At 39.6% G+C, this 72,089-nt stretch overlaps 3 protein-coding genes across 4 annotated transcripts in view; 1 reads left to right on the top strand and 2 right to left on the bottom strand.

The window, feature by feature from the left end:
• Positions 1–2,621, top strand: part of Cln3 (CLN3 lysosomal/endosomal transmembrane protein, battenin) — a 97,261-nt gene extending 94,640 nt beyond the window's left edge. For both annotated transcript variants that reach the window (XM_067121030.1, XM_067121035.1), the window contains one exon: positions 2,021–2,621. In XM_067121030.1, coding sequence (XP_066977131.1) covers positions 2,021–2,152 — 132 coding nt within the window. In that variant the 3' untranslated portion in view covers positions 2,153–2,621. The remainder of the gene's footprint in view (positions 1–2,020) is intronic.
• Positions 1–14,766, bottom strand: part of LOC136848640 (tigger transposable element-derived protein 1-like) — a 25,758-nt gene extending 10,992 nt beyond the window's left edge. Inside the window, exons 1-3 of the mRNA XM_067121047.1 lie at positions 14,583–14,766; positions 13,548–14,449; positions 13,039–13,152 (exon numbers count right to left, since the gene is read on the bottom strand). Of these exons, the coding sequence (XP_066977148.1) occupies positions 13,931–14,440 (510 nt within the window). The 5' untranslated portion in view covers positions 14,441–14,449; positions 14,583–14,766 and the 3' untranslated portion in view covers positions 13,039–13,152; positions 13,548–13,930. The remainder of the gene's footprint in view (positions 1–13,038; positions 13,153–13,547; positions 14,450–14,582) is intronic.
• Positions 14,767–34,450: 19,684 nt separating this feature from the next.
• LOC136848622 (eukaryotic initiation factor 4A-I-like) lies at positions 34,451–71,728 on the bottom strand. Its single transcript, XM_067121018.1, has 9 exons — positions 71,473–71,728; positions 63,756–63,864; positions 62,109–62,366; positions 52,387–52,552; positions 51,174–51,392; positions 44,862–45,034; positions 41,481–41,650; positions 35,368–35,517; positions 34,451–34,496 (listed from the first exon to the last, which is right to left on the bottom strand). The coding sequence occupies exons 1-8, from the start codon at positions 71,496–71,498 to the stop codon at positions 35,373–35,375; spliced, it is 1,266 nt and encodes a 421-aa protein (XP_066977119.1). The 5' UTR covers positions 71,499–71,728; the 3' UTR covers positions 34,451–34,496; positions 35,368–35,372.
• Between the last annotated feature and the right edge of the window lie 361 nt (positions 71,729–72,089).

Below are 72,089 nucleotides of genomic sequence, written 5' to 3'. Positions count from 1 at the left end.
AAAATTGATGGATGTTTCCTAGATAGTGACGCCCAAGGGTTTTCGGGGGTCGTTATCTATGACTAATATTTCTTGGGGGTTATTATCTTTATGATGTTTACAGTCTTTTGTTTATGTTTTTACGGTAATCCCCAACGGCCTTGTACAAAACACGCCGCAAAGGTGGATACATACCGGGTTAAAACCCTTGGGGGTCACTACCTAGGAAAGATCCAAATTATTTAATAATTATCCTTTGCGCTCTTTCAGGTGATGAAAATGACTCTTGCAGGAAATGTGATATGACTTAATTATGTTCTGTGTTCTTTTACGGCACTTGATGCCATAATCAAGCTGATTAGCTTAACTATGGCACATTGTAGGTTGGACCTTTACGGATCGCGTTTGCTAACACTTTAAAATTAACTTTGCTCACAAGTGTTGTCTATGTTATTGCTATTTCAGTGGTAAAGCATTCCGTAGGTATTATGATTCGAGGTTACAATCATTCAGTGTTTCTTACTGTTACTGTGCAAGAGTATTACACAGTAACAGGAAGGCTGTATTTGAAAGCGGCATGTCACTCATTGGTTTCTTTGAAATAGTGAACCAGAAAAAACATTTAGGACAAGGTTATGCAACAAATGAGTAAAACTGTATCACACAAGCTCCAGAAATTAAAATGAGAGTGTAGTAAGTGATACAGAATAGTAGTAAATTAATAATGTGGTGCAATTAAATCATTCATTAAAACAAGACTTTTTATATGTTGATATACATTATATATATATATATTATATATATATATATATATATATATATATATATATATATATACTATATATATATATACTATATATATACATATACACACACACATATATACATATATATATATACAGTATATATATATATATATATATATATATATATATATATATATATATATATATATATATATATATATGATCATTCGTTTCAATTCCTGTTTCTGATACATTGTACGAAATTCTGATTTCGAGTGAGAAACAATCAGGTAGCTCTAACGTTATTATAAAAATGGTCTCAAAATTCATTTCTTTTCGAAAAACATACAACATACTAAACAGTTTATAGGCTCTTAAAAGATATGCACCATGATCCATACTTTTTTGTCAGTCAACCTAAATGTAGCCTTTTCTCTTCATTTTCTCCTTTCTTGGTGAACCTGTTAGCATCGAGCATAGTCTTTAGTTGTGGGCACCACTTTCCAACTAATGCAGATTACATTTTATCTTTACTATCTGGACTGCTTCACAATTTCACTGGGTTACTGGATGCTCGTCGTTTTAATGAAATAGTTTGGGAGCCCTTGTGTTAAGTTAGCGTGAACTGTCAGTAAGAATTGCTATGTCCTTTTTGTGATTGAAGCTTCTCTCTCTCTCTCTCTCTCTCTCTCTCTCTCTCTCTCTCTCTCTCTCTCTCTCTCTCTCTCGTATGTCCTGTGTAATTGGTGCAATGATGTGTTTTTCTTCCCTTTAAGTTGATCAGTTATTAGTTATGATACCTTTCACAGAAAGATAATGATAATTCCCATAAGATGTTGAAAGTCGTTTTAATTAAATAGTTTGGGAGCATTTGTGTTAAGTTAGCGTGAACTGTCAGTAAGAACTGATATGTCCTTTTTGTGACTGCAGCTTCTCTCTCTCTCTCTCTCTCTCTCTCTCTCTCTCTCTCTCTCTCTCTCTCTCTCTCTCTCTGTGTGTGTGTGTGTGTGTGGTATGTCCTATGTAATTGGTGCAATAATGTGTTTTTCTTCCCTTTAAGTTGATCAGTTATTATTTATGATACCCTTCACAGAAAGATAATGCTGATTCCTATAAGATGATGAAAGTCTTTAGTAAACCTGTTTTAACACATTCTGGAGGCTGCATCAAACGAGCACATGTTTATATTTTTGTTTAATTGAAGTACCAAGTGCTTTTGTGGTTTTGGAGCCTTCAGAGAGTGCAGAAAACAGCTGACAGAAATAATCCTTTCGGTTCATTTCCTCTTTCCACAGGCGAGTGACAAAGAGCGCAGGTTCTGCCTGGGCGTATTTCCATTCTCTCTCTTTGCTCCAGCCCTGACGGCTGGCTTTGCTTCAATGCCAGTCCACAATGTCTTCTGCAAACACCACGCGTTTAAAATGTAATTGTCCACAATGATCGGTGTTTATGAAGTACCTGGCGGCGTAAAGTGAGCAAACATCACTGAATAATATTTACCGTTCCTTGAGCAAGTATTGCTTGCATATGAGAGAAAACGAGGTTTTTTACTAGTGTTTGGACTTCTGAGAAATGTTCGGGTATTTACATAAATAGTCTCATGCGGTAAAAGAGCACTGTTTATAACTTGTAGCAACACAGTGTAAAGGTTCATTTGAAATGAAGCAGTTCCCTTTCTTCGGTTCCATTTCATCTGTATATGACTGTGTCTACCTTCCTAAAGTTCTGATCAATGTGCAAACACCAGCAACCTCACCGCAGAGTTTTAGCCATATGTGCATATCGGTGCCAGTTTCATAAGATACCTCATGCTCTAGCCACTTCCGAAAATACTTTAATGCTAAGGAAAAATGACATGAAATGCATGAGTAAATAAACGCTTGAATAACACATACATCCGTGTATATATATATATATATATATATATATATATATATATATATATATATATATATATATATATATATATATATATATGTAATACATACTGTACTGTATATACATTTATAATATATATATGTATATAAATATATATATTATAAATGTTTATAAATATATATATATATATATATATATACATATATATATATATATATATATATATATATATATATATATATATATATATATATATATATATATATATATATATAATCGGTGACCAGACTGCACCGGGTGAAAAATCAAATATACTTCTTAGAAGAATGTCTCAAGGAACAAGACCTTCTAACAATTTACGGCATCGGGAGATGGACTCTTCAGTCCGACCCTTTTCCCTTCCACACAAGATATTCCTGGAGGAAAGAACTGGAAACACGAAGAAAGAGATCATTGTACAACGGAGATGTGTAAACAGAACGCAGTCCGACCTTCGCTTCCTCACACCGGGCCAAATGTAGAGACAGGTGTCTGGTTTCATTTTGTCCTGACAATGCTGTTTATAATAGCGCGACGCATTCCAGTAGACTTTCCCGGCAGTTAAATAATTTGATAAACAACAGCATGTGGAACGGCCTTGAACGACAAGATGAACTTTTGAATTTATCCAGCACCACCTTTGCGGATAATCAACACTTGGTTTTAAACCTTGGTTTATCCTTTGCCCTCGTGCCAGACCCGAAAAACACACTAGATTTTAATGGCAGCATTTGACAAATTCACAGCCGATAAAAATTACAGCCGGGAAGAGACGGGTCTGGCACGAGGGCAAAGGATAAACCTAGGTTTAAAACCAAGTGTTGATTATCCGTAAAAGGGATGCTGGATAAGTTATGTTTAAAAGGTATATTACAAATGCAGTAGTTGACCTTAACCAGAAATATTCTGTTTCCCGTAGATTTATGAAAGCTATCCGCTCGCCACAAGAATCAGATGTTACAATACGTAGATCTGACAACGACGGTAAGATTGTGAGATTGTGATTTGGGGTAAAAACTATTATGCTTATAAAATCAAGCAACTCCTGCGTGATACAAACACTGAGAAATCCCCTCCAAAACGTTCCTACAGAATTCTTCAAAAAAGTAAGATCAACTGGCAATGATAAAAAAAAAACTGAATTACTGAGAAATTTGAAGTAATTAATCCAAACCTACTTTATTTTTAAGGCCTTCCTAAGACTCAGAAAGATAACCTGCCATTCAGACCAATCATCTGATGCGCCGGAGCTTTCAATTATAAACTTTCTAAATGGTTAGAAGGCCTCCGTTCCCCACCTTTAGGCACATTTTCTACCAGTCACATGAAACATTCTTAAGATTCCTACACCAAAATTCACAGTATCATATATACGCCTTCACAATATAAAACTCATAAGTTTGGATATAGATAACCTTTTCACTAAGGTACCCATAAAAGATATCCTACAGTTTTTGAGGGAATAATAAGCGCCATACGCAGATCATTTCTCACTAGCTCTGGAGAAAATAACAGAATTAACTGAACTGTGTATCGCACAATCCCTTCTACAAAAAAATAATTCGGGTGCAACATGAGCAGCCTTTAGATTACCCAATCTGTATATAGAATATTTTGAAACTACAAACATAAACGCCATTAAACCCAAAGGCATGTTGTGGATGAGATAGTGAATGATATATCAACATTTTGGGATAATAGACGGGGCAATTTTAAGGCCCTTCTTTCAAAATTAAACGTACTGGTGCCCAGCATCAAATTCAAAGTCGAATGGGAAACGACAACAAATTACTTTCCTGGATATTTTAATAATTAGAGGCACGACAGAATGCAAATTTTCCGAGTAAAGAAAACCAACATTTGCACTTTCATATATTCACTTTTCTTTTAGGTACCATGACATTTCTGTCAAGACTGGTGTAGCCAGCAATTTATTCTTAGGAGCCTTAGATGCCCAGCAATAAAATGAGAACCCTACACATGGACTGAGTTAAGATGCTGACACGGATGCTTGGAAATTCTAACCCCCTTGTGCTTTCCTACCCCAATACCCTAGTCAAGTCCTTAACGTCCAACAGTCCTCGACTGTGACAAATCTTATAATGAATTTACAGGTAAATCATTCTCTCAAAGATTAATACAACACAAATTCTCAATAAGATATAGTCAACAGAGATCAGCTATGTTGAACCACACACATAATCAGCATTATCGAATAATCTGGAATATGTCACGTATAATCTATAGCAGCAATTGTCGGTTCAAAAGCCAGATGGTAGAATCGGCACTGATTAAACAAAGATATACGACGAACCTCTCTGAAGGAGCCTGGGATTCAGATCTGATTGATAAAACCTGCCTGTGACCAGCGGTAAACAGGATTGTGAAGAAGCGTTCAGCGAGAGTGACGTAGCGGTCGACTTCTGGAACATTCCTTTAGCTGTATAAATAACACTGATATGTATATCTTCATCCATTACCTATTCGTTGAGGGAAACGGTAGTTTCGGCAATATTAATATAGGACAATATAATGCTGTAAAATCTACCCTCTTCGGTAATTTTATGGGCAATCTTTATTATTATTATTATTATTATTATTATTATTATTATTATTATTATTATTATTATTATTATATATATTCAGATATTACACATATATACATATATCTACCAGCACTGACCATATTTTTAATGTATATATGAAAGTGACCACACAGGTTGACAATTTTTGTAAGTAAAATAAAGATCTCTAAAAAAAATTTCAAGTGTTTTCCACCAACGAAAATTGATCTGTGCCTTTAAGTACCCTTGCCTTGGGTTAGCGGAAACTGCACTGTATACATCAAAGTACAGTTCCTGTATCCGTCGACAGAACTGGTCAACTTTGAGTGATACCATTCATTTCCATCACGGGTAACGATGAAATGAGGCTGGCATTGGATGATAAGCGACGAAGATTTTTGTGAAGAATTCCCACAAAGGAAATGAGAAGCAGCTGTCGGAAAAGGAGGTAGGTATAATAGGCATATTATAGTGAAAACTTGTAGAGACAAAATAGTTTTTCTCTGAATAAAATGTTGTTTGCAAGTAGGAAAATTAAAAAGGAAATTCCTCAAGGGATCAGCAGCAAGGCCGGCCTATAACGGCTGGTCTCAATGATGGTACTAATTCCTTTGCATAGCAGAAGACAGCCTGTGCTGGATTTTTCGTGAGGACGGAGCACAGTTTGTAAACAATGGTTTACTTGTGTTGTAATTCGCAAAGTCTCTATCTTGGCAAAATGCTGATTATTGAAACTCAGTCTATTCCTCCAACACAGGAACCCCCGTTATTGTGTAAAGTATGTTTGTAAGTTTATTTTTAAGTAACCGACATCGGTCGTTAGAAAAGAGGGAAGTCGCTCAGACCAAGACCACTGCCGTGCCAGATGAATGACGGGAGTCATCGCCTTGAGTACAGACACCACCAAACTTACCATCCCCGGAACAATGAAAATACTCCAAATGAGTATTTAATGTCTCTGTCCAGTCTGAATGCTTATTTATAGATTATACACAATGAACTCGAACTGGTAAAGGAAATCCCTTACTGTCCCGGTCTTGGCATCGCACCGACCTTAGTTGGCAGAAGAGAATGTCCGGGGCCCTCCAAAGTTTTCAGAGCACCAAAAGAACATCAAAAGACTTCGGGTGTTCGAAAGCGATACCCTAACCACTGTCTTCAAAGTGGATGCTGATCATATCTCTCATCCGTACTAGATCTATTACAATATACCCGTACGGCTGTGCCCATCCAGTAGCCAGTGAATGGGTGATTTTCCAGTGGAAAGTTTCGTATGGCCAGTTCAATATTTCCATTTGTGTTTGAGTTTCAAAGTGACGAACACAGTGCTGCAGTTTGAGATCTCGAGGATGGAAGTTAAACTGAATTGGGACTGTTACCTGAAGAGGGAGCAGTGACATCACTGATAGCGCATATTGCAAGTTATTCACAAAAGCCTCTCTTTTAGCGTGTAAAATCCATAGGTCCGTAGTCAGCACGCAGTTAAAGGTAATCTGATAAGAGGTTAGAATGCTTTGTGTTAATCAGCGTAGCCACTTGAGATGCGAGAATGATTATTTAATACTAGAAAATTCCTTCATAAGCTTCGTATTTTTTTCCGTATCTTTTCGTGTGTACTGCGTTGCAGTACAGCAGTTTATTTTCCTTTACTATTAAGCTCTAGTCTTGCACAGCAGTAACACCAGCAAACAACATATAAGAGATAAAAAAACAGTATTCTTGCAAATAACAAACTGTTTATTCATAAGTTTCCATGCACACCAAAACCGGAGTGGAATGTCACTTGCAGTAAAATTTTGAATCATAATTATCTTGATATACATGCCATCATTAAGGATTGCATATGAAAAAGAAGACTGGATTATAGATTGGAAAATGACTGTATGCAACATCAGCTGTCTGGTGAGGTTCAGTTTCTTCTGTAAAGTTAGAAAAGACCCTAGCATCAAAAATGACTTTCTTCCCCATGCAGTACACTGGGAAGAAGATTGTTACCACCCTACATTCCGATATTCAAGGAAACACATCTGTTCAGACCCCATAGATTTGTACGCCCTACCACAAAGTTCCCCAATGCTAAAGGGACAAGACAATCGTCTCAAATGGGCCATTGTTCACCGTTCGTGAAAAATTTTGCCGTTAGTAGAATACAGTTAATGTGTTAGAGCTCATATTACTTTTCCTCCTTGGTATACTGCGAGTATACCTTCATGGGAGAATGGCTTGGTAACTGGCATCATCGTTAACTGGACGCTCCCATGAAAGCCGTCAAGTAATCCTAAGCCTTGAACAGCGCAGTTGGTCTCTGTGCCATTAAAAATCGTGCGCTTTACCAAGCCATCAGCTTTTTGCTTTCTAACTGTTTGCATGAGACATGACCCGATAAATGTTACCTTTCTGGCCTGTCCAGCTCAACAAAAATATTCGTTTTAAGTTCTCCAATATCAGCGTTAAAATATTTAAGTATGAAGTTCGCTTCATTGGTCAATAAATAAAAGTTATGGATTAAAATGTCTTTAATCGTCAGTATATCACAAAGATAGCTCCAGAGTAAAAACTGGTGACTTTCCAGGTAAGTCACTGCTTGATTTAACATCCAGAAAACCCGCTTCATAATTATGTAATACCAAAAGCAATCTAAGATGCCGGTATGTATAAGGCATATTCTTCATGCTACGAGGCAGTGTTTAAACATGAAATGCATCGTCTCTCCCGGTAATATTCCTTGGGTATGTAAATCAAAGGCTAGTTGAATTCTTTTATGGCATTTCTAAAATGTTCTATGATCAATTGTATTCAAATACTATGGTCCCAGTTTAGTTTTAGATCAATGAAAAGATTAAAATACTTGAAAGTTAACCTCGGTAACATTAATGCTTTATGTAATCTGAGGTCTTATGCACAAGACGTATGAGATGAAGTCTTAACAGACAAATTAGGTAAATAATAAACGCAGTAATCTGTTATCAAGCATCAAGCAAAGGAATCCGAGATGTCTCACATGACATTATGCGCCTCTTCTCAAATATATATGGTTTTCGATTAAATGAACGTCGACAAGCACACGTTTCTGACCATTTTGCGGTTCTGTTTTTGATGAGTTGAAAACATTCTCGAGTATCATCACAGAAACATCAAAGTAAAGAGAAAAATTATAAGTAAATGTTGTATAATAACGTCTTTGGCCATTAACTTTAACAGTCCATTAGGTGATCATTCAAAAGACTTATGCATTTGCTGCCCTGAGGTATTCTTTCTCCCTGAAATTGGGCTTCTTTTTTTTTGTGTAACCTAAATTTTCTGGGGAAAGCTTTTAGAGAACTGCTCTGTGCTGAAGAAACTGGAATGGACAAGACAGCCCAAATATAGCTCGGTCCCTCAAGGTAAGTTAGCCAATGGACTTGACTCCTCTGCGTGATGGTAGACCTACCTTTGATCAGGTGGAAGCCATTACAGATCGGTCTCCGGGCTTTTACAGCCGTCTCTTGCTAACAGAGAAAGCATCACAGGGATGGAGACCAGTCATAGAACTCTCTCCCTTGAAATGATTCGTTCACCAGTGTTTGCTCAATCCTTTTCCATTAACTATGTAACCTCCACACGGATTTTATGGAATACTGAACACTGACATTTGCAGCAAGGCTGAAAGAGTTTAGATGGCCAACAACTAAAGAAATACCTCACAGCAATGTCTCGAGTAATATATGTAAAACGTGCAAAGGAGGGAAACCCTATGGCAGCAGTAGTGAATGCAAGCAGTAAGTAGATGATGAGTCATTCAGTAGATGAAAAGCCTTTGATTCAGTATCATTAAGAAAATGAATGTGTGACGAGCATCTCGAGATTAAAGGACAATACTCCTCACAAGGACAAATGAATCTCACGTAATTCTGAAGGAGCCACTCAGTGTAGTTCATATGGTTCCCTACTTAAAGACCACACTAATTCTCTTCGAGGTAGACTTGGCCAAGCCTGTAATGAATTGGTTTGATAAGGGAGTTTGAAGGTCACTGATGAAAGTAAGAAAATGAAGAGGGGAAGATACGATCCTCAAGGAATACAACTAAGATAAGGGAAGGATATTAGTTATGAAATGAGATTATAAATCACAGGTGTAACACCATAAACGTGGAATCTGGCTAAAGAGACCTTATGACAGAACTAGTAAAATACCTTGGAAATATCAAGGATGACCAAGTACCCCACTTGGCCAAGGGACCGAGGATATGTATAAATAACTAAGCCCATTAAAGTTATAAATTTCAAAATGAAAAAGAAGCCCAAGTTCTCCAGAAAAGAACAGGAAATTATGCGGAAAATCAAGATGCATGAGAGCACCATTATCATTTTCTTTTCTGTGCTCTTTCTCCAGCCTCCCTTTTCATAGTTCTCGTCCAGGTAGGTCGAGGTCTTTCACTTTCACGCACTATTCTTCCAGGGGTCATGCAAGGGCTATGTCCAAGCCATCTGTCTATGCCTTTCATAATTATCTGCATATGGAACTTCCGTAATTTAGCTTATGATATCACTCATAACTCTGTCCTGCCATTTGACTTGTAATATTTTTCTTAATTAAAGGTTTATTCTCGACTAGATAAAATCTTTAACATTCAGTTTCATTGCCCTTCTAGCAACACAGGTCATGCTAGACGTCGTTATAATCTTACACCCATATGCAGTTTTAATCTATTTGACTTCCATATCTTATTCAGCCCGCCCATTTCTTAATTTGGCTTTTTTACTCTTACTTTTACTGGATATCATTGTTCCTAAATGTCTGAAAGATTAAACCACATTAATCTTTTCTCCATCATCAGCAATTTCATCCTTTTGTGTATACTCAATCTTCATTGCTGTGTTTTTCTTAGATTTACATTTTGGGTTTCATCTCTAGTGACATATGATGCATTCTATTAAGTAAGCTTTGTAAATCTAGTGGCTTTTCAGTTAGCTTTGCATATTTCACAGAAGTGCCATAGTTAGTCAAAACCATCTATCATATTGGTCTGTGGACACTGTAAAAAGCCTTTTGTAATCAAGAAGAGAATTCTTAAGTTCCATAGACTGGTGCACAGTATGTCTTGTGTGATCTTTGCAGCCCGTGCCTTTTCTAAAGCCAGACTGTTCATCTCTAAGCTTTTAATCAATTTCTTTCTCCAGCTTGTTGAGAATAAACCTCCTGAATATTTCCACTGCAAGAAAAGACAGGATTTCCAAGGCAACCAGCTGTCTGGCAATTCTCTTTTTAAATTGCTGGTGTAAAGACCTTGCTCTAAAATATCGTGCATCTTTTCAAAGTAAGAAGATGTACACAAATATAATGTTACTTGAAGCAAAGTGTTCACTTACTAAGGTTTTTCAAGCAAACTACATCTCCAGTAGACTAGATTCCTCCTGGAAGTTAGAGCAATAGTGTTTTACCTATTCCCAACGAGCTGCCATATCCAGGTTTAGCAAAAGGCAATACCCATGATTACTCGAAAATTAAGAAAAATATTTTCTCTAAACATCCGATCATTAATTACTAATTTGGTGCTCTCGGGAACATGCATTAGCATGGCAAATGGAATATCTTCTGGATCAGGAACTGATTCTCGGTCAAAATTATTCTCAACAGGATGCACATGATATGTGAAGCATATTTAGTATTAATCAAAATTTTCTTAAAATCTATACATAGAGAACAACAGACAGACTGAGGCTCGCTATTTGATACCGCCCCTACAATATAGGGATGGATGGAGCGATGTTTGGAATTAGGACCAAGGCCTAGGGCTATAATATAAAATCAAGAAAAGAGAGCAAATGAATAGAAGGATAGGCCAAAATAATTCTGCAATTATATCAAGTGGTGTGCTAGGTCAGATCTAGAACTCTTAACACTTACAGGTCTGGTCCAACAAGGTTGGTTTTGAACATTATAATTACACCCCACACGGTAAAATACGCTTTCCTACAAGCATAATGAAATGATAACGCTGAAGCTTCTGACGAAATTTGTGTTCATTTATTGTTGGTTTAAATTAGGAAAGTTGCTCCACACAAGTTTCACTATTGACAGGTAGTTACATGGTATTTGCAAGAGTCAGGCAGGTGTAAGTTATCTCGAAGAGAGGAAAAACTTGCTTCATTGTGGCTCTCTTTTGTAAATGAAAAATACTGCAGTCCAGCGTTGGGTATCATCTGTTGCTAACAGATTCATAAGACCATAAAAATCTGCCACTTGCTGTGGAAAACGGACTTTACTGGTATCAGACAATATCTTACAGAACCAGGTAGGTTTGATCGAGTCACAGTAAATGCAACTTTATATGCCACAAATGCACGCTCCTTCATCTTCCATTAGCCGAGATCCATCTTATTTTAACAATTGTACCAACTTCATAATGATTTATGGGCTGGGTATACAGTTCGTTTGCCAAAAAGGTCGTAGGACAATATTTCTGTAGGGCTTCAAGCGTCACTTCTACACTCACTGAAAATTATATTGTTTTCATTGTTTTAATTACTGACAATCAGCATAGTTTTATTATTGTAGAAACAGACCTGTTGTATTGCAAGTTACAGCGGCATTGCCAACATCAAGAGGAAATTTTGACCCAACATTAGAGAGTTACTGTATATAGTGTGGACCCTTGCGTCTTACATGTTGATTTGAATATTGTTAGTATTCTAAGGTATACACAAAGTTTCTGATAAAAAAGAAGAGGGCGTCGTTTACTTTGTGTAATATTCAGTGATGAGTGGCGTTGGGCGAGCTCTTTATAAGTACATTTTTCACCGTTTTATTGTTCTTAAAAGCACCATTAACTCCAAAATACTTAAGAAGATTAAATCAGCAAAAAAGACCTACTATGTTAACAAAAAAGAAATTTATAACACAAAAAAGCTGCTCGTACTGCCATATGAAAAAAAATTTCAAAATCATTCCCCATCTTCTTAAGAATTTTGGAGTTACTGATGCATTTAAGGACAATCTAAGAGTAATGTTCTGATTACATTCTTAACAGAAACATATTAAGCAGGAACCAAACACTGAAGCTGTGGTGGGGATGTCCTCACGAAGGCCAACCATCCGAGGCCCCTAACATATGAAACCAAAAGAAAGTGCTAAACAGTAACTTACAACACAAGCAGAAGGTAACAACAAGTATTTCACAAGGACACTCAACGACGTGCTTCGGACCACGAAACTTTGCCCTTAAAGACCTAACTAAAATGCACAGAGTTCCAGACGAGAACTTGCACACAGCATTTTCTCTCTCTCTCTCTCTCTCTCTCTCTCTCTCTCTCTCTCTCTCTCTCTCTCTCTCTCTCTCTCTCTCTCTCTCTCTCCACAGAGATGGGGATATTGAGGCTAGACTACCTTACTGTCGAATTGCTTAACGAAAAAAATGAAGGGATAAATACAGTGGGTCCTGGCATATTCGTGGTTCAGCATACGCACCTTCAGTTATTCGCGGGTTTTTCTGTGGAACATAACTCCAAATATATCACAGAAAATTCGCCACTTTGCGGATTTGTCCATGTGATATATACCAAATATATCGCGAAAAACTCACCACTTTGCAGATATTGAAACACTTTAATATCGTTTCAAAGTTTAAGATTAAGATAACAGTAGAGTAAAGCATATGGGTACTCAAAAGTGATCAATGATGAATGAAGACGATGATGATGAATTAACTGTACATATACTATACCTGTGAAAAACAGTACAGTATGTCAAACACCAAATACAGTACTGTATACCTTAAACTATCATGCCAAAACCCTTTACTGTAATATCATTTAAAAGTATAAGATTAAGATTAAATCATATGGGTACTCACCAGTGATCAATGTTGAATGAAGGTGATGATGATGAATTAGCTGTGCAGTATGTACAGTACTGTAGACTCTTTGCTTATGGTAGTACAGTGTATAGTGCTCACAATCTAGAATACCTGTAAAAAATAGAATACTGTATGTTAAACACCAATACATTATACTGTGCCTTAAACTATCATAAGCCCTTTGTTAGCCGAACGGTTGAGCTTCAGACTGTCGCTTTCGATGGACCGGAGTTCAACCTCGCGCCGGCTGATGAAGAGTTAGAGGAATGTATTTCTGGTGATAGAAAAATTACTCGCTATAATGTGTTTCGGATTCCACAATAAGCTAGGTCCCGTTGCTAGTAACCAATTGGTTCTTAGCCACGTAAAATAAGTCTAATCCATGCCCTAGGAGAGCTGTTAATCAGCTCAGTGGTTAAAACTAATCATTACTTACTTAAAAAGTACAATTTAATATCATTTCAAAGTTTAATATCAAGATTATGTAAATCATATGGGTACTCAACAATGATGAATGTTGATTGAAGATGATGATGATGAATTAGCGGTGCAGTTAGATGAATGACAATGAAGATATGACTGCACAGCAAAGCAGAGGAGTTACATCTCCTCTGGGGGTGCCTCTTCCCCTTCTTCAGGAGGCACTTCAGTCACCACTTGCACTTCAGGGGTTTTGAGAGGCTTTAGAGGGACCTTCTTCACCACCCAGAAATAACTGGTAATAGGCAGCTGCTGTGTCTGCTTCTTCATGCTGCTGAGGAGGTTTGTATAGGGCCTCAATAACCCATCAAGGCCATTATTGAACTTTATAGCTTATTCTATATAAGGATCCTGTGCCAAAATCTTCTCCTTCACCCCCTTTAATGTCTTCAGCGTAAATTCACTGTCATCATCCATTGCCTTCACAAGGTGTTCGAGGGAGTTCCAGGTGTAGAGTGCCTTGAAGGCACAGATCACGCCCTGATGGCTGGAGGAGAGAGGTGGTGTTGGCAGGTAGGAACTCGAGCTGGACCCCATAGTAATAAAGATCAACAGGGTGGCTACCAGCATTATCCATAATCAACAACACCTTGAACTCCATGCCCAAGTTGCTGAGGTATTCATTAACTTGAGGGATGAAGCTCTGATGGCACCAGTGATCTGTAAGGACTTTGGTGATCCAGACCTTGGCATTATGCATCCAAAACACTGGCAGCATATGTGTGTTCTTATTCTTGAGGGCCCTGGGGTTTGCAGACTTGTAAATGAGTCCTGGTTTCATCATGAAGCCAGCCGCATTGCCACACATGGTGAGGGTAACCCTATCCTCCTGTGACTTGTAGCTGGGGGCTCTGGCTTTGTCCTTCATGATGAACGCTTGTGAAGGCATCTTCTTCCAGAAGAGGCCAGTCTCATCCATATTGAACACCTGGAATACAGTAAAGGATTAAAACTAATAAAGTACGTAAAGCTAAAGACATTTAAAATTATAAAAAAAACGAGGGAATTCAGTTAATAAATTTAATAAAAAGTATATAAAATTGTATAAAGTTAAAACCAACCTGTTCTGGATGGTAGCCATTATTGTTGATTATCTTCTCGAGGATCTCGGGACATTTCGCTGCAGATTCTGTGTCTGCCGATGCAGCTTCACATGCAGAGAAAGATTGCAAAGTTGGAACCACTTCATGAAACAGTGGAGCCACCTTTGCTGGCCTGAAGACCTTGAGGAGCTGACGATGGTCCTGCTAATGGCTCTTCCTCTTTTTCTTCTTCTTCTTCTTCTTCAGCTGCTTTGTCAAAGCCTACGAAGTCTGGTTCCTGCATTACGTCGTCACCTTCTGTCTCACCAGCAGTCAAAAATTGGTGGTACAGTTCACGTGCCTTCTCACAAAGATGTGGCCGAGGGGCAAGTTCTTCTTACAGAAGACATTAATCCACACTGCCAAGGCAGACTCCATCTTTACAATGTTCTTGTTATGCACAGTAAATATTTGCTTAGTACTGCCTAAGAAGCTCATATTAGCAGCCTTCCTGATCTCCGTCTCTTTTTTCTGGATGTATGCGAAAATATAAAGAAAATTAATTATTGTAATGACATTATTGTAACATTGTATACTACAGTACATATTACAGTATATCCTATACTGTACATATACAGTATTTGTACATTGTAAACACTTCGTCAATAAATGATTAATTACATAATTACATACCTGACTGAACTTTCATTCAATGAGTAAAGGCGGGCTACTGCAGCGAAGCTGTTCCCTGACTTTAATAAAACCAGTTCTACCCTCTGCTAGAGGTTCATGACCTTCCTCTGCTGCTTAGGCTCTTTGCAGAAGCCTTAGAAGGAGCAGGGTATTTTGGAGCCATCTTACTGAAGATATGAATGTACTGTACAGTAAGTGAACAAATGTACTACACAACGCGAATGTCGCACTGTATACAGCACACAGAAACAACATGGTGAACTGAGAGATAGAGATGTGCTGTACTGTGAACTGTTTGTTTGGCATGGGGAGAACATTTAAAAAAATACATTTTCTTGATTACTGTATTTTGCTGTTTACATGAAATCAGTACAGTACTGTAGATCATTTTTTATCATAAAAATTGTATTTAGTCACAAAAATAACATAAAATTAGATCAACTTGACATAAACAATCCTTGCATTTCATTTGGAGGTACTTACTGAACAGTAGTTACGTCATTCTACAAACTACCCACGTATTTTAGATATGCTCTACTATCATCCTAAAATGCTTTACTATTGTAATATCATCTCAAAATCATCTTACAACACAGATGATCCTACATCCCAGATGCACTTTCTAGCATCAGCACAGGTCTCTGCAGTGGGTGCATCGTTTTCTAAATTGTGCATACATCCAGATGTACAGTACTTGTAAAGTCCCTGCTGAGCAAGTTTTCTTTGGTGACGGCCCATTTTCTTTGTATCTGCAATTTGTCACACCTGACGGGCCAGGTCACGTAAATTCAATCATTTAAACTGTGTATGTAATTATTTATCTGTCCTCAATTTATGTACCGTGTATTTCTTCTTTCACAGGCATCAAGATTGTATTCAACTTTAATTCTGTCTACTTTCACATTGTAAATTGTACTTGTTCACTGTATTTCATTGTTAATTATTATCGACCTCAGGTCACCTATGCCCTCATTGTGTTTCGCGGCACGACGCCAGTCTGCCACTATATAAACCGCCTGGATCATGAATATCATAAATCAGCAGTCCACTTTTACTGCTCGTTTCTTTTGCGCCTCTTAAAGTGGTGACCCCGGAGTGACTCCCGAAGCCATTAGCGGACCCACACGACGACTCAGTCTTGGCTTCAGGAGCTTACTCTCGCCCTTAGCGGACTAATCACGGCGCTGAACCAGCATTTGGGCGTGCTGACTCTCGTCGGCAAAATCACCAGCATCATTAGCAGACTCACACGGCGCGCTCCCAAGTGCATTTTGACGCGAGCACCCTATTCCATTTAAGAGGGCAAAGAGCGAGTTTGGACACAGGCATCCCTTCCTTCATTCAGTTAACTGCTGACCTCGCAGACTCAGAGGTCTACCTCCCTCCTAAATCACCCATGCCTGTCCCCGCGCCAAGGCTCTCACGCTCCTCCACACCCCTGCCTGCAGCCCCGCACTCTCCCCAGCCCGGCGGGACAATCAAGGGCTGCCCTGTCTATAAAACTGCCGCCATTCACGCAGGGGAATCCGTCGGCATGGGTCTACAGAGTTGAGAGCCAGTTCAGGATTGCGGATCTTAACGATGAGGTGCTGCAGGCAGATATAGTACTCAACGCCCTGCCAGAGGAGATCTACTCGTGGGTGTCTGACGCATGCCCCCTTACCTACCACCTCCTGAAGAAAACCGTCCTCGAGACATGCTTCCTGCTGGTTGCCGAGCAGGCCGCCCCGCCCTCGACCTCGCCATTAACCCGCGGCAGGATCAGAGCGTCATGGAGTCATGGGGCATGATCCAAGACCTCCTCACCCTCCCAGACACCGATGGCAGTAAAAAGAAGCGCGAAATAAGCCTGTCGCGGGAGCTCCTCCCCCGTCAGCTCCTCCCGGAGGTCCGCACACAAATCCCTGAGCCCTATGTGGTGCCCCTCGAAACCCTGATTTGCACAGCACAGCACTTGACGGACTCCGTGAAGGCAACGAAGCGGGTACCAGCGCCCACACTCCCAGTCAGCACCATCCAGCAGGAGGAGGGCGCAGAGCAAGAGGTCAACGCCGTCACCAGGAGGCGCCCAGCGCCTCCCAGCAGGTGGAGTTCCCCGGGTCTTTGCCACTACCACAGGCGGTTCAGCAAGGATGCCCGGAACTGCCTGCCGCCCTGTTCATTCGCCCATTCAAAAAACGGGGGAGGCGGCGGCCAGCAGGACAAGCCGCCATGGCAGCTGAAGAACCCAAGGACCCAGAACCAGTAGGCTTCTACGTCCGCGACACCGTCTCCGGCAGGATGATGCTGGTCGACACGGGGGCCGTTAGATCAATCTTCCCGGCATCTAGAGAGGACCGCAAGCAAGAACCAGACCCGGCTGCCTCCCTGACGGCCGCCAACGGGTCCCCCATCCTCTCCTATGGAACAAGGACCCTGTCGATCTCCATCCTTGGCCAGAGGTACTCCTGGGACTTCGTCGTCGCGGACGTTAGGACCCCGCTCCTGGGTGCGGATTTCCTGGTGCACTTTGGGCTGGCAGTTGACGTCGGTCGCAAGTGCCTCCTCGATACAGACTCCTGCCAGTCCCTCCCGTTGGCAACGGGACCCAAGGAACCCACCGTCTGCTCCGCCGCCCCCCACCTGTACTCGCAGCTGCTGACGGAGTTCCCTGATGTGTTCAAGCCCAAGCTGCGCCAAAAGCCCAGGGCCCCAGCCAAACATGGCATATATCACCACATAAAAACAAAGGGCCCCCCAGCACATGCGAAGTTCCGGAGGCTTCCCCCTCGACGCCTTCAGGAGGCCAAGGATGCGTTCGCCGAAATGGAACGGATGGGAATCTGCAAGAAGGCCTCCAGCCCGTAGGCCTTCCCCCTCCACATGGTGCAGAAACCGGACGGTTCCTGGAGACCCTGCAGCGACTACAGGCAGGTCAACCTTGCAACAGAACCTGACCATTACCCCCTGCCAAATATGCAGGACCTCGCGGCCTCCTTCCACGGGCCAAAATATTTACTAAGTCGGATCTCTTGAAGTCCTATTTTCAGGTACTGGTCACGCCAGAGGACATACCAAAGACTGCCATCATAACGCCTTTCAGGTCCTACGTGTTCGCCTTCTCTACATTTGGCCTGGGGAACACTGGGGCAACTTTCCAGCGGCTCATGGACAGCATCCTGGGGGACCTAGAGTTCTGTGTCTGCTACGTAGATGATATCCTTATATTTTCCAGGTCCCACAAGGAGCACCAGAAACACATCCGGGCAGTCCTGCAGTGCCTGCAGGAGAAAGGCCTCGTCGTATGCTTTGACAAATGCACCTTCGGCGTACAGAAAGCCGACTTCCTGGGCCACGAGGTATCCCCAGATGGCGTCCGTCCGCTCACATCCAAAGTCGCAGCCATCACCGGGTTCCCCGTCCCCACCTCCGTCAACTACTACAGGAGGTTCATCCCCGGGATCACACACACCATGGCCCCTCTGATGGAGACCCTGAAAGCCCGACCAAAATCCTTGTTGTGGGGACCCAGCCAGCAGCAGGCCTTCACCCTGATGAAGGCCGCCCTCGCCGAGGCAACCGCCTTGGCCTACCAGGATCCCAGCGCCCCTGTCCAGCTGACAACGGACGCCAGCAACGTCGCCTGTGGTGCTGTCCTGGAGCAGGTCATCAACGGCGCCACCCAGCCCATCGCCTTCTTCAGCAAGTTCAACCCCACAGAGGCCCGCTACAGCACCTTCGACAGGGAACTCTGCGCAGTATACCATGCAGTCCGGCACTTCAAGTTCCTCCTGGAGGGCACACCCTTCACAATCTATACGGACCACCAGCCGCTGGTCCACGCCTTCACCAAGCAAGGGGACGCGTGGTCTTCCAGGCAGCAGCGGCATCTCTCGGCCATCACCGAGTTCACCTGCTCCATCAAGTACCTCCCCGGCAGGAAGAACCCTGTGGCGGACGCCCTCTCCAGAGTCGAGCTGAACGCAGTGCAGCTGGGGATCAACTACAAAGACCTTGCCAGGGAGCAGGCCGCCGACCCAGAGACCCCAGCTTACCGCATCGCCATCACATCCCTAAAGCGGAGGGACGTGCCCCTCGCCCCTGGGGCCCCAAATCTCCTCTGCGACGTCAGCACCGGCCAGCCCCGCCCCCTAGTGCCAGCCTCCAGCCACCGCCAGGTATTCGACATCATCCACGGCCTGTCACATCCCTCCGGCAGGACGACGGCCAAGCTGCTGTCAGAGAAGTTCGTCTGGCACGGAGTGCAGAAGGACGCGAGGGCATGGGCAAGGCAGTGCCTGCAGTGCCAAACCAGCAAGGTGGGGTGGCACACCGAATCTGGGGTAGGCGAGTTCCCACAGCCAGGGAGGCGTTTCAGCCATGTTCACATCGACGTCGTCGGGCCCCTTCCTCCCTCAGGCGGGTCCAGATATCTTCTGACGGTGGTAGACAACTCAACAAGGTGGCCTGAGGCCACGCCAATGCAAGAAGCCACCATCAGCACATGCGCCAAGGCCCTGCTCTCCAGCTGGATCAGTCGCTTTGGCATCCCTGACCACATCACAACCTTCCCGTCGGAATTGTGGTCCGCCCTGGCCCAGCTGCTGGGGACAGCTCATCACACCTCCACGGCCTACAACCCGGCCACCAACGGCTTGGTCAACCGCTTTCACAGGTCCCTGAAGGCATCCCATATGGCCCGTTGTACCGCCGAGGACTGGAAGTACCAGCTGCTGTGGGTCCTCCTCGGGTTGAGGACCGCCCCCAGGGCCGACGGCGTCCTGTCCGCAGCCGGTTAAACCTACGGCGAGCCCCTTGTGGTCCTGGGTGAGCTAGTGACAGAAGATTGCCACAACCCATCGGTCCAGAGGCTTTGCAAAATCGTCGGCAAGTTCGCCCCCTGCAAGAGGACATATACCGACAGGTCAGCCACCTTCACGCCACCCGGGCTGGCCTCCACTACCCACATCTTCGTCAGGGATGACACCGTCCGCCTGCCACTGACCAGGCCCTACAGGTGGCCCTTCCGCGTGCTGGAACGGAACAGCAAGGCGTTCCTGCTTGCACTTCACGGGAGGAACGATTGGGTGTCAATCAACCAAGTCAAGCCTGCCCTCCTGGAGGAGGACAAAACCGTCAGCACACCGCACCCTCCGCCAGCGCAGCCGCCGCCGCAGCCGGGCCCTTGTAAGAAGCGGACACGCAGCCGCCCGCTGAAAAGGCCGCCCACACCCGCAATCAGCCACCCTCACGCACAGGACGTCCCTCTGTTGTCCTCACGCAGCCGGGGCACCCTTCAACACCCCAGCAGATACGCCAACTAATCAGACGTTGCCTACGTCTTGGCAGGAGGGGAGTATTTGTAAAGTCCCTGCTGAGCAAGTTTTCTTTGGTGACGGCCCATTTTCTTTGTATCTGCAATTTGTCACACCTGACGGGCCAGGTCACGTAAATTCAACCATTTAAACTGTGTATGTAATTATTTATCCATCCTCAATTTATGTACCGTGTATTTCTTTCTTCGCAGGCATCAAGATTGTATTCAACTTTAATTCTGTCTATTTTCAAAGTGTAAATTGTACTCGTTCGCTGTATTTTATTGTTAACTGTTACTGACCTCAGGTCACCTATGCCCTCATAGTGTTTCGTGGTGCAACGCCAGTCTGCTGCTATATAAACCGCCTGGATCATGAATAAATCAGCAGCCCACTTTTACCTGCTCGTTTCTTTTGCACCTCTTAAATACTTATCTTCGTGGACCATACCACCGTAAGATGCCTCATAAATGCCCAGCTTCTTCTACAGCTTAAGGGAAAGAGCCTAAATGCCAGAGGAAGGTTATGAAGCACGAGGAGAGAGCATAAGTTATTGATATGTTATGTGAGGGAAAAAATTACGCTGAAGTAGCCGACCATCATGGCGTGCTCAAGAGTGTCATCTATTTGATCAAGAAGGAAGAAATGTTGCCACCATCATTCATTCACTCTCTGACCCCCCAGTGGCAGCAGATCTGGAACAATTTGAAGGGTCCCGAATTCTTAGGAAAGGCAGGGAGCTGCAGATGATGATAGAGGCATGGGATCCTAATATGCAATGCTCCATAAACATTTCCAGTGCCATTGATGCTGCCATGGAGCCCTATAATAACCTCTTCATCAGCATGAAGAAGTACATGGCCATGATGCCGCCTCCCAAAACCCCCTGAAGAAGTCCATGAAGTGACTGAAGCGCTTCCTGAAAAAGGGGAAGAGGCACCCCCAGAGGAGATGTAACTCCTCTGCTTTGCTGTGCAGTCATATCATCATTCATTCATTGGACTGCACAACTAATTCATCATCATCATCTTCAGCCAACATTCATCACTGTTGAGTACCCATATGATTTACATAATCTTGTAAAGTCCCCGCTCAACGGGTTCTCTATGATGAACATCCCATTTTCTGCGGTGCCTTCACAGCCGACCTGAGGTCACACATACACAATCTTATTATCATTATTGTGATTTGTATATTTATTACCTGTTCATTTGCCCTAGTATCACGTATATGTGTCAGAGTATTTTTATGTCCAACCAGCTGTTGTTAGTCATCATGTTTTCTATATGTACCTGTCCTGTTTTGGATAGAGAAATAGTCTGACCTAAGGTCACTTGTAAATTTTTGTAATCGTGGTCTCTGCGTATAAGCAGATGTCCGCAAGACGCTTTATAAGCGGGTCGCTTCATCAATAAATCAGCAGTACTTGTCTTCCTGCTCATTATTTCGCACCCTCTCACAGTCTTAATATTAAACAGCTTTAATGTGCATATGTATTTTTGTTCTCTCTCTCTCTCTCTCTCTCTCTCTCTCTCTCTCTCTCTCTCTCTCTCTCTCTCTCTCTCTTTTGTGAATTACCAATGTTCCCCTGTAAAAGAAAATGAGATAGCATGAATAGTACTGTAAGAAAGAAAATGAGCATGCCTGAATACAGTATAGGGGACTTCATGAGTTTGTAAGAGCCTGACACTGTCTCTTCCAAACACATTGTGTTGAGTTGCCTGTCAATCGTCATCCATCGGGTGGACAGGACAAAGCAAGCATCTCATTTTCTTTGCTCCACAGTGGTGGGGAGGCCAACCATACAATAGGCCTTCTGTTTCTCCTTCCATTGTTGTCTTGATGTATGTACAATCACCCTACTTGCATTGCCATGCAAGCATTCTAATCTGTACTCATAATGTTCCAACAAATCTTCTATATCAAACTGTTGTGTTTCTGTTTGGAAGATGACGAACGTCTCTCCATTTCACATATATTATGCTACTGCATTGTGATCCATTAATCTGTCTCGATCTTCATCCTTGGCCGAGGTAAGATGGGAACCCATGCGCCGACATTAGGACGCCGCTCCTCCCGCGGATTTCCTGGCGCACTTCATCAGTCGACGTCGGTCGGAAACGCCTGAGATACAGACTGCCAGTCCCTCCCGTTGGCAATGGGACCCTGGATGCCCACCATCTGCTCTGCCGCCCCCACCAGTACTCGCAGCTGCTGACGGAGTTCCCTGACGTGTCCAGGCCCAAGCCCGCCAAAAGTGGGGTCACCAGTGTAAGGACTGGGTATGAGTGACATACTGGCTGGGTGTTTACTGGTTTATTGTAGCTACTGAGATAAATGTACAGAATCTTCGAAGATGTTATCAGCCCTCGTGCGGCCACGCGGTAAGGTATCATCTACACACAGACAGGTAAAAACAGAGGTACAGGCTCGGGCATCTGTGTTTGTCGGTAGACAAACAGATGGCGGTATCAAGAGACATAATTAACAATCAGTGATGAAACATATATCAATGGAATGGCCTTTGAGAAATTCTACACATGGCCAATTGCATGAGGTTTGAGACAGATTAATGGATACAATGCAGTAGCATAATATGTGAAATGGAGAGAGTTTGGCGTCTTCACAAACAGAAACACACATACAGTTTGATACAGAAGAATCGTTGGAACATTATGAGTACATGATTAGAATGCTTGCATGGCAATGCAAGTAGTGGTGATTGTACATACATCAAGACAACAATGCTTAGGGAGAAACAAACGTGAAATATTGTATGGTTGAAATCGTCATCCTGTAGAAAAAGAAAACAGATGCTTGCATCTCGTTTATCTTTTCCACTCCGATGGATGACAATTGACGAAACACGAACACACACGTGTTTGGAAGAGACAGCGCCGGGCTCTTAAAATACTCTGTCAAGACGTGGGTACAATGTCTGATTGTTTGAATTGCGGCGTCGGGCGACGGGTTCTAATCAATGTTCCTCCTCCCCAAGTGAGGCACTGATGCGGAAATTGTCTTATCGACAATTGTAGTTGTTTCTGGCTTGAAGGGGCGGATAGGAGGCGGCTCTCGCCGGCAGGATATATCGATGAGGACGAGCAGGTTGAAGGATAACATCGGATGATCCTTCAGTGGCGGCTCGAGGGCTGAAGGATTTCGGCTGATCCATGGTAGCCATCGAGAGGGGCGGCATCAGGCTGATTGATGACATTGGCTGGTCTTCGTTGGTCAGCTCGTCCATCTGTTTGTCGGGGCAAGCTTCAGGCTTCCTGGAGGAGGCATCCAGGGCCCGGTGGTGGGGTGGGTCATCTCAGAGGGTTGTACTTCTGCTGAGAACTCAGGAACGGCGGGAAGCAGCGAGGCGGCAAAGGGTCTGTCGGCGCATGGGTCGTCATCTTGGGTTGGCCGGGTCCTTCGGGTCACTCCGGGGTCACCAGTGTAACATGGCATATATCACCACATAAAAACAAAGGGCCCCCGGCCACATGCAAAGTTCCAGAGGCTTCCCCCTCGACGCCTTCAGGAGGCCAAGGACACATTCGGGCCTGGACATGAACGGATGGGAACTCTGCAAGAAGGCCTCCAGCTGGTGGGGCTCCACATGGTGCAGAAACCGGACGGTTCCTGGAGACCCCTGCGGCGACTACAGGCAACTCAACCTGGCAACGGAACCTGACCATTATCCCCTGCCGAACATGAAGGACCTGGCGGCCTCTTCCACGGGCCAAAATATTTACTAAGTTGGATCTCTTAAAATCCTATTTTCAGGAAATCGGTCACGCCAGAGGATATACCAAAGACTGCCATCATCACGCCTTTCGGGTCCTATGTGTCCGCCTTCCAAGGATGCCTGAGAACGCGAGACACTTTCCAGCGGCTCATGGACAGCATCCTGGGGACCTAAAGTTCTATGTGAAATGGAGAGGATATCCTTATATTTTCCAGGTCCCACAAGGAGCACCAGAAACACACATACAGTTTGATATAGAAGATTCATTGGAACATTATGAGTACATGATTAGAATGCTTGCATAGCAATGCAAGTAGTGGTGATTGTACATACATCAAGACAACAATGCTTAGGGAGAAACAGATGGAAATATTGTATGGTTGAAATCGCATTCCTGTAGAGAAAGAAAACGAGACGCTTGCTTTGTCCTGTCCACTCCGATGGATGACGATTGACAAACACACACGTGTTTAGAGACAGCGTCGGGCTTTTACAAGTTTTCACATGTACCTGTAAGCCATTTATATTTTTAAGGGTAACGTTGTAAGACGACTTTGAAATTATATTAAAGTGTTTTAGGATGATATTTTGAGGTATATTTGTTGTTTGAACTATTAAAATGGGCATTTATATGCATTTTTAGAGGGAGTCTTTGGTGTTTGAATGATTAAAATTGACAGTTATAAGTGTTTTTACAGGGGTGTTCCAACTAATTGCAGATTTTCGTTTGTCATGGGTGGTTGTGGTCCCTAACCTCTGCAAATATGGGGGACCCACTGTATCTCTCTCCCTCTGTTTCCTTCCTCTTGTCCAGGAAAGGAGTTAATTCTCTAAACTGCCAACCACACCTACCAAAAGCACACCAACCATGGTAAAGAGAAAACAGAACCTTTCATGTAAGGGTATCGCAACAAGGATAATGAAAACAGTAATTCCCTTAGCCTCTCCGGACGTAACTCAGGGCTTAGCCTCTCTGGACGTAACTCAGGGAAAATAAAATTTTATAGATTTACGTTAACCCTAACATTGTCAAATTACTTAAGTCTAAGAACAATACTCTGAGGAACACCTGAAATGCCATTACTCTAGCTACTATGCTGGCCATCAACACAGACTCTTTGGGTTCTGCCAATTAAAAATTCATTTAAAATATTGATAAACAATAAAAAATTCATTTAAAATGTTAATTAAAGATTTACCATTTCCCAATAATCTTTACTTGCAGACAAATGCTTTATGATTCACATTGTCAAAGGCTGTGCTAAAATCTAAACTGACCATGCTTGCATCACAGGTACCAAAACCTTTATGAAATCCAACCTGTAATGTTGGTAATAGGTATAATAAGCTTCTCAAAAACTTTTGATAACACAGGGGTAATTGTGATCAGTTTAAATTCTAAGGGGTAATGGGACAGACTTGTCCCTTAGGTGATGCAGTAATGTTTCCCTTCCTGAAACAGAAGGAAAACTTGCAAGTCCAACTGACTTTAAGAGAACAGTAGTACTCTTAAGAGCAATGGAAACAGCAGTCTTTAAAAAAATTGGAAAGATCCTGTTAGTGTCTATGCCACTGTAACTGTCAAGCCACAGACACAAAGTTTTCATTCTCTAGATCTGAAGGCCATTGAACAGAACTTGGGCTCTGGAAAGCATGACTTGGGCAACACCAGGGATCCACCATACTGTGGAGGCGCACTAAAGTCAACACCAAAGAGTGGTGACTTGGATAGACCACCACTTAAAGGCATCACCACTGGAGAACTAAATCTCCCTCATACCTTCAATATCAGCTTTCTCAGCTCTCTTATAAACTACCAGAAATTGACTTCTATGCTCAACAAAATTACACCACAGAAAGTCCCATCAGTTGTTCCTCCATAAATGATAAGCTTCATTTTAAAGGTAGGCAAGTTTACATGCCGCATTCAACATGTCTTACCTTGAAGATGAAACTTTGAGATTTTAGAATTTCTCCTCTTGATAATAGCGTGGCGATAAAATGATACCACAGCAATAATAATCAGATTCTATGAATATGCTCTAGTGAGCTCAATAGGATCACAGTGCATACCATCCCAAATCAGACAAGATTTTAAAAACAGAAGAGGATATCAAAATTGTCGGCAGCAACATCAAAGTACTTTTATTCTTATGTAACTCATGAACATTGCTATATAAAATATGTTTCCGTCCGGTTTTACGTGTTAGGATTAAGTTCAATAGTTGCCAGAAAGAAGCATTATTATTATTATTATTATTATTATTATTATTATTATTATTATTATTATTATTCAAAGGATGAAACCTATTCATATGGAACAAGCCCACAAGGGCCACTGACTTGGAATTCAAGCTTCCAAAGAATATGGTGTTCATTAGGAAGAAGAGGAGATAAAGGGAAATACAGAAAGATCTGTTAGTAAAATAGAAAAAAAATAAAAAAATTAATAGACAGATAAGAAGTTTATTAAAATGCAAGAAGAATAGTATTAGGGTAATAATGTATTGCATCTTCGCTTGAACTTCTGAAGTTTCAATTGTACAACATCCTCTAGAAGGGAAGTTTGACATTGAGGCACATTTACTACATATTGCTGCTGCTGTTCAGCGAATCTGGTTGCTCCCAGCAGCTAAAGGGGATCAGGGATCAATTGTGAATGTGAAAGACCTCTGTTAAAATACAGCTTGTGAAAAAGTGACAAACAAGAGACCATCCGTCGATGATCCAAGTCATAACTGCTAACATTAGGGAGCAGAAATCTCCACCACAAACCACTCTAACTAAGAGAGATAAATCTCTAGCAGAAGCAGACATCCACACCAGAGAACAGTATTCTAGTAAAGGAAGAACAAACGAACTAAAACAGGTTGCACTGATTTTATCACATGCGTAACTTTGGTGCGGCATTTGCTCAAACTTTCATTAGATGTTTCTCAAAAGTAAGATTTGAGTTAAAAGGCTTCACGCTCATTCAGCAAAGTTCCATCCACCTGAAGGGAAGGATGGGGTGGAAAATCTGTACAAGATCTGCTAATCACTAGCATTTTTACTTTACTGGAGTTCAGGCTCATACCCCACCAAATACACCATTCCCTGATCCAGTCCCCATGTCACTTGAATACTTGTACATTGAAAATAACGGTTGACCAAGAACACTACCCTGTGTAACTCTAGACACAATAGTCTTGGTTCACTAAAGATCCCGTCCAACACAACTCACTGCTGACTACCTGTAAGGAAATCTTGGTGTAATCCTAAAACATCCACTCACTCCAAGATTCTAAAGTTTATAACTAAGTGCCTTTAGACTAAAATCTATTTGAATTACTCTGCACTCAAAACCCTTATCAAGGTTCCCTTGCAAATCTAAAAGAGCATCACAGGTACATAACTTCTTCTTATCTGCATATTGACTATCAGCTGACATTCCATTAGATTCCACATATTTATATAGTGGCTTAAAAATAAGTTTTTTAGCAACTTTGGAGAGCACAGGGATAATAGAGATTGGCTGTAGTTACTGCAGTCTGCAGATACTGTATGCCACTCTTTGGAACAGGTACTATTACTAAGCTTGTGCTCATCTGCAAATATACTACATTGACATAAAAATCTATAAAATCTCCTAATCTTGGGAGACAACACACTAGAAACTTTTTTGAAAAAACAAAGAGAAGAAACCATCAGGATCTTCTCCACCCCAGCTATCAAGATTATCAAGAATTTTCTTGACATCCCTTGAGCAAAATGCAAATTTTGTAAGAAGAGGTACAGGATGACAGGTCTCAGGGAGGGACATCCTCAACTGACTGCTTAGCTTCAAAAGCTCAATAAAGCAGCTCAGCCTTTTCCCTAGGGGCCATTAACCAATCTACCAGCATCTGTTTGTAGTGGTGGAATGGAAGACGAGCCTGACCTAGAGATTGATAGATGCCAACTTGGTCCACCACAGATGAGGCTGAGTAATTCCTTCAAGTTTCCTCTTCAAGGAATTATTGTAATTTCTCTTGGCTGTATGGCAAGTTCTGTTTGCAGCATGGCGAGACTCGACAAAAGTGGTGTAAAGCAAGCATATATGAATATTTGGAAAAATATTCCCACATTAAACTGGTCAACTCGGAGGAGTTGGCACCACCCAGTAAGGCCAAACACATTCACAGATTTGCCAGATACTGAAGGAAGGATATCAGTGATGGTTTTGAAAATGAGGTCACCGGTAAAGATATAAAAAAAGAAAATAAGATAAGGCAACCTCTTGCTGAGCCAACAGACATCCTTGGCCCTTCTACTAAACCTGCCCCACATACCATTTGATAGACATGAGGAAGAAAGAACTGACAGAAAAGTGTGCTTCCTACCAGGCTAGTGAGCCACTGCTGAACTCACAAGTCTAATCACAGTTTTCTAGACCGTGGGTCTATCATACTTCTCTCTGTCTCCTCATTAATTGTAATTGGAATTGTGTAAATGTCTTATTATTTTACACTCTTTCTATTGATTTCGTTTTATAGAAATTTATCTTCTAGAATTATTACCTTACCTTGAGAGATTTACTTTGGATATATCTAAGAGTAAGCCCAAACCAAAAGATCATTATTGCTCCTGTGAATTAAATTAGAATATAAAATTTAGGCCAAAGGCCAAGTGCTGAAAGAAAAACTGAGAGTAGAGGAGGTTTTAAAAGTGTAACAGGAGGCAAACGTTGCTGTTGCACTTTGAAACAATTGTTAGGAAAGGTTGGAAAGTAAGGAAGAAAAAGAGAATATAAACAGAGGTACAGGAAAAAGAGATGCTGCAAAGAACTTTGAATAATGCCTACTGTGCACCGTGTGAGGTTCACTGATGGCACTATCCCCACCAACGGGTATTGCTCCTGAGGGTAAGGATTAAAATGGAATAGAATACTGTCACTTTCAGTGTGGGAGGAAATGCCCAAAATTCCCAGGACTGGAAAAAGTGGCTGATTTACTGATAAGAGCAACTCCTTAATACCAAATTATTAGGTGGCTCCAAGTGGGTGCTCTCTAAACCTAACAGCAAAGTTCTGGGAGTCTTGGAGGGTGGACACCATGAAACTTTCTTTTTACAATTAACAGATTTCAGGGGTACACTTATCTGTAATATTAATATCAAAATGTTTAAAATACTTGTTAGTTTCACTATGGGCTTTTTAAAATAAATATAAGGAGAAATTGTTCTAATGACCAAATTTTTGAAATACTTGTTAGTTACACTATGGACTTTAAAAAAAAATACTGTACAGCATGGTGAAATCTGTCCAGTATACAGCATAATCTTTCCACTCTGATTTGCTTGTACTGTTATCTAGAATGTGGTGATTACACTGGGTTTGCAAGTTTGGCTTAATTAATGGGTAATGATTGCATGAATAAAAAATTCCCCAAAACTGGTTTGAAACAAAAGATGTCAACTAATGACTACACACCATAGGTAGTTAAACAGAAAAAGTTTTTGGCAATTTGAATTCAACAAAGGGGCTTTATGTACCGAAGTCACGGATAATAGTACTGGTTGTATTATTACAGTTTAACGGTACGTATTTCGCAAACCAGTGTTAGAAGTTCCAGTGGTATTACATGGCAAACAGTTGCATAGCTTTTGTCTGGAATGGTCTTCACTGAAGGCTTAAATCATCAATTGGTCTTCATATACGAGGGTAAGTCAATAAGTATCTGCACTTTTATTCTAATTGTTTGTGAATAGGCTGTGTGGCTTTGTGTGCTATGCCGGGTTGTAGATGGCTCCGCCCTCCTCCCTTGTGGTTGGTTTCAGCGTTACCACTTCAGTACGCTCTGCGCTGTTGAGAAGTAAGGATGGACGCACCACTCTCCATTTGCACCAAAGAAGAACAACGCTCTGTAATCCGTTTTTTGTGGTCTGAAGGAGTACCAGGAGATGAAATCCATAGAAGACTTTCAGTAGAATACGTGGGCAATGTTTTGCCACGACGTAGTGTTTGTAAGTGGATTGAGCAGTTCAAAAGCGGTCGGACAAGTGTGGAGGATGAGAAACGCAATGGACGCCCAGCCACAGCCACTACTGACGCTAACATTGAACAAGTCCAAGCCCTGATTCTGAATAACCAACAACTGACTATTGATGAAGTAGCTTATCATATGCACATTAGTCATGGTTCTGCATATGAAATCGTGCATAACAGGCTCTACTTTCATAAAGTCTGTGCAACATGGGTCCCAAAACAACTTACGAGTAGTGACGAACACAAGCGCAATCGTTTGAGAATCTGTCAGCACTTACTTGACCGTCATGCTAACGAAGGGGATACTTTTTTTAAACGAATTGTCACTGGAGATGAAACATGGATTCATCACTTGGAACCAGAGTAAATGCCAGAGCATGGAATGGAAACACCCCCCAATCTCCAGTAAAAAAAAATTCAAGTCAACCATCTGCAGGAAAAGTGATGCTCACAGTTTTTTGGGACTCACGAGGGCCAATTCTGGAACATTACCTGGAAACAGGGTCAACAGTAAACAGTGAACGCTACAGTGATGTGCTTATCAACAAGTTGAAGCCGGCAATTTGCAACAAACACCGAGGTCTATTGTCAGAAGGCATTCTTTTGTTGCATGACAACGCCCATCCACATACCACCGCCCACACCATTAACACTCTTCAAGAACTTCATTTCGAGGTGTTGGAACATCCTGCATACAGTCCTGATCTCGCTCCATCTCATTACCATCTGTTTGGTCCACTTAAAGATGCTTCAAGAGGCCGTCGTTTCGCCACCGATCAGCAGGTGAAGGAAGCGGTGCATATGTGGCTCAATGCTCAACAGAAAACGTTTTTTTCTGAGGGTATCGAAAAGTTAGTGCAACAATGGACTAAGTGCATTGAAAAGCAGGGTGACTATGTTGAAAAACGATGTTATTGTAAACTTTGTATTGCTGTTGTATTAAATAACAAAATTGGAGTGCGGATACTTACTGACTTACCCTCTTAGTATATTCATATCACATTGTCGATCTCGGTCTTCCCTGCTTGGCCATGAATTGCTACAATTTATGTTTTTCTCTACTAAATCAGGTATACTTAAATTGCATATTTTGGCGTACAACATTTTTAGTATGCTTTGGATTACGTATACCTTGTTTAAATGTTATATTGCTTTACCAAGTTCTTAATCAGTTCTTGTTTAAATGTTATATTGCTTTACCAAGTTCTTAATCAGTTCTTCAAATAGCTTTATAAAATCGTCAACATTTGTGTGGGATATATTCCTACAAGATAATTCTGAATTAATTGTAGTTTACATACCAGCACTTTTATTTCAGCATGTTTGCATTCCACTGGATTAACAATGATTTCAAAATCTAGCTCAGTATTGTAGTCAGAAAAGGATTCTGCTTAATTTTTCTTTTAGTGTCCATTTTTCTACGAAAGGGTACTTTCAATTGATGTTCATTGATCTATTTTTGATTTCTAGAACATAATTTTTTCAGACTAGCCAACCTGTACACTTGCAATTAACGAAGACGGGAAGTATGCTTCACGTGTAGCCCATTGTGCATGTTGGATAGTGCACAAAGTACCTTAATTCCTGCTTTTCACATTCAAGGCTTTGGAATAGAATATAGAAATTATGCCGAAGGCCAAGCGCTGGGAACCTATGAGGTCATTCAGTGCTGAAAAAAGGTTTGAAAGGTGTAACAGGAGGAAAACTTTGCATTTGCACTATGAATCATTTGCTAGGAGAGGGTGGAAAGTAAGACGGGAGAGAGAATATGAATGAATGTACAGGAAAGTGAATGAAAGGGGCTGCAGCTAGGGGCCCCAAGGGACAATGTGAAAGAAGCTTAAGTGATGCCTAATTTGTACCAAACTAAGTGCACTGATGGCACCACCCCCCCGGATGTTCAAGGCTATGATGGAATCCATGGGCATTGTTTCAATTGCAAATGGGTGGCACTGACCCCTGCAAGATCATTCAGTGACCCCGTGGCAATTTAGATATTTTTTTCTGGACATTTAAAGAACTCAAACATACCAATGCATAAAACTTTACATTTTGTGCATTCTTATTTAAATACATTGAAAATTTATGGTTCAGAACAATAATGGCTGAAACTCTATTGAAAAGCAAATTTATTTCATAATGTTCAACAGCAGTTCAATAAAAGCCTCTACACTTGATTTGCATCTGTACTAGTTTCTTCGCAACTACTTCACCTCACTCACAGCTGAAGATGGTCAAGGGATTGGTTCTGGGCTTGTGAATTTGTGATCGGAGTTTATAAGTTTGGTTTCTTGTTCCCTTGATTTGATATCTTGACCATTTTGTGACCGAGAACAGACAGTTCGGAACTTGCACACTTTTGGTTTCAGATAAAATGTTTGTATGGCACTGGGGGACACAGCGCCAAAAACTAAGACCCTTATTTTGATTAGTTGCAAGTACCACCTAGTTTTAGCTTTGTCACTAGTGCATTAGTTTCCTGCATTTGGTGCAGAGCAACTATTAAGCTGCCTTTTATTGGATATTTTGTTACTACTTTCATTCACCTTCAGATCAGGGACATATAAGGTCAAAGGAGGTCAAAGGCCAAATATGAATCAATTGGGAACACAAGATTTTGGGAGGTGGGAATATAACAATTGGAGAGAGATGGACGTTGTTCATATGCGGAACAAACCTGGGCCTTAAAGTCATTTTGAAGGATGGACTGCCCAGCTTTGGCAGCAGTTTGTGGTTTGCACTTTTTTGTCACATATGGGTAGTCTCATCTGTGAAGGGTTGTTTCATGTGGCAATGATGAATATTTGGGCTTAATGTGAACTTTTAATCCTAAATAAAAATAATAATTGTAAACACTTTGGGAGCAACGACAAGTTGCATTCATGTGAAAAATGAGGGGATGAAAGTGTTAGAACAAAATGATAGCAAAGCAAAGATGCACAACTAAGGGACAAGAGAAATTAAAATAACATTTTACAAACAATTTTACAAAAGGATATGGACAAAGACATCAGAGCCATAAACCTATAAGGACCTGGGACCAAGTTGTGGATTAAGGGATTAAGCACTTTACCTTAACCACCTAAAAATTCTCTGCATTTCAGTGGTCTTAAAAATTAGACTGGGATCTAGGAGTAAAAATAAAATTTAGGATTAGGATGAACTGCGCAAACTAGAGAACTACAGTATTGCATAAAGATATGCATACTATGATTGTGACTGCTACACTGCATACAATAACTGTTAGTATTAAACGTTGGGAAAACAAAAATCACTTTATTTATAAGGAAACTGTTTTGATGCCATGTCACACAACTGCAGAGGGATATAGTATACTGTAAAACATTTAGTGGCATTAAGTGGCTCACTCTGATAGAAAGGCAACCAAAGGGAACTCACAAATATAAATTGGTATAAGAAGTGGATGCACACTACATAAAAAAGAAACCTGGTAAAGGCCAGTCCACACTTACCTGAAAAGTTTCTCCTGAACACCTTGAATAATCTACCTTTGTTTATTTAGCAAAGCAACAGTTGACAGCAACATAACTAGACTCTTTTGCCTTCCATACTTCCCAGGTCTTGGCACTGTCTTCGATGCGACTTCACGCACAATTATGAAGTCAACAAGTAAGTAATTTTGAGTAAGGACAGACATTGTAGTCAATTTAGATTAAGAACTTTTCCCAGCAAGAAAATCTCACTAAAAGCATTACTCTAAGTTTTAGAGTTGCCAGCAATTCAGCTGACAAATAACTTTTTATAGTATTGTATAACTTAAAGGATACTGTAAAGTCGGTAGTCTGCAGCCTAAGTGATATCAGAGTTGTTTCTCCTAGGATCTTCAACAAAAATTGAAGACTGCAACTGCAACTATACATACAACATTCAGTGTAAAATGTCGCAAAAAACATAAAGGTTTCACATTTATGTTCCTCAGCTCTAGTAAAATCTTTCAAAGATATGATACACATGTTGCAGTGTACCTGGATACACAGATAAATACCTAGCACTGCAAACAGCAAGAGGTTAAGAACTAAAGGTCCATTTTCTAAGGTAATTACAAGTGTAACAAAGTAATTACAAGTGTACGATTTGTCTTAAATACACACCCATTATATCATACAACAATGCTCACACTATTGGAATAACTTAAAAGGTATTTCATAATTACACAAAATTAGTGACTTGTTGCTTTATTTACCAGCACTCACAGCTATCATTACCTGGAAATACAAAAAACGTGCTTTAGGTTTAACAAGGCTGCAAATACGCCAACTTTCTATTGTCCATTATAAATGTGATGAGCCAATGAAAGAGAAGCCACTAGTGTTTAGATTTTATTAATAAATACACCAATATCACTTAAATTTAAACAAATGTTTCCGTCTACGTCTTTTTGGAATATAATAACCATGAAATTGGCCTAATATATTCTTTCTTAGACAAATAAATGTTATTCTAAACACAATGACTACATTGAAAAAACATATTTCTTTACTGAATTCTTGACTACTGTCATTCAAAGAAAAATTATGCCTCATCATTAAGACAGAAAAATTACTCAGGAAGAAATGGACTGTAGACAAGACTGATATCATCAGGAATGACAAAATCATACAAGAGATAAGGTATTGAAAAAGCAGAGAAGGAAGCTAGAAGGATGGCAGAGGGGTGGACAGGTTGCCGCCTCTTCCTAAAGGCGGATCTGCCAAGACCCTCTAATTTCACTACCTTCACACTGTATGAAAATCTTAACCACAAATTAAAAATAAAAGGGCAAAAAGCCCCTTCTAACAGCCTTAGAACTAGTCTAACTACTGCTGGAAATCATGGAAACCTGATACAGTATTATAACAACAATCAGGTTAAGTGTCCACCCGGAACCACAAGCTTAATATTCAGAACAGATTTGGAAATTCCAGGAGACACAGCTGAGGAGCTCAGATACTGTTCAATGTAAGATCAGCAATCCAAGCTCTGATCACGATGCCAGCACTCAATTTCTGCAGGCAGCGCACACAACAGGCAAAGTCGTCTTCTAACGGAATTGCGGAGGAGCAAACAATCTGAAAACACTGTTTGCTAAAATCTCACCTAGATTAAATTAAGTCAGCCACATTCATGGGCATTTCTTCAATAGAGGTACGGTAGTGCTCTTCAATATCCTGAAGAATTCTAGTGTCTTCAGCAGTAACAAAATTGATAGCTACACCTTTTCGACCGAAACGTCCACCACGTCCAATCCTGCAAAGATAATTTCATCAGTATTATTCTCCTATGATGCTTTATTTTCACTGTCAAGCATCACCAATGCAGTATATAATAATCTAAGCTAAAGTATTTTGTTTTTCCTATGTACAGACACCAAAGACTTTCATGTTAAGACTATGACTTTCATGTTAAGACTATCTTTCAGCATAAATAATTCACACAAGTATTAACAGCAAGGTTTTAGCAGCACTAAAAAAATAAACTATCAAAGAGTATCTTTCTGCATATATAAATTTACGAGAAACCAGAGCCTTTTATGTAGAAGTATCCTTGAGCACATGCTGGAGCTGACAATTGAAACTTGGTAATAACATATTTAACTAAGCAGACTGGTTGAGGTAGGATTTGATAAAAAGTTTTAATTTGTTTACCTAAAAAAACAATTAAATCACTCAAAATTTTATTTGTACTTAAATGAATACAAACCACAGCATTTTAATTTTTAAATAAAATCTTCACTCCAATCCTAAACAACTGTAAGTCCAACCTCCATCTAGAAATGACATTCGTCCCAAAAATAAACAAGGGAGTGTTAACTCTGCAAACTCTTATTTGGGCTAGCAAGGGACGACAATGATAAGCACCAAAGTCTGAGTGGGAAGTCTGTGAAATCAAGTTTTTATAGGAAAACCTCAGAAAAATGTGACTTCTACAAGGGGCGACATAAGTCTTATGACCGCTAACATCTGGCCAATAAAATTGACAGGTTCAGATAATGGATTAATTACCCATCCCTAGCCCCATTATTCAAGGGGAGAGTGGAGAGAGATCAGCGTATCAGCCAATGCTCTAAGACTGGATGTTTGCGTAGACTACCTGTATTTACGGCCAATCCAGTTTAAACTTTAACTGATCTACTGCCTCACAGAGGGAGGAAAGAAGGAAGAGAAGCCAGTTGCTCTACTAACCAAGACCCCGTCTTATGCCCTCATGTAGCTAAGGCAAGATGCTCTTCTGTCCACATGAAGCTTTGATAACTAAACAACTGGCTGACCAGCCACCACAGATCCCAAGAAGGTATTCAAGGACTTCTAGGCAATCTCCCTTGTGTACAAAAAGGTAAAGGCAATTTCCCTTGTGTACAAAAAAAGTAAAGGTGGTCTGCAGCTGCCCAAGAATCTGGCACAGATGAGCCAAACACAGAGCTACCATTTTAGCCAGAGGGCAAACAGATTGATCATCGGTGTTCCCCAAGCTCAAACAGCCTTTCAGCCACTCAAGGGTATAAAGACCAATCTGTCCCTACAACAGCCTTTCTGCCGCCACTCAAAAGAATAAATACCAATCTGTCTCTATTACTTGGCCCTGACAGCTGACCATTCACCACATTTCCCCTTGGGCAGAATGTACCTGGCTGACAACTCAACAGCATGGCGAACCACCTGCTTGCGCATCTGCCATGCCAACTGACAGGTGAAGAGAGTGACTGGAATACTAGCAGAGCTAGCAACACTAATGGCAAGTCCATAATGATACACACCTAGATTCATGCCATCTACATACACATGAAACTGACATGAGTTCTGGCATGTGACCCAACCCTCGTTTTGATGCATCTGTGAATAGAAACACCATTGGGAGGAGGATTGTATGAGACTGACCAAAGTCACATTTCCCCTTGAAACAAATGCAGGTGGAGGCACCCATAACTTTTCCTGATGTGACAAGGCACCAAGGCTTACCTTCCAATCCCGAATTGGTTGTTTCTGCTGAGTCTGCCGACACAAGGGTCCAAATGAGACTCACTGCTGCTATGTCTAAAAGCATGTCTAGACTTTACCTTCAAATCATGGTAAACCAAGTAAGTGATCTCAGTTCTGGAGCAAATTAGCCTCTGAGGATGCCAAAACCAGCCAGTTATCAGATAATGCAACAAGCACATATGCACCCTGCAAATGGGTCAAGCTGATATCAAGGTGAACACCCTTGTGAATATCTAAGGAGCTGTAACCAATCACAGGCACAATGAAATGGTAAACCATCAAGTTGCAGACACAGGTACTTTCTGAGAGTACTGGATGCTTACTCCGATGAAATCCAACATGGACCGTGCTATTTCCACCTTGATTCAAGTCTGAAGTATACACTTATTCATAAGACTTAAGACTGTCTCCACCTTCTGGTTGCCTTCACCCAGAGGAGGAAACTTTTGAATCCTAGAATGGATCACCTACAACTTATAAAGCATTTGTCTCCAACATCCACATCACCGTAGCTATCCTGAAGGACTACCCAAAACTGTCCAATTGCCCAATAACATGACAGGTATCCCTTAACCCTTAATGGACGGGAATCCTCATGTAAGTATCTATAACAGGTTTTGGGTGATGGACGAGAATCCTCATAGAGTATTAATAAATTTAGACACAGTTCAGCTCAGTAAATGGGTATCTCAGGGAGATCAGTACTGTTCTTGACTTACTGGGGAGATGTCTTGCTCCTCTCTCTCCCATGACATCTTTTTATTTATTTGCTCAAGTATACCCAGGGATTGCTGTTGGTTTTAGTTCTTATCTTTTATATGATATGATGTCAGTTTTAATTGTAATTTTGCAAAGAAAAATGCAGAGAAATATTAGAAAAAACATATATACCTCCAAAATATTTACTGCATCTCCCCATAGTAAATTTACATAAATATTTTATAACAAATATACTCAGAATTTGTTACTGATTTTAGTTCTTATCTGTTATGACATTGTGAGCTGCAATTATAACTTTACAAAATAAAATAAAATTAGAAAAAACATGTATAACTTGGTAAAATTTACAAGTTTTTGGTAAAAAGAGGTCCCTTACAGGGTTGTAAATAGTCACTTTCAACTTCCCATGGAAGGTAGGAAAAATTTTTTCAAATTTTTTTTTTCTTAAACCATGTGCATTTGCATATCTTCCGCTTTCCATTGATGTGTTTTTTCTTAAATTGGCCAACCTTAAAGTCCTCCCAGTCTGGGGATTTGCAAGATATATTAGCTCGTCCCTTAAGATTAAACCATGCCAGCCACAGAGAGACTCCAAATCTCAACATCAACCCCCTTCCCTCATCTTCCTCTCACCTCTCTTCCTTGCCATGAACAGGGGTGGGGAGGGTGGGTGGTTTGACACTAATGAGCTGAGAGAGCTCCTTGCCCTTTCTGGAAGACACTATTCCTTGTCACAATACCCTCCTGACACAAGGCACGGGAGCGCAGTTGCACTGATCCCTAAGAAGTTTTGATGGAGACCTCATGATGGATCAGAGTCAAGGCTATCAGTGATTCACTTCTCAACTACTGCCTCTACCTTACCTTTTTAGAAAAGTATGGAGGTTCCCAAAATTAGACTGTTCTATAATGACACACACTCAGATTGTCTCAAGATGACACCAATAGTGTTCCACCATAGGCTGAGCTATGGTGGTGCCTGGAAGGAGTTAGTTAGTTATAAATGATTTGTTTAACCAGACCTCTGAACTCTTTTAGGGTTCTTCTCGAGCTGGGAGAGGCCAAGGCAATTCTCCCTCAGACAAAGAATTTCCACTGGCATGTCAAGCAGGGAAAAGGCGCTTGCCCAATCTGCTGGACAGCAAAGAACCCTCTGAACCTGAGAGCAGACTGTTAACCTGTTCTAAAACACCATGAGCGTGCTGTGACCAGCAATCTAGATAAGTGTCTCATTTCAAAAGCATACTCAAGGATTAGATCAATCGTGGAGACTGGGTTCAGATGGGGAGCTGGGGGGTCACCTCCATCAGATCTCAGTGCTCACAAATATGACTGATGATCTCTCCAGGGTTGTTCCAACTCTTGCCTGCCTGGGTTCTGATGGAACAGGACCCTCTGGTCCCATCAAATCAACAAACCACAAAACGGGATAACCCAAGAATGTAATGAGGTTTGAAATTGTAGTCATTCCTCCCATAAGAATGATTGGGAAAAGCCAAACAAGTAGAGGCAACAAAAGATGAAGTATGAGCACTAATGTGCACCTCTGGAATTCCATGATCTGGTCAAGATGCTACACTAACACAAGTACAAAGATGATTACAATAACCATGTGTATTGTACAGTGTGGTCCCTCACGCGTGAACCAGCTGTTTGCAAGTGTATGATCAAGAGACAGTGCACATGCTCAATGAGAAGATAAGTGCTGACTCTAACACAAATACCTTGATAGAGAAACAGATGTAAGAGTATGGGGCAGTCCTCCTGCCCAAGAAGTCACAGGAAGACTCAAGGCATTGAGCATACTCAGGAACCTCCTAGTCAACTTTCCCTATAACATACATCCCAAATGTAGGTGAGCAAATTCTGCCACATAGAAGGGGACTTAGCCAAAGCTAGTGGGTCAGAAACACAACTAAGGTGGGTTCCCCAGAATACCAAGAGAAGGCCACATATTCCACTCATACTCAATGGAGTTATCATCCCTTGAGCAACCTGCACAGTAGGGGTAAACGGTGGTGAAGCACACACAGGGTCTCAGCTGGGAAAGAGCCCAGTATGAACACCTGATTTGCCACTAGACAAGTTTGTGGGTTGGTCTTTCACCTTATTGCTTGTTAACCCCAACCCTCAATGGCCCCCACCCCTTCCCAAAACCCCACAAACACAGGAACAAAACCTGTATGCACACAGAAAGAGCAAGGAGAGGTTGCACCAGTAGTGTGAAAGGGGACTATTTCCTTCCAGCAACACTGGCAAACAGATTTTAGTATTCTTCTCCTTGTTCAGAAACCTTCTGTTGTTCCACTGCAAAGGAGACTTTACTAACACATTTCTCAAAGGAAAGATCAGATAGCTGGTCCTACTCCTACAAGAGAAGCAGTATTAGTGGGATCTAGAGACATGGAGGACATGAAGCTCATACACTTGTTCATGTTCCACTCATCTACTGTTTACTCTTCTTAGGAACATCCAATTCCACAGACAACTCAAACTAACCAAAATGAAACTATTTCAAGTTGGGAACTGACAAATGCACATCAAGACACCCTTACATGACAGTGGACAAAGAAAATCCTCCACGATGGCCAGCAAGTTGGGGTTTACCAACCCGTTCCCGCTTACGCTGGAGGATACTCATACATAAGAGGCTCAGGTTTGTTTTCTTGCAGGAACAATAAAAGCTTTTAACTGAAAACAATTGACCTTTTGTGTCAAAGTGGGACATTACCATTCTGAAGTATGTGCATACTTCAGAGGGTGAACTCCAGAATTGTTAATTATTTTTGAAAGAAGAAACTGCAATATTAAAAATAAATGTGCTGAAATATTCTACACAAAGATGGAATTTAGCATATTGGGGACTTTTGAGTGGTATCCCTTTCACTAAATTGCACTTGCACAATTTTTCTTAAAGAAAATTTCTCTGATTTAAAAGCTAGGGGGTTTGGCAGCTTCTACTTTTTATACTATAGACTTCTACTTTTTATAATATAGAAAAGTGAAAGATGCAGTCTCACTCATACAAGTCTGCAAGTTATACAATATTCAAAATATAAGTAATATCTCTTTATCTGCATGTTTTTATTACTACACTGGATGGCTTGCATCATGAGCCATACATATCTGTACAACATACATTTCAAGATTTTGGACATCAGTACATCACAGCCAGTGTTCATGGCCAACCACTAATGAATGAATGCCAGAGTTAATCATATGTTTAGTTAACTGTCTCCTTACAACTACAGGACTGAAAATAATGACATAATACTAAAACTATAAAAAGATCACTTTCAATTTATCCAGATATTAAGTTGCAAACACTACTAACTATACGAGAAATTTTATTTTACTCAACAGAAATTCCAGGCCAGACCAAGATTCTGACTCGGTGGTCTAGGTAAACTATTTAGAATACAACACTACATGATGTTACCTTTAAAACATATCTGTAAAGGCATTATTGCTATATATACACCGAGTCACTATTTCTGAAGTATTAGCTCTTACCTATGGATGTAGTTTTCTCTGTTTGTAGGGAGATCATAATTAATAACCAGTGAAACTTGCTGTACATCAATACCACGAGCAAGCAAGTCTGTGGTGATGAGTACACGAGAGGATCCTGATCGGAATTCTCGCATGATAACATCACGTTCCTTTTGGTCCATATCACCATGCTGTAATAACAATACGCAACATTAACTTTCAGCTTCCTACTGTCTCCACACAATTTCAAATATATGCTTTTCACTCACTGAGAAAATTATAGTCATACCCAAACTTACGCAAAGTTAGATTCCAGAAGCCCTCACACAAAGCGAATTTTCGCTTAAGTTTGGCAAGGTCTCTAAAAATGCTAATAATTGCTTATTTTTAGAGTTTAAAAACTAAATATGACCCTGATCATGCTCCCAAAGTATTAAGCAAACTTTTAAATGAAATTAAAGTTACTGTAATTTCATTTAAAAGTTAGCTTAATACACTACCCTTAAAAAATTAAATAAATGATTGACATAAAAATAGAGTTGGAAGAGAATTTCTATCTCTCCCCTTCCCACTGATCAATTTTTAGAAGTCTTCTCAACCTCGTTTTTAAGAACTTCCTTGTTCTATGTCTCTTTCTCTTTGTTCTGAAATGCTTTTTCATGAACACTGTTTTTTATTTGGATTAATACAACTCATAGTTACTTTGTCTCTGTTTTAGAAAGCATTTGCCACATTACAGCATTTCTTCACAGTTCATAGATGGTACAGGTAAAAGTATATCAATTTAAACTATCTACTGTACAAGTAACGATGTACAGATGTAATAAATTGTAAAAATGTGTGAGCGCTAACTACAAACGAGAGATAAGGGTTGTCCTTACTAAAGAGAGTGAAATTATTTATTAACTATTAAAAAGAGAGAGAGAGAGAGAGAGAGAGAGAGAGAGAGAGAGAGAGAGAGAGAGAGAGAGAGAGAGAGAGAGAGAGAGAGAGAGGTTGTCCTTAAATTATTTATCAAAAGAACTAGAGAAAATAACGAGAGAAATTATTTAGATTAATGGAAATATTTTGGAGAGAGAGAGAGAGAGAGAGAGAGAGAGAGAGAGAGAGAGAGAGAGAGAGAGAGAGAGAGAGAGAGAGAGAGAGAGAGAGAGAGAGAGAGAGATATGTCCTGGGCAATGATTAAGATAAATTATTTATCAATTATTATGGAGACAGAGTTTCACAAAAGATTGGGAAATGATATTTGTTTAAAACACCACATAATTTACTGTAGAAATGTAAAAATTTTGTAATTACAGTTTCATTATTATTATTATTATTTCAAAATTAGTAGTTATTATTAGGTAAATAATTTATCATACAAAAACATATACATACATGTAACCAAAAAATTCTCTCATCCCAGTAAGAGATAATTATTATTTTTATTATTTAATGTTATTTAATTTAAACACAAAAGCTTGAAAACTTATAAATTACGTAAAAACAAACAATTATGCGGGGTTTCTCAAGGATTCACAGATGTTGCGTTATCTGTGAAAAAATCGCTTATGACAATTAGTTAGGCTTCTATGAAAAGTTTTGTGTCTATGAATTCATGCAACTCAAACCGTGTAAGATTGAGGTACTACTGTTTATATATATGGTGGGGAAGGGGGGAGGGTTGGACATGCTGCTGATATGCCTCCTGTGTAGGGGTTTATCCTGGAATCAGTAGCTAAGGGATGGATGTGGCTGACTACACAGGCTATTTGAGAGAATCATGAAATTTATACTATATAACCAAGCACTGGGGGCACTTCCTGCCAATCAGTGCTCAAGACTGTGAAGAAGGGAGTTGGAATGGTTGGCCAGCAAACCATAGATCAAGAACATAAATCAGATGCTGAACAATCCACAGGTGAAACTGGGATAACGTCCCAAAGCTGCACTATAAATAATAGTTAAGAAAGGCTGGAGGCAAGGTTGAAGGAAGGAAACAGAAATAGATATGTTAAAGCAAATGGCTAAAATGTGAGTGCAGCTAGGGGCCAAGAGATGCTGTGAACACCCTTTAGTAATGACTATAGTGCATTGCATGAGTGCTACATCCAACTAATTAGTATTTCAAATTGGAGCAAAACTACTAATAGTAGTACATTTTACATCATTGTAAATGAGCCTCTTAAGAACACAGCAGGAGTGGGGGGGGAGGGAATATGAAACTAATCATAATTTCAAACTAGATCAGAGTTACAGGTAGTTGATCACTAATCTTGCATTGCTGGGACCAGTAGGGTGCCAGGCTAGTGATTTCATCAGATCACAGAATAAACATTGAATTGCCAATAAAGTAACAATGAAAAAATGAAATAATGTTTATATATCCCACATATCATGTGAGTTCCACTTTCTCTATTGCTGGCACTATCATTTTCTTTGTCAGCAGCTGTACAGAAAATGCTTTTTATCAATTCAAATACATTTGTGTTTCTTTACTGATTTTAGGTACAATTTGATATCAGCAGATCACACAGTTTATCATTCACATTCAGAACATGTATGAATGCAACCATGCATACATGCATTTCTCTAAATTAGCTAAATCAGAGAAAATGCTTGTAAAAGGTTTTTTTTATTTTCGGTGCATCTTATCAAGTGACTGCTAAAAGTTTATGTCAATTGTTCTATGTCTCCTGATTTTGCTGTTTACTACTATGTATTTAGAATTGATTTATACAATGAACCAGAGCTTGATCTAGTTCAGATCTGCTTCCATCCTTCACTGTTTTCTTTTTACATTTATTTCTTTGAATTATTGTTAGTAGATGAACTGATTTTTTTACTTTTTCTTTATGCCATAAACAGATGACAACCCATTGTTGTCAATATCAAAAATTTCTCTCACAAAAACACTGCTGTTGAGTTTTCAAAGTTCAACCTCACCTTTTATAGGCAACATACAGCATTTGAGCTTTACAAGAGAAGCATTTCCTTTATTAACTGGAGCTAGGGCTAAAACTAAAAGTGAACAGTTCATAATAAATAAGTGGTTTACTTGTGTTTTTAAAAATGCCATAAATGTTTTACTGTACTGCACGTAGTATGACCATACAGTTAGCTGCAAGTTAGTGCGACAATTTAAGAAATTTAAGATTCCACAAGCTAAAATTTGTGCCCACTATATAATGGAGCCAGATAGTGATTAACTACCTGTAATATCTCACAAGATGACAGTTTACAACCTATATGTTCATCTTAACAATGGGGGCATCCCATTTTCCATTATTACCCAATACAATTCAACACTTTTTAGAATAAATTTCAATTAAGAAACTGTAAATAACCACTGTAGGATTGGCCCCAAACAAAGCCATGGCTCCTTATGCCTTTTAATGGCCAATTTCTAGTCTTACTTACCATTGCAGAAACTGTGAAGTCTCGTTGATGCATTTTGTCTGTCAACCAATCTACTTTCCTCCGTGTATTACAGAAAATTACTGCTTGAGTAATTGTAAGAGTTTCATACAGATCACAAAGGGTTTCCAATTTCCAATCTTCCTTCTCAACATTAACATAGAACTGCTTAATACCTGAAAAAAAAATTAAAAGGAAAATGTTGATAAGACCAACAGATTTTATAAAATTCAATGACACTGACTGACTGGCTTTATTAACCATGCATACACAACTCTAAAAATAATATCTACTAAACAAGAAAGGATGAAAAGATAAAATGTGGACAATCCCTATGCTTGGAAATTTACTTTGACTCCAGTTTTATTACCTTTCATTGTGTATGGTTAGTTTCTTTCAAAGACGTCAACGTATGAAAGTACCCAAACAATTTCATCACAAAAATTATTATTATCTGGAATGAATCTTATTGACTGTCCAAGTTAGCTGACAACCACAATTAATGAGGATGGTGGGTTAGTGCAGCCAAACAACATTCAGCGACCAAACTAAAAGCTTTTTAATGCAGGGAAAAAGCTTCTAAATATTCTTGCCTGTTGTGTGATCATTACTGGTAGGTATTGTTGCCAGACTGTGCCCGAGTTGAAATCCCATAACTGACAACCCAAAACTAATGACAACTACTACCTTCACATATGAAGGCATGCTCCTATACACCATTTGAGTACCTTCATGCTCCCAAACTTGAACAGTGGGATTGCCTAACAACAACTAATGATAACAGAGGAAACAAGATTACTCTCATATTTGGCTCAGGAGAAAGTGTTCCTGCCACAATGGTAGGACAAGGGCTTTAAACATATCTAAATTTGAACGTCTAAAAAAAAAAATGAGACAAAAACATTTACATCTCCACTGAGCTGCATTGACAATCTTCTCAAGGAAAGGTTTTAAAAAGGAAATCAAAGGCATGCTCATGGCATGGACACCATGAGGCTTTACTTTCAAAAACAGTAAATGTTCAGCAATCAACTTTTTGTGTGCATTTACTTTATCAGCATTCTTGGACACAAAGTATTTGGCCTCCTAACTACATGGTATAAATTTGTAACTCCTCCTCTTAAGGGTTTAAGTCTGTCCAAGTATACCCTTATAGAGTTCTAACTGGACATAAAAAACCAGTTCTTCATTGCATACCAAAACATTTAAATTAAGCACTCATAAATCTGGGAAGGGCTTTCACTTCTACATCTCTTCTCTAAGCAATGAAAGAAGTGAGTGAGGTTTCCACTAGAACATACATACAGGAAAGGGCTAGAAGCTCACTAATACACTTTACCATCGCAAGAGCTGAAAGAAAAGGCTCAAACTGAGATCATATTAAATCCTTAAGGATAACTTTCAAATTTCATCGTAAAACCCGGTAGGAAGATTTGAAATTTCCAGCTCAAAAGATTGAAAACCTCTTCAAATTTAAATTGTGAGCAATACTCGGAACTTAAGATAACATTAAGCAACAACCTTTGGTCGCTGGGATTGAAAACTGCTTTACATACCTGATACCGAAGAACTTTATCAGGATATCTATAATGGAATGGGTGCTGGATATCCCTCTGGACAAGCTCCAAGATCAATAAACTGACCACTGTTATTGATAGTTTAACAGTGGAGGATGTTCTATACTAAAGGATCACTTCTAGCCACTCTAGAAAAGCCTCTAGCTCATAATGGATGATTGACAATCAGATGAAGCATGTAGAGGTTTGATGTGATCTTCTCTAATAAGACTGAAAATATCTTTCCTGAATGGCAGAAGGTGATGAAAATCTACTGCCAGAAAAGGAAGTCCAGGAAACCATTCCCTTTGAGGCAATCAAGGAGCTATCAAAATCATCCTTTATTCTGTGAAGCTCACAACTTGAGCATTTCCTAAAAAAGCAAACAGATGAAAAACATAAAGTTCCAGATTCAACCACTCAAAGAAAATCATCAACTACCCATGCCTGAGGATCCTGACATGGAGGGCAGTGAACTGGGAGTGTTGTGTTTTTGGCAGTTGCAAACAGACTGACGTTTGGGTCTCCCCAAAGGTTCTGAAACTTCTAGCAAACCTGTGGAAGAGACCATTCTAAAAGAAAACCTTGCCCTTTCCTGCTGACCTCATTTTCCATAATATTGTTTCTCCGTGGGACAAAATGAGGTAAAGGAATGATGTTCCTGGACTCTGTCCAAAGGAGAAAGATTTTCTATACTAACCTTAACAGATCTAAGTTTCTCTCTCTTCACCGCCTTACGTAAGAATTGAACTGTTGAGGAAAGACTACAATCACCTTGTCTCTGGCAAGGCGTTCTGCTTGCATAATGCCCTGTCCTGAGGCTAGACTTAGATAATCTTACACCCTCAAGATCACCTGAAATGAATTGGTGAGAACTAGTTGTACAATACAGAACTCTAATACCAAGTAGGTGACTCCATCTTGCTAAGGATGCCAACACACAGGTGAATATTTTTAGTGCCATACTCAGACCACAACACAAGAGTTTAGAATTGGAAGATCTTCCCTTGGAAGAATAGGCAGAGATACTTCTTCGACTGAGGTTGTACTGAGACTTGAAAAAAAGATGTCCTAAATGTTGACAGACATCCATTTGCCCTTCTGAATGGCTGCCAGTCCTCCATCGAAAAAGGAGTAAAATGAATAAACTTGAGATTGGGATGCCCAATACTGGCCTCCAACCCCATCCCTGAGGTCTAGGGAACAAGAAAATCACATTGGTAAAATGGTTTGATGGCCTTGTTGCATAACAACTACCTGATCTTCCCCTCTCAAACTCAGAATGTTTTCAGACAGTAGGGAGAGAAGAATATCAGGAAGTCAAGAAGGGTGGAAAAATAACAAAAGGTACTACCCATCACTACACAAGGTTGTTGTTGAAGCTTTGCTAGACTTCAAAAACCCTGTACACAGGCATCTGAGATTATTGCAGCCTACTTAATCTTAAAGAGTTCAAAACATCAGTTATGGTTACATTTGCAATACTTCCTATCAGAATGTAAGCCTTGATCACTACTGAAGCTTAACTCAAGAGCAGTTTGGGACATTCCACGCAGAACTTTCGAGAAGAAAATTTTTGTAGGTGGAATACCCTAGAAGTATCTTAAACAATAGCATTAAACACTTGAGAGTTGAGACAATGACGGAATGTTTCAAAAAACAGCTACTAGTTGTTGAGCTGGACTACTCGTATAAGATAATTATGTACACAAATGTTTGTTACTTTAAAGCCGACATCTGTAAAAGGAATTAAACATTCCTCCCTTAGCATCAGAAATAGGGCCATCAAGGTGAGGTTAATACTCTGACGCTTCATAAAGAAATGCCACCCCTTCATGAGTAAAATTAATATTACTATTGTCATCATCAATATTTCTCATATATGTATCTACATATGTACATACATACACATGTATGCACATACACATTCACAATTACATATAATATATACTGTATATATACATTCTCACAGTAATCGAGCTGTTGTGCTAAGAATGAAATATAGAATTCAAAAGTACTTCTGCCTCACATTTAGGCCAAAGTACCTTGGTGCAAGAACTTAAAATGCCCCTTTCTTGTCCAGCACAAAGTGACAAGTAAAAAAAAACAGAACACAGGAAAACCGTATCTTGCAAGGCATTTAAGACGTAACCAACATTAGGATATATCAGAGAGAAACAGCTAGACAACAACTATATACATATGTAGGGGCATGTACACCCAAGCCAACAAAGCTAACGCAGCTGTGAACTACACAATGGATGAGGATAGGGCGATCCCAGTCACACATAACCATAGGCCTAGCATTAGGATTTTGTTTTTCTGAAATTCAGTAACAGCCGAAGCACACCAAGATCAACTTAAAACTTGCAGGTTGAACTGAGGCTGAACGAGTCAGTCTTAACACAGCTTTAAGTAGCTTCATAAAACTGGAAACCAACACAGTGGCATTCTGAGAATCAGCCTTAAGTGTTATGCTTCCGAGATTGCCTTGGTTGTTGTTTTAAGCAAGCACACTGCCTTGATTGGTTGGTTCCTAAGCACTCACTCCACAAACACAGCCTAACGGTAGATCCGAGACAGCAGAAAATGGCAAATCTACGGATGAAGCCGAAAGGAAATAAACATCAGAAAAGGAGATACAGCAGGGAATGCTTGCAATGGCATCACAGAATGCCGGTGGTAAGTATCCGACAGCTGAGAGAAGGCAGAGGGTTCCCACATGAAACCACCATGCAATACAGACAACAGCCAGAGCCATCTGCACAACACTTTAAGAGGCAATTGATGAGAAGCATGAGGCCCATTCTATCATAAGGCTAGCTTAATTCTAGATAAATAGTCAAAAGGTGACAAATATGAGGCAATAGAATGGAAACTGAGTAAGAGGGGGAAGGTTAACACCCAAAACAGGGGACTACACGAGTAAATGATTACCCATAGAACTGAAGCACAGCTCAATTAACTGAATTAAATGTAATATGTCTATAACCCCTAGATAACCACCAGTTCACACCAGTTCTCACCAAAAAAGAACAATACCTGAGCCAGTACACACACGTGCTAAACTGCCAAATAAATCCTCCTGAGAATACGTCAAATTTGAGCCAGATGATGATTTTCAGAAGTAGCGAAGGGCACAGACCTTGGCCCCAAGACACACCATGATACCCTGTCCACAGAGTAAATCAACAGATGTTAGGCAGTCCAGAGGGAGGGCTACAGACAGACACCAACGCCCCGACACTTTCTCTCTTGCAGGGCATACCGAAAAAGGTCAATAAATGGGGGGGCGGTCCACAATCTTCACCCTAATATATATGGTCAAATTTCTAACCAATAAAATAACATTTCTCAAATACCTACTATTTTTCTCCTGAACCACACAGGGAGCATAAGAAGGCAGAGCAGGAGTGACAGAGGAATTATCCTACCAGACAATGGAAAAGGAGAAGCAACAATGAAGTAAAAAAAAATTAAAAAAAAAAAAAAAAACAAATAAAGACTGAATAGGCTTACAGCCTGCCCTAACAAACTGTCCACGTAACCTGTTGGCCTCTTGCATCTTCCGATACCTCACAAAATTACTCATCCTCCCATAAGATCACTCCTTATTTTCTTCACCAGAAGTAAACCACACATACCTTAACAGCTAGGCTTACACACACATGGCCATCATGCACTACTGAAACACTCAGTTTATATTAACTCGTTCCTATACAGCCTAATGCTTTTACTTCTCCTTGCTGTAGATGACTACGCCAAAAACAGAAAACAAGCACAATGCCATACAGGAGAAATCACCCAGAAATAGACAAAATTATTACTAATGCCAACTCTCACATCTGCACAAGGACACAGCATGAAGAATTCTGACAAGAACATAAACATTCCAATGCCACCTGGTGGGAAACAGGTGATTACAGAACCAGTCCTGGGGGGTTAGCCAAGTTATTTTACTTTGAATGCCATTTGCACAATGGCAAAAGGATAAGCTAACTTTAACAGTAGGTAAGATTCATTCCACATAATGTATTAATGAAACCACTTCTACTGACTGCTCGATATAGTGTACTTGCATATATAGGTAGGACTGCTTGTAACATTTGCTGGAGTCTAAGTAAACCAAATTACAACATTTGTTTGTGAAACATATTTTAATCTAACCTCAACTTTTACAGTACTACATTGACCTCACTATGCATAATAGGTTAATTAGTGAAGTATGCATAACAAATAAATCAACTATGTATACAAAAATTAAACTGCAGCAAACTGACATGTCAATTACTCGACAGAACATAATTAATTCTTTTTCTTTTTAAATGTTGATACTTCTATTCTTTGCTTTTTTAAATGTTGATACTTCTTTGTTTTTTCTATTTTCAAATACTATATTACAGAGATAAACATCCTAAAGTGCAACTTTCACTCATCACCACCTTATAAAAAATTTAGTAAGTAATAAGACAAAGTACTGAAAAATGTAGGTGTATACACACACTGAGTCTACCTTCAACCAACTTGAAAGATAGCAGATGTCTTTATTTACTATCCACTCAAAACTACATTCCTACAGTTTTCTTTAATTTTCCTTTACAAACAAGTTACAAAAATTATGATAGCCTTCTATGTAGCATTATATATGTACCTTGAGTTTAGGCAATTCGGCATACTAAATAAACATTATCTACCAACAGGCATGTGATACAGATTCTACACCCACAAAAAAGGGACTAACAATAACATCAAAACCTACCTTCCAGAGTGAGTTCTTCCTTCTTTACCAAGATGGTAATGGGATCTCGCATGAACTTGGTGGTAACATCCATAACATCAGCAGGCATGGTAGCTGACAACAGCACTACTTGAACATCATTAGGTAAGAATCTAAAAACATCATAGATTTGATCCTTGAAACCTCGAGACAACATCTCATCAGCTTCATCTAGTACAAACATCTTGATGTTTTTGGGGTCTAGAAATTTGAAAAATAAAGAAAATTTACCTTAGTAATAAGTTCTTTACAATATCCTATTAATCTATTTCTCACTTATGAAATTTTCATACAGTGTCATCTCAGATTTTCTGATTCCTTCAACTGTTATTGGTTCACATAGACTAAACAAATGATTTTTCTCAACTGCTTCTACCTCTTCCTCTTTCACACTGAACATCCTCACCCCACCTCCAATATGGAGAGTTGGCTGCATCCCAAATTTACATGTTAAACTTTTCTTCCATTCTGTTACGTTTTTACATGTGTTTAACCAGACTGTCTAGACTTTTCAAGTCTCACTGAGTTTGCCTTAACTTTTCCTTGATAAATTACTAAGAGCTCATTTAATAAACTACACCACCATAATAATCTTACAATAGGCAAAAACAAATAAATGAAGAGAACTTGCATAACCTATGAGTGATTTTCTTCCTAAACCTTCAATAAACATTGGTTGAAAATTAGACAATTGAAAAAATTGTTCACTTGTTATTGTTCCAAATTGGACCATAGAAGGCATTCAACTGCCAAATGGCCAGCAGTTTGACTAACTGGAAGAGTATTCCTTGGATATGGGTTTCTTTTTTAAATAAAGGGCACCACAATCTTACTATGGATTTAATGCTGAAGTGATAAAAAAATTTCACAAATTTATACGAACATAATAAAAATCCGGGAATGGAAACATTCTTAATACACGACTCTGAAGAACTAAAACAATCCTACTACAGTAACTGACAATTAAAAATTTCAGAGGCAGTATGTTTTTAAAAATCTAATCTGACAACCACGAGACAGCTGCTGTGAAAACTACGCAATGTCAGTAAATCCTTGAGAAAAAGCAAATCTGTTTAGATAATAGGAATTAAAGCAGTGGAGAAAAACAAACTTATTTCATATCCAACCCCATTAACAGAAAAACTGACAAACACATGATAATGATCATAAGATAATGACCAAGATATGTACTTACTCAGGACTCTACGGTTAATCATGTCGTATACACGGCCAGGAGTACCAACGATAATCTGGACACCCATCTCAATACGTCGCATGTCTTCGCGGAGATTTGTGCCTCCAATGCAAGCATGGCATGAGACATTCATGTAATCCCCTAAAGCTAGAACAACCTTCTGAATCTGTAAATGGAAGATCACTGAAATAAATAATCTTCATATGAAGTAATGAAATAAGACATTTACGACGGTAAAATTGCCACGTTAACAGCAACCAAAATAAGAAAATACTTGATTTGCAATTTACATTATAGTCATAATAAAGGATACAACAATAAATTACAAAAACTAGGACATAAGTTGGCTTGCATTATTCTACCTAACAATACTGACCTACCCAAGGGTTACATGGATAAGCTTTTTCCTAATAATAATGTTCTACTGCCTACCTGACACTACCATTTCCAATCTTTTTGAGAGCTGCCTCCCACAACCACTAAATTTTCACAATAAATCTTAATTTGAATTTGCACTATATGTTCTATTTCTTACAAAACAGATTCAGTAAACATATTGCAAAAGAATTTTACCAAAACTCACATTCACACTTCCATTTATCAATGCACGACACAAAGAAAAGTATAAGACACCCAGCAATTTTTTTCTATTGTCATAACAAGAACAACAAATTCCTGTTGATGGGATCTTTAGTGAACCAAGACCTACTGTGTCTAGTCTAGAGTTCCACATGGTAGTGGTTCTTGGTCCACTGTTATTTTTGGTGTACACATGCGATATGGTTGCTGGCCTGGAATACAAGATTGTTCAGTATGCTGACAATGCAACTCTTGTGGATGTAGTCTAGTCTCCACTTATGAGAAATGAAGCTGCCCTCTGCCTCAATCAGGACATAGACCGGCTCAGAGAATGTTAGTCGGTGGAGTATGAGGCTGAAGTCCAGTAAAACGAAGACTACTGATTAGGAGAGAGCGAACAGGTTTTCTATCCCACCCTCCCCTTCAGGTGGATGGGACTTGCCTGATTGAGTCTGAAACTTTAACTATTCTCTAGGTGTAACTTTTGACTCGCATTTTACTTTTGAAAAACATCTAATGAAAGTTTCAGCAAATGCTGCATGAAAGTTTTAGGTCATTTGTGTTTTTTTCATAGAATACTGTTCTCTGGTGTAGATGTCTGCTTCTGCTAGGGATTTATCTCTTTTAGATAGAGTGGTTTGTGATGGTAGGTTTCTGTTTCCTAATATTAACAGTTATGACTTGGACCATCGACGGGTCTCGTTTGTCACTTTTTCATAATTTGTATTTTAACAGACATCTTTTAACATTCACAAATGATCACTGGTCCCCTTTTCCGGCAGAGAGCAACCAAATTCACTGAAAAGCAGCTCCAATATGCACTAAATGTACCTCACTATTGAAATTCTCAACTAGGTCATTTATCTGGGTATACTGTGGATTACTGTAACAACGACTTTATCACAAATATTTTTTGGGGAAAAGAGCAGAATTTTCTTGTATCTCATAATTTGGGAGGAAAAAAAAAAAAAGCTGAATTTTCTCTCATAAACTCTACTCATTATTTCACCTACATGAAGTAATTTTGGTTTTTTTTTATGGCACTGTCTGGAGCAATCATCATTCAGCTGCAAAATGAAATGAAATTGAGCAACCTATCTCAGAAACTGTCAAGAGCTACATGTCTTTGAACAGGAAAGGTATAAACTTTTTTGTGCAGATCGCATGGGTGACTGACACTTTTCTTAGGAGAAATGTGACGCTGCTTTAGCATTCATTTTTCCACATTTTCCTTTCTGTAATTACAACTTTTTTCACTGCTAAAACTAGGCAATTTACCTGGGTGTGCTATGGATAAAAAATTAAGACTATTGCAAATAGTTTTTTGTTTTGGTACAATTTCTTGGGGGGGAAGTGAAAAATGTTCTCAAATCTCATTATTTCTACTTGTTATTCAACCTACATGAGGGTGGAGAGATGTTGGGAAAAACATCTGCAAAAAAACCTAAAGATGTTAAGGAAACTTGGTGGTCGGATGAAGTGAAAGAGGTGGTCAAAACCAAAAAAATGTTCCAAAAAGATCTGGGAAAAGTATGGACAGCTAGAGGATACGGAGAGATACACAATACATAAGAAACATGTAAAAAAGGCAGTTGTACAAGAATATGCAAAAGCATTAGATGACATGTATTAACCCTTAAACGCAGGCTGGACGTATCGTACGTCGACTAAAATTGTCTGTTGGGTGCCGAGTGGACATACCGTACGTTGACTACAAAAAATTTCAACCTTCGGTCAACTTTGACTCGACCGAAATGGTTGAAAAACGCAATTGTAAGCTAAAACTCTTACATTCTAGTAATATTCAATCATTTACCTTCATTTTGCAACAAATTGGAAGTCTCTAGCACAATATTTCGATTTATGGTGAATTTTTGAAAAAACTTATTGCTTACATCCGCGCGCAGTAACTCGGCCGAAAATTTCAGAAATTCTTTCGTTATTTTGTCGTAATTTTTGCACCGTTTCATATTAGCCGTTACATAAAGTTTTATATATGAAAATGTGCGCAATTTCATGTAAAATACAACAGAAAACAACCCATGGTTGTAGCTTTTATCAGTTTGGAAATATTTTCATCTAAATCACGATAAGTGCCAAAATTTCAACCTTTGGTCAACTTTGACTCGACCGAAATGGTAAAAAAATGCAATTGTAAGCTAAAACTCTTACATTCTAGTAATATTCAATCATTTACCTTCATTTTGCAACAAATTGGAAGTCTCTAGCACAATATTTTGATTTATGGTGAATTTTTGAAAAAAACTTTTTTTACGTCAGCGCCAGAAATTCTTTCGTCACTTTGTCGTAATTTTTGCACCGTTTTATATTAGTCGTTACATAAAGTTTTATATATGAAAATGTGCGCAATTTCATGTAGAATACTACAGAAAATAACTCATGGTTGTAGCTTTTATCAGATTTGATATATTTTCATATAAATCACGTTAACCCTTAAACGCCTGTTGGACGTTTTAAACGTCGTCCAAAATTGTCTGTCGAATGCCGAGTGGAGGTTGCAAACGTCGACTGAAAATGCTTTTTTTAAATATTCGCGGAAAAATAATTGTAGGCCTAGTTTGCGGAAGATTTCAAATCCCGCGCCTCAGCGGATGCTGGGAGTTCACGTCCAGCTGTTGTTTTGTTTCTGAGCGTCACCCAGACGCGCATGCGCGAATTTCTCCCATCTCGCATCACAGAGCATCAGATCAGCACCTTGCGAGAGCGATATTTTGACGCAGACGTGTTTTGTTGAACTTTTGCGAGTGTTAGCGTATTCGTGCTGCAACAGAACGTTTGCAGAGATGTCACAAAGGCGTCAGGACCGTGAAAGGCGCATACTGCCTGTCGGAAGTGAGCGTGTGAGGCAAGTTTTAGACTGGGATGCTGGAGAAGGACCCAGCATCCAAAGTGAATTTTAACATTCGGTCAACTTTGACTCGACCGAAATGATAGAAAAACGCATCCGTAAGCCATAATTATTACATTCGAGTAACAATCAATCATTTACCTTCATTTTGCAACAAACGGAAAGTCTCTAGCACAATATTTAGAATTTTGGTGAATTTTTGAAAAAAAAATTTTCCTCCGCTCCGCACGCGCGAACTCTGCTGAAAATCCTGTCATTTCTTGTGTCAGCTTGCCGTAATTTTTTCGCCATTTCATATTATTCGTTACATAAAGTGTTATACATCAAAATGTGCGCAATTTCATGTAGAATACAACAAAAAATATATCATTCCTTTAGCTCTTCACAGTTTTTTTATATTTACATCGAAATAACGATAAATAGAAAAAAATCAACCTTCGGTCAACTTTAACTCGATCGAAATGGTTCAGAAATGCAATTGTAAGCTAAAACATGTACAGGCTAGTAATATTCAATCAATTTCCTTCATTTTGGCACAATTGGAAAGTCTCTAGCACAATATTTTGATTTTTGGTGAATTTTTGAAAAAAACATTTTTTACGTCCGCGCGTTACGAATTCATGCATCATTTTGTGGTAATATTTTCTCTGTGTTGCTTTAATCGTTTTACAATGTTATATACCAAAATCATCGCAATTTAGTGTACAATACAACTAAAAAACATTAACTCATTAGCTTCAACCGTTTTCCTTACAGAGCGATTTGTATACAGGTAGTCGTCGACTTACGACCTATGCGACTTACGACTGACCGACTTTACGACGGCTATGACAATATAATAATATATATAATATTTAATTTTATATTTTGCTAAAATACGCCGAGCGCATCGCATGCGATACTTTTTCCCGCTACCGCAGCAGCGCTCATATCCGCGAGATGCTCAGCTTTCGGCAGCATTGTGTGTTTGTGTCGTTTGAAAATGGTAAAAGATTCATATTTTTGTAATGTATTTTGTATTTCTATTTTTTGCAAATAAATCAAATGTAATAACAAATTACCGTATTTGATGGCTTATAATACGCATGTCTGCATAGGACGCACCCCAATTTCAGCAGGACACTGAGGGGAAAAAAACAAGGTTTCTAGCCTATGTTCATATGATTTTGGTAAGTAAAACTGTAGTATTAGGTTATCATATGCATATTGTTTCTTACCAACAGAATCAACAAAAACATTAATAAAGAAGTTATTTACCATATTTATATTTATCAAAATATGTATTAACATTAATAAAGAAGTTATTTACCATATTTATATTTATCAAAATATGTATTATACAATCAGCCATTTACTACGATCGAATGTTTCGTCTGCTGCTGAAAGCTACCTCATAGGTTTACCAATAGATCCAACACATTCATTTGTAAACATTGTTTCTTACCGCCAGAATCAACAAAAACATTAATAAAGATGTTACCTACGGTAATATATGTTATATATATCCATTATATATTATAAAAGTATGCAATCAAGGGGTAAAATTCAATAAATAAAAATGTTTCTTATGTAACAGCTCGAGTCTTGTGAGCAACTGAACAAAGCCATGTTATTATTCTTAAAAGAGAATGCTAGCACGAGTTACGAAGTATCAACTCAACGAAGCCTTGTTATTATGCCTAAAGAGAATGGTAGCAGGAATTGTCAACCACCAATTGATTGAAACCACCAATTGATTGAAGCCATGTTGTTATGCGTAAAGAGAATGTTAGCAGGAATTGCCAACTAGCAACAGAACGAAGCCTTGTTATCCATAAAGCTCTCGAGATAATCACCAATAGGTGGCAGCACACGTACTGTTTATATCTATAAATGTGGAATGCGGCGATACGCTGTAGACGACGATAATGATATTAACATTTTAATGAAAATATCGATAACAACAACGTAGATATTGATTATAATACTAGCAGTAGTAATTGCGGTGATGGTGTGATAATGATAAATAATTATAATAAACTTTGTTTTTTAATAGGTTATTAAGATAACACCGAATTTTACGCTAGGCTACATCATCTTCGTGAGTTTCATGTATAATTTCGGCCAAAATTCTTAAATTTTGAGCCTACATTATGTACATAGGACGCAGGGGGATTTTTTAGGCCATTTTTTTTTTGTTAAGAAAGTGCGTCTTATACGCCATCAAATACGGTATGTATTTAATTCAAACCTATAAATAAACAAAAGTAAATAATACGTCATACGTGGAGCCGATTGGCAATGCAAATGGCGGATAAGAAAATGTAAACAGACCAGACAGATGGTTTGAATGCCTACAATAAAAATGTTAAATACAGTAATAAAAGTAAGTATTAATCAAGGAGTTCAAGCATGATAAGATTTCATATACTAAACGTAAAAATAGGTACTATACATGCACATTTTTTGGATAAAATAAAATGTATATGTAGGCTAGTCATACTTAGGATATATGATGGATAATATACGATAGGTACAGAATACATGGACATATGTGGTTGGTCGACTTACGACGAGATCGACTTCCGACCGCTCTGTCAGAACCTAATGCCGTTGTAAGTCGACGACTACCTGTACAATTATATACGAGTTTTTTTTTTCGCTGTCATATATTCCAATATTTATATATGATAATGATATTTTTTTTACTTCTGATGGTTGCATACTAAACTTCAGGCAATGAGAAAAAAAGGAGCCAAAAATGAACTCTTAATCTTGAAAACTAAGTGCGCTGTGATTTTTTGAAAAAACTTTTTCCAAGCGCTACCTCTCGGAGGCCGCTGGCATATGGGAGACGTTTTTGAAAATAGGGCTTCGGCGTTAAAGGGTTAAGAGCCAAAATTTCAACCTTTGGTCAACTTTAAGTCGACCGAAATGGTCGAAAACGCAATTATAAGCTAAAACTCTTACATTCTAGTAATATTCATTCATACCTTCATTTTGCAACAAACTGGAAGTCTCTAGCACAATATTTCGATTTATGGTGAATTTAAAAAAAAAAAACTTTTTCCTTACGTCTGGGCGCGGTAACTCGGCCGAACATCTCAGAAATTCTTTCGTCACTTTGTCGTAATGTTTGCACCGTTTTACATTAGTCATTACATAAACTTTTATATGTGAAAATGTGCGCAATTTCATATAGAATACAACAGAAAATAACTCATGGTTGTAGCTTTTATGTGTTTTGAAACATTTTCATATAAATCATGATAAGTGCCAATTTTCAACCTTCGGTCAACTTCAACTCGACCGAAGTGGTCGAAAAATGCAATTGTAAGCAAAAACTCTTACAATCTAGTAATATTCAATCATTTACCTTCATTTTTCAATAATTGGAAGTCTCTAGCACAATATTTCGATTTATGGTGAATTTTTGAAAAAAAAACTTTTTCCTTACATCAGCGTGGAAACTCGGCCGAACATCACAGAAATTCTTTCGTCATGTTGTCGTAATGTTTGCACCGTTTTTATATTAGTCGTTACATAAAGTTTTATATATGAAAATGTGTGCAATTTCATGTAGAATACAAAAAAAAAAACTCATGGTTGTAGCTTTTATCAGTTTTGAAATATTTTCATATAAATCACGATAAATAGAAAAAATTCTACCTTCGGTCAACTTTAACTCGACCGAAATGGTCGAAAACTGCAATTGTAAGCTAAAACACTTACAGTCTAGTAATATTCAATCAATTACCTTCATTTTTCAACAAACGGGAAGTCTCTAGCAAAATATTTCGATTTATGGTGAATTTTTAAAAAAAAAAACTTTTTTTTACATAAGTGCGTTACGAATTCATGCATCATTTTGTGATAATATTTTCTCTGTGTTGCTTTGATCGTTTTACAATTTGTTATATACCAAAATCATTGCAATTTAGTGTACAATACAAAGAAAAAAAAATAACTTGTTAGGTTTAACTCAGCACGATTTGTATACAATTATATATGAAATTTTTTTGTGCTGTCATATATTTCAATATTTATATATGATAATGATATTTTTTCATTTCTGATGGTTGCATACTAAACTTCAGGCAATGACAAAAAAGGAGCCAAAATGAACTCTTAGTCTTAAAACTAATCGTGCTGTGATTTTTGAAAAAACTTTTTCCGCTTCAGCGCTAACTCCCAAATGCCGCCAGCATACGACAGACACTTTTGTAAATAGAGGCTCGGCGTTTAAGGATTAAGAGCTGGAAACACCTGAAGGGGAGAGAAAAATTCACAAAACTGCCAAATCAAGGGACAAAAACACCAAAGACTACTCCCTTATAAAACAGGTTAAGGATGAAAATGGAGTGGTTTTATGCAATGAGGATAAGATAAAGAAGAGGGGAAAAGAATATTATGAACATCTGTTAAATGAAGAAAATCCTAGAAAAATCTTTGAAACTGTTACCAGAATCTTGGTATGACATACCATTAGCAGGAGGGAGGTAAAGGCACCACTAAAGATGAAAAATGGTAAGAGCAATAGAACCAGATAGAATTCCTGCAGAGGTGTGGAAGAGCCTGGGAGAAGAAGGAATAGACATACTGTGGGACCTAGCAAAGAGAATATACAGTCAGAAGATACTACACCAAAAGAATGGAGAGAAAGTTTTATTGTGCCAATCTATGAAGAGAAGGGTGACATCCAGGATTGTGCAAATTACAGAAGACTGAATATATAAGGTTCAATGAAGATTAAGACTCCGAGAATGGTATAGGGACAAGGTTGGACAAGGAGAAAAACTTAGGTATCTTGGTTCCAAAGTAGCTGGTGATGGAAATTTGGATGTAGAAATTACACATAAGAGTGCAAGGCTGAATGGAAAAATTGGAGAAAGAGGTCAGGTTTCTTGCATGACTACAGAATCAACTTCAAAGAGTACAAGACAGTAGTGAGAGACAGCTTTGATATATGGCGCTGGAACAAGGCCGGTAAAGAGTTTAAGAGAAGAAATTGGATGCGGTAGAGATGAAAATGCTTAGATGGATGTGTGGTGTGACAAAAATGGACAGGATCAAGAATGAAAGATTAAGAGGAACTACTAAAGTTGTAGAACTACCAAAGACGACCCAGGAAAGAAGACTGCAGGGGTATGGCCTTGTGATGAGAAGGGATGAGACGTAAGTAGGGAGGAGGGTGATGCAGATAAGGGTGCCTGGTGGGAGAGCAAGGCAAAGGTGGATGCATGTAGTTAAAGACGATCTGAGAGACAAACAATTGTCCGAGGATGGTGTGTTTGAATGAGCCAGGTGGAGGAAAGCTGTCAGAAACATCGACCCGACACAGAAGTGGGAAAAAATGCAGAGAGATGATTCAACCTATATAAAAGTCATTTTGGGGGGATTTTTATACCACAGTTGTTGTTGTTGTGGTTCCCCAGACTCTGTTATGCCAGGAAGCCTGCACTGCACAAGAAGGACACCACGCATACTGGATCTGACCATAACTGTGTGGTAGTGTGGATGTTGTGTTGTTGTCTAAGGGCTGCCAAGTTAGGGCAATCTACTAAGAGATGTGTAATTGTGTGGGGACTAACTTGGCAGAGTGGACATATGTCTGTCTGGGTGTTGTCTATGCGGTGTTTGTAGGTGTTTAGTGATTGGTGATGACCACAGCGAAGTCGAGTCAGGTGTACTCTCTCCAATCTTGAGAGCTGTGTTTCTGTGCTGCTTATGTTGGGTGGGGGTGCGAGTATTTTGTTGTTGGGAAGGTTATTAAGTGCTTGTCTGGTGAGGTGAGTATGGATGTGCTTTTTGTTTTGTGTGATGTTTGTGGGTGGTGGTATAGAATTCAAGATATTTGTATGTGGGTGGTGGTATAGAATTCAAGATATTTGTATAGTGTCTGTGTGGTGTAATCGCTATTTGCCTGTGTGTTGGAATATACCACAGTGGAGAAAAATTATTCAACTGCAAATTGAAAAAATTGTGCAGTCTACCTTGAAAATTGTCAGAGCCATGCATCTTTAAACAAAAAAAGTATAAACATTTTTACGCTTACCGTAGTCACTGCACTTTCCACCGATGTAATTGTTTTTAAGTGTCATAAGCAAATGGGTTAAAAGCAAAATATACACAAATTAAAAAGCTACCTTTGAAACACACAACAATGGGCCATCCATACTGTCTTGACTTTGCAGTTTATGCAAACATAGCACATGGTATTCTATATAATTATAAAAGCTGAAAATATAATTCCCAAAATGTGAAGATATTTCTGTAAAGAATATAAAAATCTTACCTGCTGAGCTAATTCTCTAGTCGGAGCAAGAATGAGGGCTTGAGTTTCGGGAGATTTAGTGTCTATCCGTTGTAAAATAGCCACAGAGAAAGTAGCAGTCTTGCCCGTACCAGACTGAGCTTGAGCAATTGCATCATGCCCTTTGATGCATGGCATAATAGCCCTCTGCTGAATAGCTGAAGGTTTTTCAAAGCCATAAGCATAAATACCTCGCAATAAGGACTCGTTCAAGTTCATATCATCAAAACTAGTTGCAACCTGAAAGGAGAGGGTTATCTTTTAGAGTACTGTACAATCAAACTTACTAAATTTATCATTTTACAAAACATAAGTATATGAAAAAAATTATAGTCACTGTTTCTAACTTACTGTTAGCCAACTTACAACACATAAATAGCTCAAGCAGTAAGTTACAACTGCTTTAGCATTTTTTGCTCTCTTAAAAGACATATTACATTTAAGAGTATTAGTAAAATGCAAAAGAGTATTATAAAAATGCAAGTATACATGTCAGTCAACACCCAATATTGGTCAGCTAAAGGGACATACATAATTATTATTTCTATCTTCTATGGTGTACAGACTAAGCAGAAAGCACTTTTACTATAGTTTTCAGCAGAATTTACTTTTACTGTAGTTTTCAGTACTCTTACTTTTACTGTAGTTTTCAGTACTCAATCTTCAAAATAAATCTTTAATATGTTACACAATGGTGTTACCCACAATGGGCTGACATAGTCCAAAAACTACCACACATGAACGACAGCACTAACAGTCATGGGAATCCACGTACTGTACTTCTGACTTAAAAAAATTATTTTGGTAGGGACTTCTCTGACAAATTGTTACAGTGTTTTTCTGACTTTCTGCACTTAACATATAAGGCCTTACACATACCAAACATTACAACTACTGGTGTCCTCTCCATGGAAGATAATCCCAGTGAGATTATCTTTTATACACCAATCATGTTGGGATCTAAAGTTTGAATTGAATTAAGGGTATTAGATTTCTAAATAGCACATTTTACCAACAGTAGCTATCCTGTCTTTGGATATGTGAATCCAATTCGTTTCCATTCTTAACAGAAGCTTCACCCTCTCCCACACGAGCTCAAAATACTGCTCCCACAACAACAACTGGCTATCTAAGCATATAAGGCATCTTTCAAAGGGAGGTGTTACTGGCCTGGGGCATAGTTTGCATATATCCAAAGTGCTTGCAAACAATTTAAGATGGTAAAACACCCTAAATGCTACATTCTCATAAATCAAAGACAAATAAGGCTCAACATATCCAAAGGAAGTTCATCCAACTAAAAATGAGATTGTGGATGCCAGAAAAACAGAAGTGTCAAATACCTACTTCTTTAATCCTAATACAAGTCAGCTAACAAACAACTTCAAGTATATTGTGAAAAAATTGAATAACCATTTTCAGCAATCTTATTATATACTCCTGTCATACAGAATAAAATTTCAATAACTAAGACTTGGGTAACGTTTTAATTTTCTGTAAAATGCTAACATTCTTATATATAGCATATACAGTATATATATAGTCACCTATGAGGTGCATGCTTAAACAGTATGAATGTTTTTTCTCTTATAAAGATAAAAACGCCAAATTAAACAATTTACTCTTTACCTCTGTCCAGGTAGATTCGATGATTCCATCGACATCCATACCGGCTGGGCCATCATAGTCCTTATCATTTCCGCTCCCGGTGTTTCCACCGGAACCCCAATCCTCATCTCTGGAAAGAACAGGCCATTAAGATACAAGGCATTCAATTGTTTCAACAGTTGAAAACTACCATAAATTTATTCATGGGCATAAGAATTTACACTTATCTTGCATACTACCAGTCTTTGGGTCTGTATATGTGTTACAGGAGACTATTACAGAAACGATAATTGAGACTTTCGCAAAGAGTGAGACACATGGTCTTATGAAAATGAGTCAGAACATTCGAGAGAGGAAATGAGCAGTGTTGATCAAACACTAAGAAAAAACAAAAATTTTAACAACTGTTCTGAGGCAGTTGATTACAAGCAACCTCCGCAGTCTAGAGCACACAGGGAAAGGTGAGAGGTTAAGATAAACACTCTACAGCTAACTGCTGTGGCAGGTGTGAGAATGGTGAAGAGAAAAGGGTGAGGATAAAAAGGCAAATGGTGTAACATGTTAAGGAGGTTGAAGTGACGTAGTTGACATGCCTTGAGAACTGTGATGTAATTATGATGTAAACATGGTCTCTGACCAAATACTATAAAAGGAGGAAGAGAGGAGAAGAACAGCAGCATCAGTAGTGATACACTGGGCGAGGGGGCATGTTAAAGGTATGGAAAGTAATCCACTATTGATGTATACAGGACTCAGAAATTTTCACCTCTCTCTGATTTACTCTATTTTTTCAAGTCAATGTTCTGGGACTTACTTTATTTTATTCTCGAGCCTCAGTGACTGCAGTGAAGCAGCTTATTCTTAGTAGTTGAAAACTATATATACTCCAAGAGAAAAACTACTAAATTCAGCTGATTGACCTTGAAGATCACACTGTCATCTGATATAAGATTATTTGTTCCTAAGAAATGCTCTCGGCTCATGTTACCTTAGACTTTACTCTCTATCTACAAAAGAGGTTAAGTAACTTTGTGCGAACTTCAGTGGGATATAAGAGAAAAGTTGAGTCGTACCAGCAATAGTGAGAGAAAGCAACAGTAGAGAAAGAAGTTATGAAGAGACTCCATAGTATTCATCATTACAGCAGAGAATGAAAGACCCTACTGAGCCTCTCTCCAGAGGAAGGTCATTTGTCAGTTGGCCAACTAAAGAGTCTAATCACAGAATAACAGCCTTCACATCCTCCAGTGTGTGGTTCCTCCACTGGCATAAAAGCAGTCAGGGAAGAGTTTGGTCCATCTGCTTCAAACAAAGGAACTCCCTGATCTGCAGATTAGGTTGTTCACCTATAAAACACCACGAGCCAGCTACAGTAATCAAGGAAACCAGACTGAAGGTCATGCCTCAGGACCATTTGCTAAGAAAAGTTTTGTAGACTCAGCTGTCAGCAGATACAAAGCAAAAGTTAACTCCCCAAGGCTATTAAGCTCATGACTGGGCAAACTCACCTCAAAGCACTGCCCCAGCCCTGCTGGCAGTTTCCAAAAAAAGACCCTCTGGACCCACCACACCCCCTGAGGCAGAGTTGCACCCTTACCAGGAAGAAAGGGTGTCACACCAGCTCTCTCTTCTGACCCATTCCTGATCTAAGACAAACCAGACAAGCCTCTACCTGGATAAGGCAAGAGACCCAGCAGTTACTATTGGAACGGAGTTCAGCCTTTAATGCTGCTGCTTGCCTCTTCTAAACTCAGCAGCCACCAAGCCATTAGGGAAAAGAGACAGGCGCACACCTCCAGTCCCTTGCACTTGTGCGGTAAACCAAGCACACAAAAGGTGGTATGAGATCAAACGGCATCTCTCCCACAAGTGGCAGTGTTCTGGCTACATTGTTTTTGAAAAACTCCTTAGAGGCATGGGGAAGGGTTGTCTTCAAGCTACTTCAGGCACCATATCAGATGAGCATGCACACAGCAAGCAAAAGGTGTAGGCTTGTCCATGTGTGAACTGAAGAGTTCATGGGATGACTAGGTAATAGTAGTTCTCATGTCAAAGTGAGAAGACATAAAGGTGCCATGCCAGAATTAAGGTCATCTTATGATTGTAATCATCCACCCTGCTCTCCTCAAAAAAAAAAAAAAAAAAAAAGGGGGGGGGGATGCAAGAGCAGTCCATCTGACTTATTACATGAGGCTTCAGATTTCCCCTATTTCTTCTGCCTATGTGGCAGAAGTGTCTAGTGATGAGGAGGATGACAAGGGGATCAATGATGAAGTGGAAGAATGCTAAGAGCTCTCCCCTTTCTTCTCATGAGTCTTTGCTTGCCTCCCCTGCCAAAGGGCTTTAAGACAATGATACACCCAATGGAGGATCTATTACTACAACAGGAGGATCCTGAATCTGCTGCCAAGAAGGCCATACCTTCCTGATAGTCTCTCCCTAGGCCTCCAGGGTGAGGTTGTTCATCAGTCCAGACTAACTTCAACTATTACATGAATTTACGCCAAAGGCCAAGTGCTGGGACCTACAAGGCCATTCAGAGCTGAAACGGAAACTTAACGAGTAAAAAGATTTGAAACGTGCAACAGGAGGAAAACCTCACAGTTGCACTATGAATCAATTGTTAGGAGAGGGGAGGGGAAAGTAAGACAGAAAACAAGAATATGAACAGAAGTACAGTATAAGGAATGAAAAGGGGCTGCACAGCTAGGGGCCAAAAGGATGCTGCAAAGAACTGTAAGTAATGCCTACAGTACACCGCACGAGGAGCACTGACAGCACTAACCCCCTAAAAGGGGACAGACTGGCTATTCCAACTACAGGGGGAATAATCTCACCATTCTCTGGCACACAGAACATCCTCTAGCACGCCAAGGGTGGGGAAAGAAGATCACTTGATCTGCTGGATACCAAGGAACCTTCTGAAACACAGACAGACTGTTTGCCTGGTCCAAAACTCCATGAGTTAAATTGTGACTACTACAACTTGTATGATTTATCTCACTCCAGCTGCACACCCAAGGGTGACCTCAATCTACAAGATTGGGACCAGATAGGGCACAGGAATGTCCTTCCCAAGATCAATGCTTCACTGGGATTCTAACACAGAGAACCCTTGGTCTCTGTGTTAGAATCCCAGCAACCAGAATTGGAATGATGCTTTGAGATTAAAAGTGAAGCATTGATCTTGGGAAGGAAATTCCTGTGCCCTATCTGGTCCCAATCTTGTAGATTGAGGTCACCAATCCTAACCCCAGAAGCAAAAGAAGGATCCTCTCATGATCAGTTCCACTGGTACCTATCAACAAACCAGAAGCTGAGAATGATCCGTAAACAGGTTATCCCTCTTGTTAAGACTGCTAAGATCAGCAAAAGTAACTAGCAGAGGCCACATGAGAACAGACATAATCACTTTCGTGTAACTCTAGGGTTCAAGGAGAACTAAGAACTGAACAAGATGCTGCATGAGCACATGCACGAAGATCATTGCTATACCCATAGGCCTTGCATAGCAGCAACTTGTCACGTCATTGCTATACCTATAGGCCTTGCATAGCAGCACCTTGTCACAGAAACCCCAACTGCAAGTTTATATCTATCAGGAGACCACCCATGCCAAACAAGAAGGTAGAACTGACTTTACCCATATGCTTTGGCTGAAGCATGTGGGTAGGGGTCTGGGGCATGCCTCCATTCCAAGTCACCAAAAAACTTGACATACCAAACACACACAGGAGCCTCTTGATGTCAAAACTACCTATAGTAGACATACAACCTCCAGGTGAAAGAACATCTCCACTGACTGTAGGAGGGGGGAAATGCCTTCACTTCAAGTCCAGCAGGATCTCATGTGAGAGGGCAGTTGAAAATGTGGGAAGCAGACAATGAAAGATCACCACCCATGTTTGATGCCCACCCACTGGAAAGAGGTCAACAGGATTCAGCTCCTTTGCAAATGCAGCAACAATATACAGCAGCTATACAGTCTTAGCAAATGATAAGCAGTCCAGGGAACACGGCAAAAATATGGGTTTCCCAGATTAAAGAAAGGGCCACATTCATATGTATCTAGTTAAGCATCATCCCTAGTGCACCCCACATGGTAGGGGGTGAATGGTAGCGAAGCATGCACAATTGTACTGGTCCTGAGAAAAGACCAGCATTCACTTGTAACGAGGATCCCCACTCACATGTAACAGTTAGCATATTAAGGAGGATTAAAAACAAGGCAAAAAACTCAAGTAACGCAAACTGGGATCAAAACTTCAACTTAGTAGTCTGCAGGTGAGCAGCATGATGTCCTCCTCAATGGTGGCTGAAGATAAGTGCTCAGTGATGGTGAGCGAGGGTTTCCCACAATCACCCTCCTCCTTCTACTAGTCAACTATGATGTTACAAAGTTCTACCAATCAATTCTTTATTGTAAGTGAATTCAAGTGGCCACTGAAGCCCAGACACACTAGCAAAATTCAAATTTGGGAAGAATGCAAAGCAAAAGAATCACGATATACTTCGGGGGGTCCATTGAGGCAAAGTCCCATCACATCAACCACTAGGTCATAGCATCTGCTGCTAGGTTAGGTTGAGGTAAGCCTAATTATGTCATATTCCCTCTGAAATGCCTACTGGGCCTAAAGTAGCCCTGACCCCTCACTCTGTACTTGCTCCTCAAATAAATTTTTACTTTCCCTATTGCAAGATAACTTCAGAACTCCATGTGCTTAGGTTTCATTACATAATAAGGTCTGTGAAATTTTACAAATACTGCACTGAGTGAAATAAGCAGCTGAAAAGTGGTTCTTCAGTTAGTTCGTGCTGCGTTTCGAATTATTTAGTTTAAATAAATGGAACTGCTTTGCTGACTCAATTCCCATGAACTGTCATTTACCATCTGGAACTGTGGCATATACTGATCAAGGTGTTACATGATGTTTAAATGGCAGATGAATCATCATATCACTGCATTATTTTATGGCACACCAGGTTCTAGATATAAGGGTCCAGGGACAAAGCACCCAGGGAAACATTCGACACTACATCATGTTTGGATACATCCCAGTATTTTACTTGGATTTATATACTTCCTAAAACCATAAGGAGGTTAAATTATAATTAACAATTGTTTAGTACTTAACACTAGCCCTTTAGCGTTTATTAAATTTATAAATTTTTTACTAAAAAAAATACAGAAACAGTTGTATATAATACAACTGATGGGATAATTTGAGAAATTTACCACTTTTTTTATGTTTTTACATTCATACCCACTGTACTATATACACCACTTACTATATTCATAGCCTAGTCAATATGTTTTGTGGCCTACTTCTTTGCATTTACTTTCTTACACAAATTCTCACTACCAGCTTTAATACCAGCTCTCAATATTGGAATCTGTTTCTGTACTTGGGCTGAGTCTACTTATTATGCATAACAGAAAATTCATGCTGAAATCTACCACAAATTTACCATAAACACGTTATTTTGTCTGGGGTTTATGCTTCAACATTCATACCTGCAGGGCTGGTAGGCTACTAAACACAGCATTCAAGCAAGTAGGACCAGTAATATAATAAAAATTTACCCAACCTCTTCTCCATTGGGGCTTCCTCTGTTATTACAACAGGGAGGATGTGTTTTAGGTTGAGCACTGCAACTGTTAAAATTTGAAGTGAAATATTGGAAATGTGCACTTCCAAGCTGAAATTATGACAACTTACATATATTTTCACAAAAAATAACCTAGGCCTACTTCATTCACCTATGGAGATCAAATATACGAAAAACACTACATGTAGGAAGTAGGCTACAGCCTAGCCTACTTTGAATATCTGTATTCAACATGATGCATATTTCATGCAGAAACTGATTTTGACTTATAACCTAAGCTAGTAATCTGGTTCCCAACACCATATGTAGACAGTTGGCTAGTCTTTCATTGTTAGGTAATTCTAAGTTAGAACTCTGCACATAGATAATTGTTTAATAATGAAATTTTTTGTCTGATCCATAGAGAAAAGGTAGTAAATAAAGCAGCATAGGCGAGATTACTTGGAAAATTTATCAAAATAATGTGAGAAATGACATTTTTTCTGCCAAAAAAAAGAAATAACTCACCAAGACAAAATGTTTTGTACCAAACCAAAAGATTAAAAACTTCTCACATTATTTCCATAAATTTCTCGAGTTATCCCACCTACACTGCATAACTATAGGCTACACTTATGTTGCCTAGTGTTCAGTCAAAAAAAAATTTCAAAAATAAACACTACCCACCGTGCATTGCTTTCCTTAGAATTAACCACAGTAATTTACATTTTAAAAAAATCCCACCAGACACTTGGCTAAGTTACTGGATCATATGTGGGGTCAAGGATGGGATTTTGTATGGCAGCCTACCCTAATAGGAAACTCCTGTCCCTTTGTTTACTTACATAATGCTCAGGGTACACTATGCCTAAATAAATCGGTTTTGTACTTCTTTCTGATGGAGATAACCAGTAATTCTCCTCACCAAAAGTAACCTATCCCTTTCTTTGTTATCCTCTCGAAGGGCATCACAAAGAAAGTACACTATAACAAAGGGGTTCACGGTCGTCCTGGGGTTATTCCACAGAATCTCCCGACGTTTCGTGTATTCAAGCAAAGTAAAGCACAGCACCACGTTTGCTTGCTTGCCCCTAGGGTAATCCTACAGTTTAGGGGTGCAAATTCACTCCATTACGTAAAGTCAAGGTCAGGCCACAGATTTATCAAATATTCATTGAATCATCGAAAACAATGAAAAAATGGGTAGTTTACCCCACTAACAGAAGCAGAATTGTAATAAAAACCAAGGGAAATAAGGGGGAACGTAAACAAAAACATGTCTTACGGGTAAAAGGACCCACAGAATTTTAGGAAAATCTTAAATCTCTGCTTTTGCGAGCAGATAAACCGCTCATTCTTGCGTGAGGTGCAGAGCTTTTTTCCTTTTTTATAGTCTCTGCTTTCGTAAGATCAGCTGATTTTTTTTTTTTTTGGCACATATACCTACTTGTTTGCTTATCTGTCGAAAGAAACTGAAAATATAAAAGAAACCTTAGACACACTAAAGGAAGCAATAAATTTGGACCCCTAAAATGTAAAATTACCGAACATTAAATGCCTCAGCTGCACGAGCTTCCCTCCCTAAAAGCGGTGCGCTTCATCTAGGCCTCGTTCCTAGAACAAAAAAAAAAACCTACCGTGACGTTTAATAGTGAACAAATGGACTTCGGCTAGGCTAAATAAGGTCAGCAAGCAGTCTAAGCGACGTGCATCCACGAAGCTAGGTCAAGGGTACTACGAGGCTTCGAGGAGAAGACAGACATGGTCCGGAAGGCCTCCTCGGCCTGAGACTACGACAGCAGCAGCCCTCTTGGGGGCCGTCGAACAATAAAACTCGAATATAAACAATGAATTTTTCGATTTTTGTGGCTACACTTCCGTTTGCCCATTCATGGAGACTGCGGGTGGCGTACTTTTCCAAATCTAACCATCACCGAACATTCCTGGTTTGGCATTCGGCTACTACTGACCTACTACTGGCCGCCATTATATACGGCCACTGCCCACCTAGTTTCATTTATAGAATTCCGCTTCAGCTGGGGCACTTGGCGTACTTCCTTTGCATTAATGGCACGGCACACTACTTACGTTTAATAAAATAATTCAACATGGAACCCCTATTCACTGAAACAGGACTAAAGGCACTCACTTTTGTTGATCGTACTTATCAGACATCTTTGAGCGAAAGAGAGTCCTTTCAAAGGACGGTCCATGTGTTCCCAACACCAAAGTATTGCTGCGCTGAGGTTTTGGGCCAAATTAGATTGACATTGATCATTAAAACAGTTTATAATTATTTATTTATACGTAAAATGATAAAAATTTGTATAATATAAATAAATTTTCATATAAAAAGACAATATTAAACTAGAACTACTTTCTTTACGCAATCCCAATATGGAGGTGATGTCGTCATCGTAAAGGCCATGTGCGGGTTATTTAAATGGCCTGTATTTTCCACTATTCCATTCACTCTTCATTGTCCCATTATGTATTCTGATACTATAACCGTAATTTATTTACCTGTATATCATTTTCCTTTTCAGAGTGAGACTTTCTTTAATGTAATGTCTTTATGTGTCAGTCCATGAATTGATCGTCTACAAACTCTTGACACATAAAAGTTATCGGTTTTGATGTACACGTATGTAAAGAACGAACCTGTCGTCCATCAGTTTTTTTTTTTTAAGCTTACGCGTAACAGAATGGTCGTGTCTTGGAGAGCAAAAATGCCAAAAGAGGGAAGTATGCATGGTCAGAAGCAGT

This window comes from Macrobrachium rosenbergii, chromosome 2 (genome assembly GCF_040412425.1).
Source record: "Macrobrachium rosenbergii isolate ZJJX-2024 chromosome 2, ASM4041242v1, whole genome shotgun sequence".
NCBI classification, from domain to species: domain Eukaryota; kingdom Metazoa; phylum Arthropoda; class Malacostraca; order Decapoda; family Palaemonidae; genus Macrobrachium; species Macrobrachium rosenbergii.
This window is presented reverse-complemented; position numbering and strand designations above follow the sequence as displayed.

Bases quoted from the DNA above. Each gene is read 5' to 3' on its own strand.
- LOC136848622 (XM_067121018.1), bottom strand. From the start codon at position 71,498: ATGTCTGATAAGTACGATCAACAAAA. The intron at 63,865-71,472 runs GTGAGTGCCTTT...TGTTCTTTCCAG, and splicing joins GATAAGTACGATCAACAAAA to AGATGAGGATTGGGGTTCCG. The intron at 41,651-44,861 runs GTAAGTAAGACT...TTGTTATTACAG, and splicing joins ACTTCACAGTTTCTGCAATG to CATGGTGATATGGACCAAAA.